Here is a 52,626-nt window from a genome sequence, read left to right as displayed (position 1 = left end):
CAACAGGGAACAGCGTCATGAGAAAACACAATCGGCGTACCAACCACCATCAGTGACTAACACAACCACGCTTCAACTTCGACACATCGCGCTTCAGTTGCTGGGAATAGGATGCTGAACACTTGGAGAAATTGACCTTCAAGCAGGTCTGTCGTGGGGCGAACAGTGGAATGGTTGGCGCAGCGTAAGATGATCTGTGGGGCTTGGGGAGTCAAGGAACAAACGTGTTGAACTGTACTCTAGACAGTGTAAAGGCCTTATAGGGACCTCCCTCCGGGCGAAATAAATCCTACTACTACTACTACTACCGACAAGGGAGCCTCCATGGCGTAGTGGTGACACGTCTAGAGCCTCTGCGTCGCAGAGGGGTCGGTTCGAAGCCGGCTGGAGGCACCCCTAGGCGAACAGGGCACACCCGGGTTCCCGCCCGTCAACAGCGAACAGCGTCATGAGAAAACACAATCGGCGTACCAACCACCATCAATGACTAACACAACCACGCTTCAACTTCGACACATCGCGCTTCAGTTGCTGGGAATAGGATGCTGAACACTTGAGAAATTGACCTTCAAGCAGGTCTGTCATGAAGCGAAAACAGTGGTACGGTTGGCGCAGCGTAAGATGATCTGTGGGGCTTGGGGAGTCAAGGAACAAACGTGTTGAACTGTACTCTAGACAGTGTAAAGGCCTTATAGGGACCTCCCTCCGGGCGAAATAAATCCTACTACTACTACTACCGACAAGGGAAAGAGATGAGAGATGAGCTTCGTCACATCCGAGCGCAGTTAGAGACCCTGGCTACGCCCGCATCTTCTCTGCAGAGCAGTCCGCAGATGTCGTATGCGAGCGCTGCAGGGCCATCGCCGACGATCCAGACAATGAACCGGGGCACCGTACCAGCAGCTAAATCGGCACGAACAGCCGTCAGCGATAGTCTCTACTGTACGGTGGACACATCACGAGTCGAAGAAGCGAACAGGTGCCAGACGCAGATCGGCAACATCCGAAAAGCCATAGAGAGCGACATGAGAAAGAGTCAGAGGCAGGAGACTTGGAAATGCGCAGCGGTCGTGACAGACGCTCGAAACCCCGACCGGATCAAAATTTTATGCAGAGACCAAACCGAGTTGAAGCAGGTCAAGGAAGCAGCGCAGAAGACGGTAACTTCGGGAGCCAGGGTACTGAGAGATCAGCTTTACCCTGTCAAAGTCGACAACACCAAGCGTACCGCAGTGCTGGACGCCGAAGGCAACGTTCTGCCGGGCGCAGCTGAGGCGCTCGGAGCCGAGAATTACGTCACGATTGCCAAGATCACCTGGCTTAGCAACAGAGAAAGCCAAAGCGTACGGGTCAATGGTGATCTATGTCACTAAAGAGAGTGACGCGCAAAGACTTCTGGACGGCGTGTGGTTCGATGTTGCGGGAGAGTCCGCCTGCACCAATGTTTTTGAACGCCGCGTAGGACCGATTCAGTGCTTCAACTGTCAAGAGATGGGACACAAGCCGTTTTCATGCAAGAAGCCGCAAAGATGTGGCAGATGCGCGAAAGCAGAACATCACCACAGAGAATGCAAGGAGACAGTGCCAGTGCGTGCCCTGCGGTGGACCACACGAATCGTACAGCCGGAACTGTCGGGCGCGGAACCCTGGGGATGAGACGCAGGCAGCGTCTGGCCCTTCGGGCTAAGCAGCGGAAGTGAGAATCCACTTAGGATCGATTATGGCACTAACCTTCAACAATACTAACACACAGGTATTCGACTTCGATTTCGACAGACCGCGCTTCAGCTGCTGAAGGTAGGACGCTGAACACTTGGAGAAATTGGCCTTCAAGCAGGCCTGTCACGGAGCGAGTAGCGGCGAGGTTGGTGTAGCGTATGCTGACCCGTGGGGCTTAAGGTGTTACGCATTAATGTATTGAAATGTCAGTAGCTTTTACGTCTAGGCCCTATAGGAGAAATCCTCCGGGTGAAATACACATACATACACCGACATTCTGTCTCAACATCAATCTGGAACATCTCAACAACCATGGCGGCTATTGACGAAGCGCTTGCTTTCCTGAAGTCCTCAGAATCGGTCAATTACGCTGAAACAGCTCGCCAATTTGGCTGCGATGAGACCACGTTGCGCCGCCGCCATCAAGGCAAACAGCGCTCAAGACGCGATGCGGACTCCCTCTATAAATCTCGACTGTCAAAACAGCAGGAACTAGATCTTGTTGCTTATATTCATAAGCTTTCGTCACGTGGCATCCCGCCTACGCTGTCTATGATCAAGAACTTCGCTCAGGATATGGCGAAAATGGAGGTCGGAAAGAACTGGCCGTATAGCTTCGTCAATCGCCATCGTAACGAGCTTGGTTGTACCTGGTTCGATGGATTTGATGTGGCGCGAAAGAGAGCCGACAGTGCTTCAAGGTATAAAGATTATTTTGAGCTGGTACGTTGATGCACAGCATCTCATTTCCGTTGCTGACGGTAGAAGATACGCTCAAAAATTGAGGAATACGACATCGCCCCTTGCAACACGTATAACATGGACGAAAAAGGCTTTCTCTTGGGTATCATCAACCGAACTAAGAGAGTGTTCTCTCTCAATCAGAAAAAGCAAGGCAAATTGCTCGGTGCATCGCAAGATGGCAATCGATCCTGGATCACGTTCGTAGCTTGCATCTGTCAGGACATGACATCGCTGCCTCCTTTCTCATCTACCAAGGCAAGCCAGGACAAGTTCAGGATGCTTGGCTTACGGAATTTGACCCAGAGCATCAATCAGCCTTCTTTACGACCTCAGATACAGGCTGGACCAACCACGAGCTTGGAAAAGAGTGGCTTGTGTTCGTTTTGATCGGTTTACTAAGGCAAAGGCGCGAAACGGCCGCGATTATCGCCTTCTCATTACCGATGGCCACTCGAGCCATATTAATATGGACTTTCTGGAGTGGTGTGACCAGCATCGGATCATCGTTGCGGTGTTTCCCCCTCATTCTACTCATCGGCTCCAGCCCCTGGACGTATCTCTATTCGGTCCCTTGTCGACGGCATATACAAATCAGCTTATCCGGTGGATGGCAAAAACACAAGGACTTGTTGGGCTGTCCAAACGCGAATTCTGGACCTTGTTTTGGAACGCATTGGAGGCGTCCTTCTCCCCGGAGAACATTGCAAGCGGGTGGATGCGGACCGGCCTCCTGCCTTTGGACTCCGAAGTCGTCTTGTCACAGATTGTGAAGAAGGAATACGACGATTCCGATGCAGGCAGCGATTCGGAAGACTCCTAGCATTGCAGCAACCTACCGCTCGAGAATTACGACGGCTTGTCGACAAAGTGGTCGATAAATCCACCGCCAATGCTGAAGTCAGTGCTCAGAAGCTGAAGAGCACTCTTGAAAGCCTTCAATCCGAGGTTGAGCTGCTTAGATATGAGAACAAGGGACTCCGTGAGACTATAATTCATGAGAAACAGCGCAGGCAGCGTGGTACAGCTCTGAAAGATTATCTCTTTGACCGTACGGATCCTAACTCTGCTCAGGTCTTCAGCCCGCAAAAGTGGCTCAAGCTCGAGTGAAGAAAGCGGCGATGGAGGTCCAGAAGAAAGAGGAAGCAATCCAGAGGGAATTCCAGAGGGTTCAGCGACAGAAAAGGCGGAGGGAAAAGAGGAGGCGTTGGAAAGAAAGAAGCAGCGAGAGGAGAAAAGGAGCGAAAATTGCAGGAAAAAGAAGCGAAGAAGCAAGAGAAAGCGGCCAGTCGACAACTTCGAGACGATCTCAAAGGTATAAGCCGGGAAAGTGCGCAACAGAAGCCGCGGCCCCAGCGGGTGCCTTCTAAAGCTCGAGAGAAGAGTCCAGGGACTCTAGACGAAATAGTCGTCGCTCTTCCACCAACCCCAGAGCTTCCGGTAACATCGCAGCCGCCAGATCAGCCAAAGGACGGGTTAGTAAAGAAGGTAAGGATTCCGCCAGACCAGACAGCTCGTGCCCAACGACCTTCTCTAGCTGTTGAGAGTGATCGGGAGATGGTAGTGGCATATCGGAGCTCGGGACGCCCGCAGCGGAATAGCAAGCGACCACAGTGGCTTAAGGACTGTGAAACAGGATGATGTATATATTACAATTGCATTTTCGTCGCATTTTAAATTTGGGAAAATCGAGCCCCGTTGCTGTGGAGTTATTGTGGATTGATGTCGAGCTCGTGGCGGCGTGTAAGTCCGGCGGGTCACGGGATCCGGCAGATCACCGGTAAATCCCTTAGCACTCTGCCCATTCTCCACGCCTTGTAGATCCGCTCCTGCAGAAGCACTAAGGGATTTTCCGGTGATCTGCCGGATCTGGCGATTCGCCGGATTTTGGGCTCATTGCATTCCAGCAAAGAACTGAGAATAACTTCACGAATACTATTTGAATTGTTCTAAAATTTTATAAGAGCAGTTAATAATGCTCAAAGATGTCACTCAATTTTTTTGAAGTCATCCAGCCATCGAGGTCGTCTTCTGTTACTCTCCGATCGCGCAAGTCCCCGAAATGCACCCATTGCCTCCCGATCACTATCAACAGCTAAAGAGGGCCTTTGAGGACAGGATATGTCGTTTGAAGTTATCATTGCCTTGTTATTTGCGTTATTATATAGTCTGTTTGGTACCTGCAATGCTATGGCCCGCTCTGGTGTGAACGGAAGAGTGACAATTTTTGCAGCGTGAACATCCTGACTCCTCTCGCGACCCTCAGAAGCCACCCGTCGGTCATTCTGCATTTTCTGTGGCTTTTCCACTTTCAAAATCTTCAGCTCTTGTTAATAATGCCAATTTACCTCCTTATTTTGCTTCACGGCCTCCGTCATCCGTCGTTTTCTCCCAATTTCCGCCTCTCATTGCTTCCTCTCTCTAGAGCGAGAGCTTTGCTCCGCTGCCTTCTGCTGTCGCTGAAGCTTTGGCCTCCTTCTTCAGAGCCTCCTCTTTCTTTGGAGTCCTTTCACTGTCATTTTTTGGCGAGCTTGAGCCACATTTTTAAAGCTAAACACCTCGTCTGCACTAGAATCTGTACAGCAGAAGAGATCATCTTTTGAAGCCTTACCGGTCTGCCTGCGCTGGTTCTTGTGACTACTTGTTCTCTGCATACTTTAACTCTCATATCAAGCACTTAAAACTCATATTGAGGGCTCCTGAGGGTGCTGCTCAGCCTTCGGCTGTTGCGGCCAGCATCAACAGAGGACTTCTCGACTACTTCCTGAAAGCGTTCCAAAACACAGTCTAGATCTTCGATTTCAGCAATCCAATGAAACTTTTGATTTGTCTGTGTACTGGATAAGATCATGCGTATACGCTGTTGAGAGAGGCTGAATAACGATACATCAAGGGTTGCAGCCGATGAATGGATTGAGGGGAAACACCACAACGATCAGTCGGTGCCGGTCACACCACTCCATAAATTCGATACTAAAATGGTTAAGTGGCCATCGGGAACCAAAGGCGATAAGCACAACCGTTTCGAGCTTTCGCCCTGGTAAACCGGTCGAACGTACCGGTGAGCTGCTCATTTCAATATTGTGATTCGTCCACCTCGTTTTTGACGTGTTAAAAATATTTATTGACGACTTGATTCACGTTTCACGAACCAAAAGTCCAGAGTTTGTGCTGGCTTGTCTTGGTGGATGAGAAATGGGGGCAGCGATGCCATCTCTTGACTGACGCACATCTTGAACGTAATGGAGGATGGGTTGCCATTTTTTAATACGCCGAGCAATTTTGCCTTGTTTTTTATAATAAGAGGAATACCCTGTTCGTTCAAATGCTCATAAGGAATAGAAAGCCCATTTCATCCATGTTATACGTGTTTTAGGGTAGGGTGTCGAATTTCTCAATTTTCGTGCACGTCTTTCCTTGTCAGGTGTGAAAGTGGAGCCTCGCGCACTGAATTTCAAGCTAAAAATAAACCTTACATTCAGATGCATAGATAGGTTCTTTTCAGAAGATGCTTGTACCGTCGAATCACGTTCAATCTGGCTCATTACGGGTGCGTAGAATGAAGTTATCCAGCTCGCCCTTCCAACCCCCATTTTTGGCAGTATCCTGAGCCAAGTTCTGCACTATGGATAGAATGGGGATAATCCCACATGATTAAAGCCTACGATGAAAGCCAATAATGTTCTGTTTTTGCTGTGTTGGCTGAAATGACTTACACAATCTGTCGGCATCCTATTTTGGCCGTTGCTTGGTTTGATATCAGCACCGCAGCGCATCGCCGCCTAGATAAAAGTTCTAAATATATGCCAGACTTTCACTGCTTCTCATGATTCAGGAAATCAAAGGATACGTCAATTGGCACCGTTGTTGTTGAGCTATTGTCGATTGATGTTGAGCGTGCGAAGTCGCCGCAATCCGGCAGATCACCAGATCCGGCAGATCATCGGAAAATCCCTTATCTAGCAGCAGTTTACTGCCTAAACAGGCAACAAACCTTTCATTTGTGTATAAAGAACTGCGCATCTTCCGCTTGTCAACCCTCGGGGATTCTCTGCGGAAGATCTTGTGTCGCCAGATTCCTCAATGGGGGACAATCCGTGCCGACGGTGCCCCCGCCGCCTGCGGTAAGCACGGGCTTTGCTTGCTTTTGGGGATACATGCAGCAAACCAGAGCGAGAGCCGACAGCGGACCAAAGCACGTAAGATTTTCGACGAGCCGGGGGGGCACATGAGACACGGCACGCTCGTGCTTCTTTCCCAGGCCGCCCCGGTTCCATTGGCGGAGCGTCAGTTCCGTGGCTCGCATCATGGTCCGTGAGGTTTTCAAGAACTCCGCGGCCAGACGATGAACTGACCATCTCGTATTGAATCATGTTGGCAAGTACGGACCGAGCGAGATCTACTCAGCACTGTCAGCAGCAATGTATGAAATTACAACAGTATAGGAGGGCGGATAGAGCAAATCAAAAGAGTCCTCCTGGGCGAGCCAATGGCAACGCCAGAACGGCTCCTCCTGCTTATAATGTACGTCCCGGGCGCAGGAGCTATTTTAATCTTTCCAGCCGTCATGATATGTGACGAGGCGTGAAGAAAACTAAACATGAGTGACGCGCGCTGACTGCAGCCCTGTGGCCCCGTTGTCGGCTTGCTTAATCCTGCTCAGGGAGCCAGACGGTCTGGGCTCTGGACGACCCAGCATTGATGCCGGTGTCAGCAAAACGGGTATCCAATGGGGTTTCTGGCCCTGAGCCTTACGGACGGCTCCTGCGACACTGGATCTTGCTTATTTTCACCTCTCACCATTTCTTGGCAGCCCGTTAGTGTTTAAGTCTGGCACCAGGCACTCGCCGCCAGACAGACGAGGTTTGCTGAACATCTATTCGCCTTGTCAGCCTCAGCCGCGGCGACTATTGCCACGATGCAGCTTGGCAGCTGAAATGCTTCTATTCTGGGTATTCCCATCAAGACATGCCGGCAGGCGAGAGTTCCCCTGCTCTCGCTAATGACGATGCAAGTGATCAAGTTTCTGTCCTTAGGTCCTTCCACCTCTTTAATTAAAGTGACTTCCTATGTATTTAAGCCGCTGGCCGTCGTCCTTGTTGTCAATCCCCAAGCCTACCAGCTCGACCCAAGATTTCATCTCAAATCCCAACAGCTTCCTTTGCCGTCAAGTCCACTTTTCGAAAGAAACCACCATGCTCTTCACCAAGTTCGCCCTCGCCTTCGCCGCCCTGGTGGCCGCCAATCCCGGCGAGCCCGAGGAGCACCAGCACGTGGCCCGGGCCCCGTACCTGGGCATCCTCTACAGCCAACCCAACTACCGCGGAGCCAGGCAGACCATCAGCGACCGGGAATCAGGCCGATGCATCAACCTCCACGGCTCTCTGTAAGCCGCCCCTCGATTAGGGCATCCTTCCTCTTTCCGGTCTCGACGGCGCTGACAGTGTCAAAACCAGCCGCGAGGACGTCCAGTCGATCAACATTGACCGCCGCGAGCGCGACTCTTGCACTCTGTACGAGTATGTTCCCCACTCCCCTCTGAAGACGCATCTGCGCCGCCAAAGTTCGTCTGGATGCTAACTCAGGCTTCGCAGTCGTCGTGGCTGCCAAGGCTCGTCTCGGAGGTACACTTCCGACAACCGCAACATCGCCCGCCGCCGAGTCAGCTCCGTCCGCTGCCGCCGCGGCCACTAAACGCCTACGCAAGCTCAGCAGCTTCGGGGCCGGCGTCGCCACTGATGGGGAAACACGCTGGGCTTGGGCATGGCGACATGTAGTCGTTACCCGTCGTGCAGGACTGATGGAACTCGGATGCATGTTCTGAGATGGATCTCGCTCCTTGAATATATAATATAGTCAATATTCCATCCACCACAGGCATTCCCTTTCGATAAAGCCAAATCTGCATTGAGTCCATCAGGTGGGTTTCTTTCGACTGGATTCGGAAAATCGGCTTACTGCCATCTTTTTGCAAGGAGCACAATCACGACGAAACAGAGTGAAGAACGGGGCAAGACACAACTTGCCTATTTAGACAAAACTCGCGTCATTGATCTCGTCGCTCGCTAGCTTGCTGAAATCAAGCTCCAACAGGTTTCCGATACACCTGGAAATGAACTCTGTTGTAGGCATGCACGTTGCTTCTCCTGCGAATCCTTGGATGCGAGTCGAGCATCCACCCAAAAATGTCATGATAATTTCCTTGGTCGATTCTGCAAGATCAAGCGGATTGACTGACAGGCGTACACAGATCTCTGCGAGCCTCAATGGCTTCGCCCTGCCCGATTTGACTGCCATATTGCTATTCGCTGTAACCTTCCTATTCGGGCATCATCTAGAACCCTGGGTTGTGACACCTCCCCGCATATCAGACGAGTACTCGTACAATAGTTTACTAGCCAAGTGCGTACTTTTCCCGGTCAGTGACACTTTTGCTAGTGTACTCCGTAGTGTTGATTCAAACACCCCCGTTATTCAAAACAAGTCACAAGACCACGCGTGCACTAAAACGTGCCAAGACAATATCTAGCTGGCCATGGCACTCAATCACAGTTTCCCGTGCAAGACACAGGCTGATTGCACGCCTCCCCTAGCCTTGGACCCGGTCTGGGCCAAGGTCCCAGACCATCGACGAGTCTTGGCGTCAAGATCTTGTCCTTCCCAATCAGTTCCTCTCACTCTGTGGCGTGGCTGTTCCTCCATAGCCATGTCCAGTCCCAACCTGCGCCTCCTGATGATGGGGTCTCCTCGCCAGGTAGACGAAACGTTTTCAGTTGGTTTTCAGCAGGTACACTATCTGCACTTTGTGGCCCGTTATTCGGCATGGCTGCGAGGACCAACCTGTCATGACAAGTTCCTTTGTTTAGCTCCTTGGTGTTGGCTCTACTTGTGTGCTTGTCTCCTTGACTTCGACAATCCAGCAACATCGAAGGGCCTTTTCTTCTTCATATGAATGCTGTTGCTCCTCGAAAGACCGTAGTCGCCACCGACCTAGCCGCCAGGTTACATTCCAGTGGCATGCTCTCTCGGCGCCTGGACCATCCGCTTGGCCGTCGAGGCGCGTTAGTCTGCCCACAACTCTCGCCTTGGCAGCATGGCCTCGTGTGTGTACTAAGAAGCATCTTTGTCCATCGCCGATTGTCCATTGGAGAAGAGTGTCCATTCAGCCAGTCCACTCGAAGCCACCCCGGCCGCCCTCAAAGTTCCCGTCGTTGCATGAGGGAGCATGGCCGCTCGCCACCTTCCGAAAGCCGCCCACCCGACGTCTGGGACAAGGATTGCCAAGTTGAGAAGCTGGTCATGGTTCGTGTTGGTTGCACAGTATCGTAGCTCACATGTAAAAGGCGACGCATCGCTGCCTTTGTCTTACCCACGTTATTCTGTCAGGGCGCCATCAGAGCCTTCGAGTCTGCTCCTCACACAGCTTCGACACTGCACGACATGGAAGCAGCCATGTCAAATGACCCCAGGTCTGGCGGAGACGCCCAGTCCCAAGACGAGGGCGTCTTCAAAAGGGGTCACGATGAAACTGTCGTGGAGAAGGTTGTCAGTGTTGACCTCCAAGCGTATTGATGACTTCACTTACAGAAGCATAGTATGGACAAGATATTGAAACGGAACACGCCCACGCCCTCGAGTCGTATGTAGTTTCTTGACGCTGTGACTGCCAAAGACTAACTCAAGTCGATAGACACCTCAATGCCACCGAGGATGATGTCCTCGAAGCCAAAGAGCTGGCTGCCTCCATGAGCCTCGAGAGTGTCCGCGCGGTAAGCGCCCTCATCTCAACACGTCCATTCCAATATCATTAACATGAAAGTCAGTTGATGACCAACGTACTGGCAATTCACGATGGTGATCCCAACTTTCCTTACCTGACAATCCAAAACATTAAAGAGTTTCTTGGTAAGACAGCATAGTCGATCGATCTACTTGATATCCTCCTAATCTCGACCAGCCAACGACGATATCATGGCACACCCCGAAAAGCACGAGCAGCTTGTCGAGGAAATGAAGCTCGAGGCGGCCATCATTACGCACAACAGCCCTATGCCGAGGTCCGCGCCGTCGTCGACAACCACGACGACCCTAGCATGCCCGTGTCGACGATTCGTGCCTGGACCCTGGGCTGCATGTTCAGCGTATTCTTGTCCTTTGTCAACCAGCTTTTCTCCATCCGCCAGCCGGCCATCAAGTTTGACACAAACATTGCCCAGCTTCTCGCCTTTCCCCTCGGCAAGGCCTGGGAGCGCTGGATGCCCCGGTACGAGTTTGCCCTTCCGTTTACGGGCACCAAGATCAACATAAACCCGGGCCCCTTCAACAAAAAGGAACACATGCTCATTGCAATCATGGCCAACACGTCCAGGAGCCTGCCGTATACAAACTACATCATCTGGACCCAGGTGCTGCCGCAGTATTTCAACCAGCAGTACGCGCGCAACTTTGGCTACATGTTCACCAATGCCTTTGCGACCAACTTCCTGGGCTACGGTCTTGCTGGCTTGACAAGAAAGTTTCTCGTCTACCCGTCATACTGCGTGTGGCCCATGTCCCTCGTCACCATTGCCCTCAACACGGCGCTGCACAAGGAATCCAACCAGCCCGTTCTGGGCCCTTTTAACAAGACATGGTCCATGTCGCGCTATCGCTTTTTCCTCGTTACCTTTGCGGCCATGTTTGTCTACTTCTGGTTCCCAATTACATCTTCCAGGCCTTGTCGTACTTTACTTGGATGACTTGGATCGCGCCGGACAATATCAAACTGAATATCCTGACTGGCATGCAAAACGGACTTGGAGTAAGGATTTCTTCTTGGACAGCGGCCCGCTGAAAATGCTGACGCTGGTAGTTGTTCAACCCCATCCCGACCTTGGACTGGAACGTCATCTGCTTCAACACCGACCCTCTGGTAAGTCAATTCAAGAAATCAAGTCGATACGCATTCATTCTGACGCAGAATCAGATGGTACCGTCATTCACGACCTTCAACGCCGTGGCCGGCATGTTCATCACCGGCCTCTTTGTCCTGGCCGTGTGGTTTACAAATGTCTGGAACACGGGTTACCTGCCCATCAACACCAACCGTGTGTACGACCACTTTGGCAAAATGTACAACGTCTCGCGCGCCCTCGACGAGCACGGCATGTTTGACCTAAAAAAGTACACGAACTACTCGGCCCCCTACATGGGCGCCGCCAACGCGCTTCTCTACGGCTGGTTCTTTGCCATTTACACGGCCATCCTGACGCACGTCATCCTGCACCAGCGGTACGAGATCAAAATGGGCTTCCGGAACCTCTTCCGCGGCCTTCGCTTCCGCAAGAAGAAGGCGACGACCGAGACGGCCAACGAGCAGAGATCCGAGGGGGCGTATTCGGATGTGCACAACCGCTTGATGGCGGCGTATCCCGAAGGTACTGTTGCCCGCGACTGCTCACCCTTGCACAATTGCTCAAGCTTGTTCAGTTTCCGAGTGGTGGTACTTTGGCATCTTGGTCATCTCGGTCGTCTTTGGCGTCCTCGGCATCGCCCTGTGGCCTACGTACACCTCGCCAGCCGTGGTCCTGTACGGCATCGCCCTGTGCCTCATCTTTGTCATCCCCATTGGCGTGACGGTCAGCATGACGGGCATCGAGATTACCCTCAACGTCCTGGCCGAGTTTATCGGCGGCGTGATTGTGGAGGGGAATGCGCTGGCCATGAACTTTTTCAAGTCGTATGGGTGCGTCTCCCATCGCTGCAAACGATGAGCTGAAAATCTGACGTTGGGCCCCAGCTACGTGACCTGTGCCCACGCCATTTCCTTTGCCAACGACTTGAAGCTTGCTCACTACGTCAAGGTAAGGCCGGAAGCCATGGTGCCGGAAGCCGTGGTGCTGGAAGCCATGCCGAGGAACTGATGATTGGCAGATCCTCCCGTGTCACCTTTGTCGGACAAATGCTTGCCACGCTCATTTCGACTCTCATCTGTACGGGAGTCATGAAATTCCAGGTACGTTGCCACCCAAACAAGCCGCCGGTCACGGGCACTCAGATTTGCGCAGATGGACATCAAGAACGTTCGCACAACGGCTGCGCCCATGAGGTTCCTGTGTCCCGGCCCCAACACATTCATGACGGCCTCTGTCCTCTGGGGAACCATTGGCCCCGTCAAGGTATTTGGCATCAACGGGCAGTACAAGTGGCTGCTGATGGGGTTCCCGGTTGGCATCGTCCTCGTCACGGCCGTATGGGGGCTCAAGAAGATGTGGCCCAACTCGCGGGCGCTGCGGCAGATCCATGTCGTGGCCGCCATTGCCGGGTCGCTGCAGTGGGCGCCCTACAGCTTCTCGTACGCGTGGCCGGCCGTGCCCGTCGCGTGGTTCTCGTGGATCTACATCCGCGGGCGGTACCTGGCGCTGTGGTCCAAGTACAACTTCGTGCTGTCGGCGTCGTTTTCGGCGGGCGTAGCCATCTCGGCCATCATCATGCTCTTCTCGGTCCAGTGGGCCGGCATCAAGATCGAGTGGTGGGGGAACACGCAGCCGTTTCAGGGCTGCGAGGAGACGGCCTGCACCGTCTATGCTCTGGCCGAGGGCGAGCGCTTCTTTCCCTGGTGGGACCGCACCAAGACTCCTGCCCCGTAGATGCCACGCAGCAACCATGTTGGACTTTGATGCCCCAGGCAAATAAATGCATGATAAATTACCGCATCCCAACGTTACCATTCGTCACCCCATTTGAACTACATGCCCCACCCCCCTTTCGGTAACACCCACCTTTCGGTAGCGCATTTGAAAAATTCTCCACCAAAAGTCTACCATTTGAACTACATGAAATATGATCAGAACTTAACATTATAAACACAAAAAATATATCATTCCGTAGAGAAATGGACGCTCTTATATGTACCGGCGCTTTTTTACCATTCGCCCGGATCTGGTGGTGACTGGAAGGGCTTCGTGCCACCTTGACTTCGATCATTGAAGCTGTCTCCACCTCTGAGACCGCCTCCTCCTCTGTGTCAGAATTCAGCACAACGGCTGTCTCTTGGCTTTTAATTTGGGAATGGCTTCCTCAGCCACCAAAGCTGCACTGAGAGTCATGAACCGTCTGTTCGGGTTCGGAATTGCTCTCCTCTTCTTGCCTCTCTGCAGCCGGGCCACTTCTTCCTCTAGCTTCGCGATTCTGTTGCTGTGCTCGGCAAGCGTCTGTTCTGGCTTCAAAGCCTCTAGCTATCACGGCGTATCGTCTCCGGGTGCCAGGAGTCTTGTTCTTTCCGAAATCGCGAATCTGGCGGCTGTTTCTTGGCGTATCATCAGAACCCAAAATGGCGCGGACTTTGGAGACGTCTCTACAATGTCCGCGTGAATTTCTGGATGCCGCAATGCCTTGGATCGTGAGATCGGCCAATTCCCAGTGACCCTCCAGCCGGACAATATATTCTTTGCCGTCATTCCAACCTCGCGCGCTTTAGCATATGCCCGTATAAAATTGACCTTATGAACAGGCGCAGAATCGGTCAAGCAGGTCAATTTCTGAAGTTCTTTCCGGTAAGCTGCCCTGGAGGCATTGAATACACCGTTATCTAACGGCTGGAGGCCATGAGAGCAGTGGGCAGGAAGGTAACAGCAATAAACGTTGTTCAAAAAGCATGTGGCCATCCATGCATCCTGGTCCCGGTTAACAGTAATTCCTACAGAGGTGGATAAAGAAACGCACCGTTGCATGACTTCCATGTCCATCTAATATGATCAGTCTAGCATCTGAGGCATCGGCTGGTCGCGTCTGGGGCAAATAGACCTCCTCAAGCCACTCAATAGCGATATGGTTGTCCGTCCATCCGTTGGGCGACGTTATGTAATGCCAGTCGGCTATTTTGCCGAATTCCGTCAAGAACCACTGTTTCTGAAGTTCTTTGCCCTTAAAGATAATGCCAGGGGTAAGGACACGGCCGTCCGCGGTGATAGCTTCAATAAATGAGGTCCAGTTGCGGGACTGTGGCCCTTTCAGAAGGGCCTTCCGTTTTGGGTCTGCACTCCCAACCACAAGACTATCCAAACCTGGCAAAAGAGTCTGGTTAGTAAAAGTAATGAAAGACAAGCCAAATACTCACCAAAGCCAGACATAATACCGCCTTCGTCAACATTCACGGTATTTTCTGGTTTAATCCATCCATACTCCTTTTCCTGATATCGAAGAACCAGTGAACCGCCCGAGGCGTAAAAGCATTAAATCGATTAGCTTCCTGACGTCTCCCACGCTTGTTCTTGATGTCCGGATGGCGATTGATGAATTTAGAGACCCAGTTGCGCCCCACTGTCCGCTCGTTGTTCAGTTGCTTCATAACAGCCTCCACACATGCGCGGATCTGACTGTGGGAGGGAGCATAGCCGAGAGACTCTTGGCGGAGGATCCAAGAAACCAAGCGAGCTTCCTGAGACTTACTCAAGAGTTGACGAGGCTGGATCTGATCAGCCAGGGCTACCTGGCCTTTGAGTCTGTCGGAAATAGACTGCTGAGGTATGTCATACTTTTGGGCGGCGCGGTACTGCGACAAGCCGTTTTTGTGACATCAGTTATCGCATTAGCTATAATATCCTCCGTATAAATACCTGAGGCCGCTTTAAGGTCATTTTGGTCATGTGGTGGAGGAATAACGAGAAGAATCATCGTCAGGAGGCGGAAGGAGATTAGGGGGTTGGATGGTAATTTCGCGTGCAAGGTACGCACAGGCCACAGATCCCTGTACAAACATTCAACCATCGAAAAGTAGAATTCAATCAATCCTCTATCTACTCCAAGTGACGGCTTGTGAATATCTTCAAAGCTGGTTGGAATCGGTGTAAGTGAAATTGATGGTTTTTGGTGGGGATATTTTCTAATGCGCTACCGAAAGGTGGGTGTTACCGAAAGGGGTGGGGCATGGTATCGTTCATATTGACGGCGAGGACTATGTTGAGTATCGTGTTCTGACCAAGCCATTCTGACGGTGTGGTTAACAGACAGACCGACCGGCCGGAGCAGTCGGTCGGTTTGGGTGGTCTGAGATTATCTGACTGGACTGGTGTTCCTGTGATGCCATTGGTCCGTTCCACTCCTCGTCGAGGTGCCGTAGCGCGCTGGCTAGGTCCTCGGCCTGCAGCTCCCTCCGTCTTGGCATCTTTCACCCCCCCTGGCGCGTTTCCGCCCGGCCTGCCCACTACCAAGATGGCGTTTCCTCTTCTGCTCTTCTCTCGCCTGCCGTCTTATCACCGCTCTGCCTGCGTCCTGTTAGCTATCGCCGCCATGGACCTTCACCTCGCTCTACGGCCGTACCTGCCGATGCGCTATCTCTGCCGCTAACAGGCGGCCCGGCTGCGGCGGAGTTGTGGTAGAAGCCTCGGCCCTGCTGGCCGGCCGGGACTGGATGGCTCGCGGCGAGTGCTGGCTTCCGGCCGAGACTACGGCCGGGCTAGTCCCGCTCGACGGCGGCGAAGGGCCGGCAGCCCTCCATGTCGGCTGGGGCCGGATATCCTGCGGAGACATCCGGTTTCCGGCCAAGGCTGAACCTAAACCTATCCTGCTCGACGGCGGTGAAGGGCCGGCGGCCTTCCATGTCGGCTGTGGCCGAATGTTCCGCGGAACGTCCGAACTTCTCGTCGCCGGCGGCGAAGACCCGGCGGCCCTCCATATCGGTTGGGACCGGATATCCTGCGGAGCCCCCGGGCTTCCGGCCAAGGCTGAAACAAGCGGCCCGGCTGCAGCGGGAGTTGTGGCAGAAGCCTCGGCCCTACTGGCCGGCCGGGACTGGATGGCTCGGGGCGACGGGCCTCAAATGGCTTCGGGCAACCTGTCAATTTCAAGCCGCTCGTCACGTCGACCGTTAACAGCACCACTGATGATTCGTGCCATCGTGGCGTGGTGGGAATAACTTCACGCGACTACGCTTCTGCTTGCTATGTCTCAGATGCCTGCGGCCAACGGCACCAACCAGTACAGGTATAAATTTCCGACCACGGTCACTCATTAGATAGAAGGAATCAAGCATTCTTTTGCCTACGGTTTTCCTCCCAAGTGTGTGACACCATTGCTACCATATTGATCGTGGCCAACGCGCGTTGTCCAACGGATCTGTCAGAGGGAGCAGACTGACAGTCAAATCCACGCACATGTAAACCCTAGTGAAAGAGGCAGGTCAGACACAGGGACTTGAGTCAGGTATCGATACAGTAGAGGAACATTGCCCTAACAGACCAGGTGGACGAGCTGCTCAGTACCTTCTTTCCACCCTTGCCTGCGAGAATCGAGGATGAGGGGGTGCGACCACAGCGGAAAGCGGTACCCATGCCCGAGTTGACTTTGGGAGAGGTCGAGGAAAAGGTCATGACAGCGAAACCGTGGAAAGCACCCGGAGGAGATGAACTTCCGACAGCGGTATGGAGGCAACTTTGGCCGGTGGCAAAGGATCGGATATTTGCTCTCTTCGATGCATCTCTCCGAGACGGCGTGGTACCTCGCCAATGGAAAAACGCGAAAATTGTCCCACTGAAGAAGCCAGACAAAGACGAGTTCGTACGAGGTGAAATGCCAGTCAAATAAGCTATCTCAGCCGACGATTTGCCGCTGCAAGGCGCCTTTCACGTCATAATTAATGCCCGGGTTGCAATATCGGTCTTCATTTTGGTAAAATAGAATCGATTGAGGACGATTGAGGTCAATTTCATGTACGGGGTTCTTCCCTTTTCTTTTGCGTACAGGGGTTCTTTTAGCGTCAGCAAGAACTTTTGAAATGTTCCTCCGTAGTGAAGATGTGTTTTCCATGCGAATTAGAGCACTATATTTGTCGCGAAGACCATTGCGCCACGCAGGCAAAAGTGGAACGCGCTCCGACAGGTGCGCTGCAATTAACACATATATCTGACAACCGCGTTTTTCCGACAATATTAGCCTAATGTGCGTGCCTAGATGTATGCCATGCGTGGTCTGCAGTGACTTAGGGAGGTCATCCTGGTACCCAGGGATACATATACAAATTAGGTGGCGGGGCCTGGCGTTGGACCGACGCTAAGGGGAAAGGTGCGAATAGGTTTTTGGTTTGTGCGAATAGCAGCACTCCAGAGAAAACCCAGGAAAGGGGCGGAGCTCCTGATGTCGAGAAGAAGGTCCGAACGAGTTGAGGTCTCTAGGTCTCTCTAGGTAATACAGCTTGAAACCAGGTAAGAAGGGAAGTCTGCAAACTGTTGTTTCTTCTTCCTAGACCACTGAGGGGTCCGGAGGATCTCCTATTCGAACGGGGACCCTTTGAGGAGTCCGGCATAACTATTACTGGCTCGGGGACCTCGAGAGACTGAACTATCGATCTCATAGCTAGAAGAGCTATTCGATCGGGGAGATGGAGCTGACGTTGCTGACGTAGATGACTTACGTGGTGCCTTGAGGAACGAGGAACGAGTGACGAAAGGTTCTTAGGGTTCCTCCCCGGGGAGAAACAAAATTCGCCATGCCTTGCCTTGAGGAACGAGGAACGAGTGCCTTGCCTTGAGGAACGAGGAACGAGTGACGAAAGGTTCTTAGGGTTCCTCCCCGGGGAGAAACAAAAATCGCCATGCCTTGAGGAACGAGGAACGAGTGACGAAAGGTGCCTTGAGGAACGAAAGGACTTTATGCCCCACCCCCGGTTTTGCCCCTCGAAATCCCCGCTTCTGATTCGCTCGGTCGATTGGCTACGGTCATTTCGCCTTCGGTTGGGCCTTTCGCCTTCTGTTTGTCATGTCCTGGGGCATCTGATTCGCTTGTCCGTGCCCTGAGACTTCTGATTGCCCAGAATAATAAACCGCTTTCGCTTCTGGCCCGTTGAAAACCCCCCTTCCCATTCGCTTGTGCCGCCTGCTCCACCGGTCGCCCTGACCCAATTTTCCCATTAGTAATGAAGTCCTTGCAAGGGTCGGGGGTGGGGCATAGCTAAGTTATTGGTGTCGCGCCCTCTTGGGTTAAGTTACCTACTGCTCACCGTCTCTGTCCCCCGCGCTCTCACCGAGCCTGTTGCACATCGCTTCCCGAACAGTTCTATCGCTCAGTTCCTCCAGCCTCGCTTGTGCGGCGGTCATCTCCCCGGGGACCCGGTTTCCCACTAGGTCTCTCTCTCGCACTTTCGACACGAGCATGATGCCGTCCAGCGTCGGGCACCGTGACAGCTGCACGTATAGGCTGTACGGGTCGCACTGCGACGGGACGGCGCGTCCGCCGACGTTTGTCGTCCTCGTCCCCCGCAGCTCGAGCGCCACGCGCTCCAGCGTCCCCCCCTGCACCTTGTAATCCGTGCACGCGAAAGCGGCGGCGCACGGCAGGCCCTTTCGGCTGACGTCGTTCTGCTGCCACGGTCGCTTCCGTTGACACTGGACCCTGACGCCTGGGCGTCAGCAGGATCGTGCCGGGCGGCATCCCGACGAAGTGGAAGTCCTTGGTCGTCTTCGACCCCAGTATTATCGCCGCCGGCGGCCCGAAGTGGATCGTCATGTCGGCCGAGATCCGATGCCCGGGTGCGCCTTGTCGACGATGACCTCCACCGCCGTGTAGCTAGCACCGTTCACCAGCTTCAGCCCCTGGTGGGTGTTGTGGTTCACGACGACCGGCATCCCGGCACGAACATGAAGACGGCCGGCACCGGGATCGCGCTGTCGTCGCCCTGGTTCAGCATCATGATGGCCTCTTCCTCGGTCGGCAGGCCGTCCTTCCACTTGTGCTCGAGAGGAAGATGCGCACCGTCGACCGCTGCTGGATCTGGAACGCCAGGCTCGCCTCCATGTTGAGGTTCCACCGATTCCTGTTGAGCGGCGTCACCACGGTGATGCCCGTCTCCCACGGGATCCGCCTGCCTTCCCGGTGGCACCTCGAGTTGAGGAGATCCAGGTCCGTGTGGTCCTGCACGCCCCCGCGGATCCGCTTCAGCAGCCGCTGCAGCTCCGGGTCGCCGGCGGCGCGCATCTGCTCGTCCAGCATGACGGCCGTCGTGAACCGCCTCCACAGCGCGTGCGCCTTGTCGTGCTGGTGGCGCTGCTCGGCCCTGAACGAGTTGTCCTCGTCCCACGAGACGGCCGCGCTCGGCAGCAGGATCGACCTCTCCTGGACCGGGCGGAACTGGTGGAAGTCCCCGCAGAAGAGGACGATGGGGATCCCGCCGAAGTCCCGCTGCGATCCCCGCAGCTGGCAGATCCGCTCGTTGACGGCGTGCAGCGTCCGCGCGCCGAGCATGCTCACCTCGTCGATGACGAGCATGTCCTTATCCTGCCAGTCCATCCGAGACTGGCCGTTGACGAACCGCTCCGCCTGCCTCGGCAACCGCACGCCGTCGACGTCCTCGCCGTGTTCGCGCCCGGCCCTTGGTCCTTGGTGAAGCCGCAGGCCGAGTGGATGGTGATGCCGTTGACCGCGCGGCGGCGGTCCCCGACGTCGCCGTGATCAGCAGGCGATGCGAGAGGTCCTTCGCGGCGAAGAGGCCCACGAGTGCTTCGATGACGCGCGACTTGCCGGTGCCGCCCTCGCCGCCGACGAACTGACAGAGCTGGCTGACGTCGCCTCCGTCTCCTTGCCGCATCGAGTCCAGGTGGCGGCATATTATGGAGAAGGCAATCGCCTGCTTCTTGTTTAGCGTCAATCGTCTTGTCAAGTCTTTCCCGGCCTCGTGAAAGGAGGTGGATGGGCCGAGGCGGACTTCCATGCCGGCCTCCGCGTTACCTGCCCTCTCCTCGGTTTCCACTCGCGTCACCTGGACGTCTTCCTCCCCGAAGCCGGCGAGCACGCTCCGCTCCGCTGCGCCGCGATCGGTACCGTGGGCCGGGGCCATGCTTTGTATGCCCTGGATCATCTTCACCTCTCTCTGGAGGCGCATGTCTGCTGCGACTTGATGGCCTTGACCTGATCCTGCGGCGGCACTGCAGCCCCGGAGAACACCTGCCCGGGCATGTTGATGTGCCCCACCCCGTTCGGTCACGACGGTGGCCCGGAGCTCGGCCGTCGAGGCTAGCGCTGATTGCTGGAAGCGGGAGAGCTGCTGCATCATTCCCGAAAGCTCCCGCGACCCGCCGTGATCTGGTTCGCGCCGGTCGCGCTTCTAACGACATCGATCAGTCGCGTTGCGTTTCCGACGTTGTCGGACTGGTACGCGGATCCCGCCTCGCGGTCCGCCTCGCCCGGCCCTCCCCATCCTCCCCCAATCGCCAGGTGCGCCGGCCGGATCCCCGTCGCCGGACGACGCTGCCCATTGCTTGGCGTCTCGCTTTGCGTCCTCGGCGGACCGCCGGAGTAGTTGAACGTTATCGACGAGGCACGAGGTTCTTGGCGGAAGCCGCTCTCGTGCGCGCCTCCATATCTCGTTGATGTCGCCTCGCTCTTCGCTAAGAAAGGTCTCCACGGCGCGAATAGGGCAAGATGCTGCACGGCTGCTCTGTAGCGGCACGGTTAGTCACCGCGCGTTGGGACCGCTTTTCGACCGGCCATCCACCGCACCTACTTACCGGCGGTGGCATTGTTCCTCGTCGTCTTGCTCGAAATCCTTGCTAAGGTGGCCGTCAAGGCAGACGACGGCGTGCTTTCCTGGCCGCCTCAATACCTGCACCCAGTCTTTGCCGGCCACCCAGCCGCTCTCGAAAGGCACCTCTCCCAGGCACCGGAGCACCCGTCCTTGCCGACGCGTTGGAGCCTGACGAGCGAAACATAGTCATATAGGCACAAGCCTCGTAGGACGTGTCCGCGATGATGGTACGCCTCGGCGAAGCTGATCCTCTCGCCTGCTTCCTCCACGGCGACCGACTCGTCCACGGACACGTCTGCGACCGCGGTGCCGCTCTCCTGCCGAAGGTGTCGCCAGCGCCTGGAGACGTGCCAGTAGAGCACCGACACGTTCAGGTACGCCCAGGCGCTGCTGCTCGTGAACTCGCTCGGGTATCCCAGGAGATGGGCGACGACCTCGACTTGCGACAGGGCGCGCTCCGTGAATATCCTGTTCGCCACTCTCATCAGAAACTGCCGCGTCTTATTATTCTTGGTTCCGTCGTCGCCGCCGACGACGCCATTTCCGGCATCCTCCCTGGCACCCGGCTGGCCACCTGCTGCGACGACGGGCAGCAGTTCCGCGGCCGCGGCGACGCGCTTCCACGTCGGGTCCTCTACCTTGGTCGCGTAATTCGTCACGTAATAGACGAGAGCCATGGTCTTCCGCTGCGTCGCTATGAAGGAGATGTCGTGGTTGTGGCGGAGCCCACGGCGATGGCCTTGTTCCACCGATTCACCATGGGATGCGTCCTGCGGATCCGCAGCACGCCGTCCTGTGAGCGTCGTCTCCTCGACCAGCTTCCATGGCGCCTTGAAGCGACAGAGGTCGCCCCTTCGCCCCTTGTTGCCCAGGGAGTACTTGACGCATGTCGGGCTGTGGGTGTGGATCTGCGTCGCGCCGGCGCAGAAGTTGGCTTCCTCTTCGAATCCGGCCGAGAACTGCTCGGCACTGTCCAGCAGGGATGAGACGTCAGACGTCACCGAACGCTCCGCCTGCACGGCGCAGAAGCCTTCCTGGTCCAAGTCCTGCCTTCCGCGTCAGCCTGCGTCTTCTCGGCCCATGACAGCAACGCCCCTTGCTGTTACCTACCTCACAGAAGACGCTATCGACATAGCGGATGATTCGCTCACGGTACGCCGCCTGCTCCTCCCCGTGGGCGTCGGAAAGCATGGAGCTCAGGTGCGCGTTTCCGTGTAACCAGAGCAGCCCGTGGACGTGAAGGGATCCTCGTTCGTTGGTCTCCACGGCACCGTAGTAGTGGCCGATGCGCCCGAACACCGACTCCCCTGCATTTACGTAATGCTCGAAGAACAGCGTCATCTCCCGGTGGAAGAACATGGCTGAGCTCATCGGGTCGGAGACGGACAGCCTCACCCGTTTGAACGACATATCGAGGCTCCGCAGGAACTCCTCGGCCGCCTCAGGGTCGCGCGTGCGGTACGCTGCCAGTCGGAGCTTCACCGGGTTCGTGATGTCGTTTGGGTTGATCGTGAACCAGATCGCAGGCACGCCGTAGCGGACGATGAGCGCCAGGATCTTGTGCCGCATACTGAGACGGAGCTCTCTCGACATGGGCTGACGATAGCCATAGAGCGAGAGGCTCCTGAGAAGCTCTTTCACGCCGTCGTCGGTCGTCTTGCCTGTGCTCTCCAGCTCGGCTCTAGCTGCCGCTAACCCGTCTGCGGTCAGCGACCGTACGATGCGCTCCACCTTGCGGAAGTTCTTCCTCGTCACGCTCAGCATGCTGACGCGGCGGTTCCTCGACCGCACGCCCATGTTGAAGACGAGGAATGCGAAGATGTGGTGCGTCGCGAACCGGCCGCCGTGGCGTCGCAACACCGTGTCGGCCCACGTACGAAGGCTCATGTTCCGGGATGACAGGAGGTCCTGCCCCCCGCCTCCGCCGCCGCGCGCGTGTTGACCGAGCCTCTGCCCAACTGCGAGCTTGCTTCCTCGACCGGCCGCGGCCCTCCGACACCGAATGGTAATAGCGTGGGAAAGGTCTTTGCGAAGAAAGAAGCTTCGAACGAGTCGGCGAATTCATCCCCGCGGCGGACATGGATGAATGGTTCAGGGCCATCGACGTGCCCCGGCTGCCCTTGCCGAGGATTCGACCCACGTCCTCGGGCCCGTACCGTCGTCGGCTGCGCCTTGGCGAACGGAATCGCATGCGAACCGCAGCTTGTCGACGTCGGCCACGTCGGGCGGTCCGTCCAACGCAAACATCCCTGACGAGGTCACCTCGTTGACCGTCTTCGCATTATCATCGGCCTCGCCGCAGCTCTGACCACGCACCTCGTCCACCTCGCTTGCCTCTGGCTCGCCGGCCTCGCGACTCGTCGTGCTTTCCCCTTGGTTGAGCATGGCGAGGACTTCTTCGATCTCCACCGCCCCCTCGTCGTCCATGGCCCGCTCCGTGGGCGGCACGACGTGCGCCGTCCGCGTCTTCTCCCACGCCGACGGCTCGTTCCGCTCCAGGCGCTCGTACACCAACGGCGGCACCCCGTGGGCCGGGTCTCCCCCAGCTCTCCATCTCTGCCGCGTCGATCTCGATCGCGGCGTAGTGGGGGTTGTTCCTCTTCAACCAGACAAGGGCTCTCTCGACGACTCGCCGCCTCACCGATAGGAGACTCGACAGATCGCTCGGTGTCGGCCTTAGCGCCCCCTGCCACGAGACGTGGATCTCGTCCATTACCTGGAAGAGAGGGGTGCGGCAGCACGTCCGTCGCCAGCTCTTGTACGTTGTTTGGGAACACCGTGATGTGGCCCTTGACGTGCTTGGGATACCTTAGCGTCTGCTTCTGGCCGCCTGAGACGTTGTACCTGGTTACGAATCCGTAGCACGAGTTCAGCGCGATCAGCTTCTCCTCCACCGGCGTCAGGCCCTTGAGCTCATCCGGGAACGTGTGCTCACAACCGAGACGTCTATGAAGCTGCGCCGCTGGCGACAGCACACCGCACGCCAAGCGTCGAGAACACTCTGCGCAAACCGGGACAGGCTCGCCCTCGCGGAAGCAACTCCGGCACGCAAATGGCGACCACCCAGCCTTAGGGATAGGACTTGACAACCACTGGTCCCATGCCACCTCCCTCAGCTCTTTTCTCGTGCGCTTCCGGTAGCACAGCATGCACGTCCGTATCGGCAGCGTGTCCACGTCGTGGAACGCCCGGTAGAAGCTCCGCACCGTTGATACCTTCCTCTCGTGCGGCACTGGTGTGCACCACGTTTGCTCGTTGGACAGCCTCTCCTTCGCGGCGAATTCCTCCCAAGGTGACGTAAGACGCCGGCCAAATCCTCCGCCTGTGACTCACGGCTCCTCTGCCTCCGATGGCCGCCTCGACTACGTTTCGCCTGGGGCTGGTCTCGGTCGGGCAGGCGGTTCCTCTTTCTCTGTTCCACGGGCTGCGCAGATATTGCCGCTGCCTCGTCTCGCCTCGGCCGATCTTGTTCTCCCGCCGCCGCCTGACGTGATGGCCGTGGTGTCAACTGTCCGGATGACTGCAAATATCCGGCTCCATCCTCCATCTCTAGCTTCGATTGGCTGGAGGGGGGATGCCCTGACGACTCCGGGCCAAGTCCCGACACTGGTTGCCGGCCGACCCGGTCCCGCCTGGCGTCCGCATCGCTGCAAATCTCCTGTCCCATCTTCTATTTCTCTAGGTTGGATTGGCCGAACGAGGGACTCCCCGACAACTCGAGACGAGATCCCGACCCTGGTTGCCGGCCGATTCCGTCCTGCCTGGCGTGGTGGCCGTGGTGGCAGCCGTCCGGATGACTGCACATCTCCTGCTCCATCCCCACCTCCTAGATTGGCCGCCTCGAGTACGTTTCGTCAGTGGCTCGTCTCGGTCGGGTTGCCGGTTCCTCTTTCTCTGTTCCGCTGGCCGCGAAGATCTTGCCGCAGCCTCGTCTCGCCTCGGCCGGTCTTGTTCTCCCGCCGCTGCCTCCCCTGATGGCCGTGGTGGCAACCGTCCGGATGAGTGTGTATCTCCGGCTCCCTCTTCCATCTCTTTCGGTTGGATCGGCTGAACGACGTACTCCCTGACGACTACTCTGGGCGAGGTCCCGACCCTGATTGCCGGCCGACCCTGTCCCGCCTGGCGTCCGGGTGACTGCAAATCTCCCGCTCTGTATTTTATTTCTTTAGGTTGGATTGGCCTAATGAGGCGCTCCCTGACAACTCGAGACGAAACCCCGACACTGGTTGCCGGCCGATCCTGTGCTCCTGGGCGGCTTGAGTGTCCGTCGGGGCCCTTGGGCCTCGTCTGCGCACCACCCCTTCGCTTTCTAGTCGTGCCCCTCTGGACGCCCTCCACGACCCGGACGCACGATCCGCCCTCGTCCGAGGGAGGTATGTGTCCGGCCGCGCCCCTGATCCCTTTCGGCTGGATGGGTTGTTGCGGCAAGCGCTGGCTTACGTCCTCTGGCCGAGATCTTGTTAAACGTCGCGCTGCCTCTCCCTTTGCAGAGGCACCATCAACGCGCGCCGTATTTTTTCGCGACCAACTGCCTCGCCGACTTCCCTGAGGCGACGCTCTTTCGGGTGCTTCCGCTTGCTCTCCTCCTGAGACCTCCCCGGACATCGGCGCTTGCTTCGCCTCGATAGGCCGCAACCCAGGTGCCGGGCCCGCTTGACTTTCGCGGCCCAACGCCCGCTTCGGTCCTTCGTCCGTCGCGCTCGGTCTCGCCTTCGCAGTATTCCTCCTCGTAGCAGCGGCCGCTGCCCCGATGCACGACCCGGCCTCGCCAGAAGGACGATTGTGCCCGGCCACGTCCCTGATCCCTTTGGGCTGGATGGGCCGGGGCGACTGCAGGCTCGCCTCTCCCAGCCGAAATCCCATCCTGCTTGTCGGTCTCCCTCCTCTGTTCCCCGGCACCAGTTGTCCGCCTAACAAGACCCTTCAGAGTCATCCGTACGCCACCGATGAGTTGCCCAGGCCGAACGATCTCGTGGCCACCTCCGGCCGCGACGGAAGATCCCTGCCGCTTAGGCATTCGTTTCGCCCAACCAAGACCCCTGGGGCGGGTGGTGCTTGCAGAGCAACTATGCCTGGTGCGCCTCTCTCGCCACTCCTAGCCCTCATCTCCTTCGCCAACGTGTGCCGCTGCGGTACGAGGTTGTCGGCCGCTCCCTCCAACACAGCGCCAACGGACGGCGTAAGACCCCGCCTAGCCGGCTCAGCAACTACCGACCCTATTGTGGCAGCGTCTGCTTCTATGCTTGGACACCTATCACGCGCGTTTATCGCTTCTGAGCGTCGCGCCCGCCCTCCCTTCGAGGAGGCGCCATTGACGTGCGTCGTCTTTTCCCGCGGCCAACCGCCTCGCCGACTTCCCTTGGGCAACGCTCTTTTGAGTGCCTCTGCTTGTTCTCTTCGTGAGGCCTCCTCAGCCAGCGTTGCCTGCTTGGCTTCGATAGGCCGGAACCTAGGTACCGTATTAGCTTGGCTTTCATGGTCCGAGGCCCGCTTCGGCCCTTCGTCCGTTGCACTCAGTCTCCCCGCCGTAATGCTCCTCGTCGCAGCAGCGGCCGCTGCCACCGTCGCTATTTCGCACCCTCTTGCCACCAACCTAGCCTCGCGGCTAGGATTCTCCCCCATGCTGGTGCTTTCTTGACGGCTAGGCTCTGCAACCGTACGATGGATAGGGAAGCTTTCGCTCGCGATATACGCTGGGATTGCCTTGCTTCCCGGCGATGGCGTTCCGCCGTATCGCCATTCTTCCTACCAGCGGTCTGTCTCCAGCAACCTTATAGTCTTTATAACTCGGGGACAACGCGGCAGTGCTTGTCCGGGACAGACCCCCTCCCTTCTCCCCGCGGTTCCTAACTCCGCCGCCACGCGTCTTTCCCGGCGGACGGCCTCGACTAGCCCATGCGCAGGAGCTGACACCATAAAAATCTGCCTGGCGAGGTCTTCTCCTCCTCCTCGGTTCTCCTCCGCATCTTTCTATTTGGCCGTTGCAAATAGGCGGCCAAAGGAACATTGTGCTAATCTTTCTTTTCCTCGGTATCTCTTAGTATTCCTGCTGCACCGAAAGTAGGAATGGCCCTCCTTCAGCTCGCCCTCACCTATAACGGTTGCTTCCGGTCCCCTCTTTCCCGACCTTCCCTATCAAGTGTAACCACGACCTTCCTGCAACACCTCCCCGTGCGCTTTGTACGTGTTATATATTAGGTCGGTCTCTACCCCCGCGAGGAGGGCAAACTAATTGGTGTACAACAGGGCGTGGAAAGGTATGACAAGGTTCCTGTGCTGATCTTGCCTGCTTCATCCCCGCCCCTTATCTTCAGCCTTCTAAAACGCCCCCTGTTTATGTCCTTCCTTATTGATGTCCTCCTTTTGCATCAGGCCTCTGCTCTCCCAGGCCTGCTGGGCTTCCTCTGGACCTATCGGCAGGCTTATCTGCCGACAGCCCTAGCTTTCGGCCTCCTATGCCGCCAGCCCTGCCGGACACTTTAGTCCGCGCCGCCCTTGGTGCCTGATCGGAACCCAGCTACACGACACCACTACGCATCTCTTCAACGTCCGTTTACTTACAGCGGCAAGGCTCCTCGCCCTTCCCGGCGAATCTATGTCACCATTGATCTATCCCAAGTGCTTTCACGCTCGACTTCTTCCCTACTCCTTTCTTTCTTGACACTGAGCACTGGTCATTTTCGTGCGCGCGACTGGCCTATCGACCTGCGTTGCTGCACCATGTCTTCCTCTCTACCTCCCATCGATGTGCCCGCACCACACCTTCGAAAGCCGCTCGATAGCCAGAGGGGCGCTGGCGGCGAGATGTCCATGGTGTTTTTCGTCCAGCCGGATTGCCCCGTTAGATTTGCCCACCAGGACGAGCACCGCATCAAGGGTCTTAACGCCGAGGCCATGGCCCGCGTCTTGCTGCCTCCGCCCGCCTGGCTGCTCGCGATGGGATATGCGCCCCTCCGATCGGAGGCCGACGATTCCCCGACATCCGTCTTCTTTAGTCTCAATCTCTCGATTTACGGCCAGCCTATTGATGCCTCAAAATGGACGGAAGAGTGGTTTTTCATGAATGGCCGCGTCCACCCCTACGCCCTTGCGTGGGAGATTGAGCAGCGCGACGGCCTGGAGTCCGACACGGGCGGCACCCTTCTCTATACGATGCCCGCCCTTGTCGTCCGCGACCAAGGCTACCAGCCGTAAGCCGTGCCCTGTTCCCTCGCAAGTGCCAACGAAAAGATACATAGCTAAGGTGGGCCTGAAGCGTTCTTCCTAGGCTCTTGGCCCCTATGGACGACTTCCCCTGCGTCCCGCCTATTGTTTCCTTTACCGGCCTTATCGTCGGCACCGGCCACTCCTTGCTCCGGCGGGACCTCCTGCCGGGTCTAGACGCCGCCCAGCTTAACTGTTGCGGCTTTGTCCGCCTTTCTACCTACGTCGCTCCTGGGATGCCCAATAAACTCCCCTTCAAGGGCTTCCACCCTTCCAGGTCTTCGTCATCTTCCTATTCGCGCTAACCCCTGGGCCATCTTGTGTAAGAAGATGGCCGAGAGGCGGGACTCTCAATTCCAACCCAACGTCCCCTTTACTTGCACAGCCAAGGTCGCCGGCCTGCTCCGTCATGACGTTATGCTCTATCCCCCAGGCTCCGACCGGGACAACGTCTTTATTGTCGTCCCGGATTCTTGGACATTTCTCGACAAGGCCGCCGCCGCCGTCACCCCAATGACACCACTTCTCTCTACACCACAGAGGCAGCAGGCGTCCTCCCCTTCCGCGGCCTTTCAGGACATGCGCGCTGCCTCTTTGTCTTTGGCCACCCTGGCACCCTCCCGCTCAGCCCTCCACCTTTGGCTTCGGCTTCGCCCTCGACCGGCCCCTTGGGCCGCCCGGGAAGCGATGTTGCCCGAGCCTGCCGATACGCCGACGAAACGACCGCGGCTGCTGCATAAGGCCCCGGTGCCTTCGTCTTCCCTAACCCTGGCTCATCTGCCACCCAGTCGTTCTCTGTTTCGGCTGCCTCCTTGACATCTAAGCCGGATAGCCCTAAACGGGGTCATGTCTTAGGGGACTCTTCCCTCCATTCCATTGTCGCGCATGGCTTGGACTCGCCGGCCCGTCCACTCCGAAACCGTCCCCTATCTAAGAAAGCTACCGAAACGGAATAACGATGCGAAACCATAAACTGCTACAGTTTCCTAAACGAGTAAGACAGTTAAATCTTATACTTTAAGTTAACCTACTCCTTAACCCTACCCTGGTTCTATCACTCTTTTTCACTCCGTCCTTAAGTCCCCCCTGTTCTTACTCCATCCTCAATCCTCACGTCTGCCCCTTTTTTTTCTTCCTTAATTTTTTTTCCCTGTAGTCTTTCGTTCCTCAAGGCTCTTTGCGCAACCCCCGTTGGGTTGCCTCTCCTGTTCTTAGGGTTCCTCCCCGGGGAGAAACAAAATTCGCCATGCCTTGAGGAACGAGGAACGAGTGACGAAAGGTTCTTAGGGTTCCTCCCCGGGGAGAAAAAAAATTCCTCCCCGGGGAGAAAAAAAATTCGCCATCGATTTCCCCCCCGCAAATGCCGCCCTCTGATTCGCTGGCGTTCTCGCTTTTGATTCGTCGGTTGTTCTTTTCTCGCTTTTCATTCGTCGATGTTCTCGCTTTTCATTCGTTAATAAATAAAAATAAATAATGCCCTGCCCCCTTGCTGCCCCTTTTAGTTCCAGCTGCGCAGTTCGCTTCCAACGCCTCCGTAGACCATACGCCGCCGCAGACCACATAGAGGAAGGTGCCCAAGCCGGCCCGGCTTCTAACTCCGCCATAGACCACACGCCTCCACAGACCACCCCCTTCGCCCGTCCTCCTGGCCCTTAACCTACACTCCTTTTACGTCAGAAGTGTGGAAAATGCAGGGCGCCTGCGTTACCTGCGGAGCCAGTCGGCCGCCTCCTGTGTTGTCTGCCTGCTAAGCTCCTCTAGCCGGGCCTGCGCTGCCGTCATCTCCTCAGGCACCCGGTTCCCACTAGGTCCCGCTCCGCACCTCTGATACGAGCATGATGCCGTCGAGCGTCGGGCACCGCGACAGCTGCACGTATAGGCTATACGGGTCGCACGACGACGGCACCGCCCTCCCTCGACCGTCGTCATCCTCGCCCCCGCAGCTCCAGCGCCACGCGCTCTGGCGTCCCGCCCTGCACCTTATAGTCGGTGCAGGCGAAGGCCGCGGCGCACGGCAGGCCCTCCGGCTGACGTCGTTGCGCTGCCATGGCCGCTTCCGCTGCGCTGTGATCTTGACGCTGATGGGCGTTAGCAGGATCGTCCCGGCAGGCATCCCGACGAAGTGGAAGTCCTTGGTCGTCTCCGAGGCCAGCACGATGCCCGCCGGCGGCCGAAGTGCATGATGAGCTCCGCCGAGACGCGGTGGCCGGGAAGGCGCGGTCGGGGATGACGTCCACCGCCGTGTACCCGGCCCCGTTCACAAGCTTCAGCCCCTGGTGCGTGTTCTGGTTCACGACGACCGGCATGCCTGGCACGAAGAGGAAGACGGCCGGCACCGGGGTCGCGCTGTCGTCGCCCTGGCCTAGCATTAGCACCGCCTCCTCTTCCGTCGGCACGCCGTCCCTCCACTTATGCTCGGAGAGGAAGACGCGCGCCGCCGTCCGCCGCCTCTCCCGGAACGCGAGCGCCGCCTCTAGGTTGAGGTTCCAGCGGTTCCGGTTGAGCGGCGTCACCACCGTCAGGCCCGTCTCCCACGGGATCCGCCTGCCCGGCCGGTAGCATCTCGAGTTGAGCAGCTCTAGGTCCGACCGGTCCTGCTCGCCCCGGCGGATCCGCCCGAGCAGCCGCCGCAGCTCCGGGTCGCCGGCGGCCCGCATCTGCTCGTCTAGCATGACGACCGTCGTGAAGCGCCGCCACAGCGCGTGCGCCTTGTCGTGCTGCCGCCGCTGCTCGGCCGCGAACGCCCCGTCCTCGTCCCACGCCACCGCCGCGCTCGGCAGCAGGATCGACCGTTCCTGCACCGGCCGGAACTGGTGGAAGTCGCCGCAGAGGATCACTACCGGGATGCCGCCGAAGTCCCGCGCCGACCCCCCGCAGCCGGCAGAGCTGCTCGTTGGCGGCGTGCAGCGTCCGCGCCCCGAGCATGCTGACCTCGTCGATCACCAGCACCTCCTTCTCCTGCCAGTCCATCCGCGACCGGCCGTCGACGAAGCGCTCGCCCTGGCCCGCCAGCCGTACGCCGTCAATGTCCCTCGTCGCCCCTCCCGCCCGGCCGCCCTGGCCGACCGTAAGGCCGCAGGCCGAGTGCAGCGTGATGCCGTTGATCCGCGCTGCCGCCGTCCCCGACGTCGCCGTAACCAGTACCCGGCTCGATAGGTCCCTCCGGGCGAGCAGCTCGACGAGCGCCTCGATGACGCGCGACTTGCCGGTGCCGCCCTCGCCGCCGATGAATAGGCAGAGCTGGCCACCACCGTCGCCGCCTGCGTCGTCGCCCTGCCGGATTCGGTCGAGTTGCCGGCACACGATTAGGAGGGCGATGGCCTGCTTCTCGTTGAGCGTGAGCTGGCCCGCCAGCTCCCTGCCGGCGGCGACGAACGAGCTCGACGGGCCGAGCCGCACGCGCATCCCCGCCGCCGTGCCTGCGTCTGCGTCGCCGTCGGCCGCCGTTACGTCGATGTCGTCCTCGCCGAAGCCCCCCCATCACCCCGCGAAGGGCCGCGCCGCGGTCGGCCCCGACGCCCGCCGCCGCCCCGCCGCCCTGGATGCCCTGGATCGCCCGCTCCCGCTCCCGCGCCGCGCTCCTCTGCTGCGACTTGATGGCCCGCACCTCTTCTTGCCGCGGCAGTGCCGCCCCCGACAGCGCCGAGCCCGGTAGGTTCACCCGCCTGCCTGCCCTCTCGTCCGCCACCACCGTCGCCGCGAGCTCGGCCGCCGACCCGAGCGCCGACTGCTGGAACCGGCAGAGCTGCTGCGTCATCGCTAGCAGCTCTGTTGACTGCGCCGTGACTTGTCCCGCGCTGGCGGCGTTCCGGACGACGTCGATGAGCCGGGCCGCGTCGCCCGCCCCGCCGGCGCGGTATGCCTCCTCGCCCCCTTAGATGCTGTTAGCCGATGCCCCTAGCTGCTCTGCCTTCCTCTTAGGCGCCCCCCGTCTTATAGTACGCACCTCCGGTGGCACGACTCGTCGTCTTCCTCGCTGAACTCCTTGCTGAGGTATCCGTCGACGCATACAGTCGCCCCGCACCCCGGCCGCCTAAGCGCCTGCCCCCACCCCTCCCCCGCCGCCCAGCTCCCCGCGAGGGGTCCCCCCCCCCACCCCGCCATACCGTCGGCGCCGCTGCCGTTTTGCTTTAACCTTACAAGCGATGCGTAGTCATAAAGGCAGAGGCCCCGCAGGAGCTCGCCCCGGTGCCGGTAGGCCTCGACGAGAGGGATCCTCAGGCCAGCCTCCTCGACGACGACCGTCTCGTCCGGCGCGTCGCCCGTCGCCTCGGCGCCGCTCGCCCGTCGGAGGTGCCGCCACCGGCGGAAGACGGCCCAGTAGAGCTGGTTTGCGTTTATATACGCCCACGCTGAGCCGCTGCTAAACTCCGCCGGGTACCCTAGGAGGTGCGCGATCACCTCGACCTGCGACAGCGGCCGCTCCGTAAAGACTCGATTCGCCGCCTTAAGCAGGAACGTTCTCGTCTTATTCCCCTGGGGTCCGCCGCCGTCGCTACCCCTTCGGCCCCGCCCTCCCGGCCGGCGTCGCGGTCGGCGCCACTTCTGTTGCCCTCTCCCGTCGGCTCTAGCACAGGAAGGAACTCGGCCGCGGCGGCCACACGCTTCCACACCGGGTCCTCTACCTTCGTCGCATAGTTAGTAATATAGTAGATTAGGGCCATGGTCTTGCGCTGCGTCGCGATGAACGAGATGTCGTGGTTGTGTCGTAGCCCCACTGCCATCGCCCTGTTCCACCGGTTCACCATGCTATGCGTCCGCCGGATCTCGAGCACCCCGTCCGCCGTCAGCGCCGTCCTCTCCACCAACCTCCACGGCGCCTTAAACCGGCAGAGGTCCCCTTCCGCGCCCCACGCCGAGCGAGTATTTTACGCAGGTCGCGCTATGCGTATGGATCTGCGTCGCGCCCGCGCAGAAGTTGGCCTCCTCGTCGAAGGTGTCCGTGAAGCGCGCGACGTCGTCGAGCCGCGACGATATGTCCGCCGTGGCCGACCGCTCTGCCTGCATGGCACAGTAACCTTCTGCGTCTAGCTCCTGCGGCCTCGGTTCAGCTTAGGCCCCTCAGCCTGACCCAGATAGGGGGCATCGGGGGTTTGTGTTAAGGCGGCCGCCTTACCTCAGAGAAGACGCTATCTACGTAGCGGACGATGCGCTCCCGGTACGCCGCCTGCTCCTCCGCGTCCGGGCCGGCGAGCGCGTCGCCAATGCCCGCGTTGCCCCTTAGCCAGAGGAGCCCGTGGATGTGGAGGGCGCCTCGCTCGTTGGTCTCTACCGCCCCGTAGTATGCGCCGACGTGGCCGAACACCGACTCCTCCCCGACGTTGACGTAGTGCTCGAAGAAGAGCGTCATCTCCCGGTGGAAGAAGACGGCCGAGCTCATCGGGTCCGATATGGCCAGCCGCGTCCGCTTATACGCGGTCCCTAGGTCACTTAGGAAGGCCTCGGCCTCGTCGGGGTCGCGGCCGCGGTGCGCCGCTAGCCGTAACTTTACTAGGTTCGTAATGTCGTTCGGGTTCAGCGTGAACCAGATAGCCGGCACCCCGTACCTAACGATGAGGGATAGTATCTTCTTCCGCATACTAAGGCGGCTCTCCCTCGACATTGGCTGCCGGTAGCCGAACACGGAGAGGGACCGGAGGAGCTCTTTTACCCCGTCGTCGCTAGTCTTACCTGTGGCCTCGAGCTCGGCCCTGGCCGCCTCGAGCCTCTGCGCCGTTAACGACTTTAGTAGGCCCTCGACCCTTGCGAAGTTCTTCCTCGCTACGCCTAGCATGCTGGCCTGGCGGTTCTTAGACCGCACGCCCATGTTAAAGACAAGGAAGGCGAAGATAGGGTGCGTCGCGAACCGGCCGCCGTGACGCCGCAGCACGACGTCGGCCCATGCCTGGAGCTTCATGTTCCGCGTCGACATAAGGCCCTCTGCAACCCGCTCCGCCTGGGCGCCCTGGTTCCCGACGCTGGGCCCGCGCTCTCTCCGCGGCGTCCTCGTCGGCGAGCCTCGGCCCGCCTAAGCCAAAGGGAACAGGGTCGGAAAGGCCTTTGCAAAGAAGGAGGCGTCCGCCGAGTCGGCGAAATCCTCGCCGCGTCGCACCTGTATGTACGGCTCGCCGTCGCCGCCGTCGCCCGCCGCCCCTCTGGCCGCCGTCCCTACCCACGTCCTCGGGCTGGCGCGCGCTCCCTCGGGCCCGACCGCGTCGCGGCGAAGCGAATCTTCTCGGCGTCGGCCACATCTGGCGCCCCATCTAACGGGAACATGCCGGAAGACGTTACCTCATTGATTACGTCCCCGTCCTCTTCGGGCCTAGCGCCGTCCCTGTCGTCGTCCTCGCACGTGAGCCCGACGTCGCGGCTCCCCTCGGCGGGGTCCTGGCCCTGCCTTAGCATCGCGAGGACCTCCTCGATCTCGGCCGCGCCTCCGTCGTCCATGGCCCGCTCCGACGGCGGCACCACCTGCGCCGTCTGCGTCCTCTCCCGCGCCGACGGCTCGTTTCGCTCCAGCCGCTCGCACACCACCGGCGGCACCCCGTGCGGCGGCGCCCCCCAGCTGGCTATCTCCGCCGCGTCGATCTCGACCTCGCCGTAGAGCGGGTTGTTCTCCTTGAGCCAGGCCAGCGCCCTCTCGACCGCCGACCGCCTTACCGACAGCAGGCCTGATAGGTCCCGCGGCCCGGGCCTCTCAGCGCCCTGCCACGAGACGTGGATCTCGTCCATGACCCGGACCAGCGGGTGCGGGAGCACCTGGCAGCCAGGCCCTGCACGTCGTTCGGGAACACCGTGATATGGCCCTTGACGTGCCTCGGGTACCTCACGCTCTGCCTCTGGCCGCCGGGGATGCTATACTTCGTCACGAAGCCGTAGCACGAGTTGAGCGAGATGAGCTTCTCCTCGAGCGGCGTGAGGTCCTTTAGCTCGTCGGGGTACGCGTGCTCGCAGCCGAGCCGCCCATGGAGGTGCATGGCCGGCGACGCCCCCTCACGCCCGGCCCATCGCGCGCACTCTGCGCAGACCGCCACCGGCCTGCCCTCCGGGAAGCAGGCTTGGCACCCGAACGGGGACCGCCCGCCCCCCGCAACACCGCTCCGCGACCACCCCTCCCACCCCTCCCACGCCATCTCCCTCAGCTCCCCCTTGGCCCGCTTCCGGTAGCATAGCGTGCAGGTCGCGATCGGCAGCGTGCCAGCGTCGTGGAACGCCCGGTAGAACTTCCGCACCGTCCTCACCTGCCTCTCGCGCGGCACCGGCGCACACCACGTCTGCTCGTTAGCCAGCCTCTCGCCCGCCTCGAACTCCTCGTCGAGGTGCCGCAGCGCGCTGGCTAGGTCCTCGGCCTGCAGCTCCCTTGGTCTCGGCACCTTTCACCGACCGGGCGCGTTTCCGCTCGGCCTGCCCACTACTAAGATGGCGTTTCCTCTTCTGCTCTTCCTCGCCTGCCGTCTTATCGCCGATCTACCTGCGTCCGGTTAGCTATCACCGCTACACGCCTTTACCTCGCTCTACGACCGTACCTGCCGAGGCGCTATCTCTGCCGCCAACAAGCAGCCCGGCTGCGGCCGGAGTTGTGGCGGGGATCTCGGCCCTGCTGGCCGGCCGGGACTGGATGGCTCGCGGCGAGTGCTGGCTTCCGATCGAGACTACGGCCGAGCTAGTCCCGCTTGACGGCGGCGAAGGGCCGGCGGCCCTCCAAGTCGGTTGTGGCCGAATATCCCGCGGAACGTCCGAACTTCTCGTCGGCGGCGGCGAAGGCCCGGCGGCCTCCACCGTCGGCAGAGGCCGGATTTCCCTCGGTGCGCGCTGGCTTTTCCCTGAGGCCGAGACGGCGCTAGGCCCGCCTTGCGGCAGCCGGCGCCCTGCCGCCGTCGGTGTCGACAGAGCCTGGATATCCCGCGGCGCGTCCGAACTTCTCGTCGGCGGCGAAGGGCCGGCGGCCCTCCATGTCGGCTGTGGCCGAATGTCCCGCGGAACGTCCGAACTTCTCGTCGGCGGCGGCGAGGACCGGCGGCCTCTACTGTCGGCAGAGGCCGGATTTCTCTTGGTGCGCGCTGGCTTTTCCCTGAGGCCGAGACGGCGCTGGGCACGCCTTGCGGCAGCCAGTGCCCTGCCGCCCTCGGTGTCGGCGGCAGCCAAGTTGCCGCCGCGCTTGGTGTCGGCCGAGGCTGGATATCCCGCGGCATGACTCGGCCTGCGCTGATCCTCCATCTCCCTAGTCCTGGCGGTCTTCCCCGCCCTCGCCTCGGAGGCGCCTCCCTTGACGCCTCTTCTTGCTCTCTCCGAGGGGCGCCGCTAGCAAGTGCCGGCGCTGCTGTGGTCGGCTGGAACTCTGGTCCTGTGTACGGCGCTGCGCAGGCTTCTGGCGCCGGGCTTGCCCCGTCCCCCGCTCCGGACTGGTCCCTTCCGTTGGCTGGCTTCATTGCGACACCGGTCTACCAAAGCCCCCACGGACGTCTTGTCTTCCTCTTTTGCACCTGCCCTCTTTGGCCCTGCCTACTTATGGTGCCACTAGGCCCCTGGCGTAAATCCTCGTAAGTGTAATAACAGCGTATAAATCCTTGCCTCGATTATTCGCCCTGCACTTATCTTGCTGACTGGCACCCTCTTGCGCATATAGGATCCTCTACAAAAGTCTATATATCTTACTCGTAGCTCTCTACTATATCTATATGCGTGCTGCTGCTCTTTGCATTATACCGGCGCCGCCTTTCTATTAAGCCCGCCCGCCATTGCCTGCTGCTATATGCGATAGGCTAGACGGCCTCGGCCGATCCTTATATGTACGTCGCCGCGACGGCTTCTTCTTGCCTATGCTTTGCATGCTACGCTTTTCCTTCTTGTCATCCAGCTCTTATCAGTCAAAGCTTCCGTATGCCCCTAGACACTTGCCCGCTGAAGTTTAAAACCATGTCTTACACGTGTTGCGAATAGGGCTGCCTGCTTCTCCTCGAATATAGCTTCGCGCGTCCTGCTTGTCTTAAAAACTCTCAACATCTTACTAGACCGCCTTTAAAGTTCTCCTTCTCTTATTGCACTCTCCTCTATACGCATCTTATAACCCTCTTTTACAAAGGCTCCTTATATAACCTACCACTAACGCCATGTTGCGTCTTTGTTTAGAATCCTTTGACTTCTCTTACACACCATCGCCACTGGCCCTTCTCTTTTACACTAAACTTCCCACCCGGCCCTTGCCGATACGCCCATGAAGAGGGCGCGCTTGCTGCAGCAGCAGAATTCGCCGCCTTCCTCGTCTTCGGACACCGTCAGCTCCGCCGCCCCCTCCTCCTCTCCCCCGCCGGCCGCTTCTTCGTCTCGACCGAGCGGCGTCCCGCCCGTTCCCGCTCCGGCAGCCAAGCCGGGTTCCCCTCTTGACTCTATTGTCGCGAGCACCTCCGACCCGCCCGCTCGACCTATCCGCTATCGCATGCAGAAATGAGCTGCCTACTATAAACCTATCGCTCTCTTACGCCTCTTGCCTTTACTAAAATAAACCGTTCTCCCTCTCGAGATGCTATTCCTAACGAAACTTATCGCTGCAAAATTACCATTACTCTACACATTACAACGTTTATCTCTTTTTGAAACAACAACTTTAGCTTGCGACCTATTTCTTACGATAGTGCCTGCCTCTATTTGTTCTCCGTGACCTTGTTTATGTCCTGCGCGTTATGCCTTGTCCCTTTACTTTCCTTCCTCCTCTCCCTAGCTCCCTAGCTTGCCTTTGGCTTGCATCCCTTCTTGTGCACCTTCCAGTCCTCCTTTTGGTGTTGCCTGCTGCAGTACGCCACCGTCAGGCATCGGCTGCACCTCCTCGCCCCCGCCATCTCTCCACAAACCCGGCAGACCTTCCCCTCTGTGCTCTGCGCATCCTGCCCTTGCATTTGCGTCGCGCCCTTGTTTCCGCCCGCCTGCCCCGCCTCTGCCATCGTGTCCTGCATTTCCTGCCTCGTCCTAATTTCGCATCCTTCTTTGCCGCAGAACGACGACACGACCACGAGCACAAACGGCCTCTCTGCGTGTAGGTACGATATCGGGCTCTGTAGAATCTCCTTTGCGAGTCCGCCGCAGCTCTCGCAGCGCACCCTGCTGCCTTCCGACACGCTGCCTCGTGCTCCCGTAGGATCGGCCTTATCCACTGTAGGAACAGTGCACTGGCTGCGTGGTTCGGCCTCGCCTGGCCTACCTGCGTCACGAGCGTCTTCGGGATGCTATGCTTGTACTTCAGCTCCGTGGCCCCGAATTCGCACCAGAACTCCACGGAAACGTTGCAAGTGGCCATGCTGTAGTTGTTTTCCTAACTGCTCGATCGGTAGCTAGGGTAGACGCTTCTGCTCTCCTATTCGTGCCTTGGTGCCTCTCTTATACTCCTTCTCTCTCTTACCCCGCAACCGTTATCATCGCTGTATTTGCCTTCTTGCTTTTTCTCCTCTTCCCGCTGCGGGATGGTGCCCGAATGGCCGATTTATTTGCCTACCTTCTTGCATGCATTAGTTCCTGGCGCTACCGCCTGCTTGCGTTCTTTGCTCTCGCCCTCTGTCTTCGTCTTGTTTGTCTCAATCCTCAGTCTTCGTTCCTCAAGGCTTTTTGCGCAACCCATGAGGGGTTGCCTTACCTGTGAAGGGTTGCCTTACCTGTCGATTTCCCCCCCGCAAATGCCGCCCTCTGATTCGCTGGCGTTCTCGCTTTTGATTCGTCGGTTGTTCTTTTCTCGCTTTTGATTCGTCGATGTTCTCGCTTTTCATTCGTTAATAAATAAAAATAAATAATGCCCGGCATGCCCCCTTGCTGCCCCTTTTAGGGGTACGGCAGCCTATAGGGGTCATCGTTGGTTGTTGCGTAATAATAGAGTGACGATAGACTGTGGTATTGAGCGTCAAGGGCGGCGACGATAGTGTGCTATCTATCGTTTGACGCGGTCGCGTTGTGGCGGCGCGCGCAAACTGTGTGACTTGTGTTGTAGTAGTAAATTGGCTGTGCAGCAATGTACAGCTGTCGCGCCCGTCGGCGCACTTGCCTAAATAGGACTAAACATCGTGCCCTTAGGCGGGAAGCATCGTGCCCTTAGTGTGGCCCATGTGGCGCCACATTTGCCCCACATTCTGTTGTGCGTTTACAAAATGTGTTGTACGGATTACCACCTAGGCAACCCAAAGGTACATGGCACGTGATCGGGTTATCCAGCAGGAGGCTCGGAAGAACCTGGCAGCGGCCTGGTCTTGATGAGGCAGAAGTGGCCGGATCTCTAGCAAATCTCATCCAGCTCAGCCCCTAACCTTAAACAACACCACCGCAGCAGACAACTTGACAGTTGCCTGTTGCCTGCAATCGGCAACGCACGCGTGCAATCGCCCGGAATTTCCATCGCACGACAGTAGTGTCGGTCATGAGCTCGGGAAGAAAGAGACATCGCGCCATCGAAAACAACCGCGCAGAATGCCCCTTCACTGTGGCCACAATCGCGGCGCGGTCCTGTGAGGAGCTGGACCAAGCTCCAAAAAGCGTAAGCGTGGCGTTCCAAACAAAAGCAGGTTATATCTCGTCCAGGTGTCGCCATTCGAGCCCATTGGGAAGTTCAAGACGTGTCAGTCGTTGGACACGTTGTATACCGTCAAGCCGTACAAGCGATGGTCCGGTATGACCCGCTACAGAAGTTTTGTTTGTGAGTGCGATCCCAGAACTTCTCACTGCTTCACAGGAAAAAAGTTCGGTATTGAAGTCTTCCCAACAGTAGACAATGTCAAGTACCACAGCGACGATTTCGTGTACATTGCCAATGACAAAAGTGTTGAACGACAAGAGGCTGCTAGCGAGGATCCTCAACATCAACGCGTGCTGGGCCTCGCCGACTGTTGGGTGGCCAAGATCCTCGAGATCAGGGCATCGGACGAGTCTCACGTCTATGCGCGCGTCTGCTGGATGTACTCCCCGGATGAACTTCCTGCGAATATTGTCGATCACGAGAAGCTGGTATCAGAGTTGTCGCCTCATTACAGCCACAATGAGTTGATAGCTTCGAACCACAGTGAGTTGAGACTGTCCTAACATGGGTATTCTCTGTGATTACTAGGACTTACAGATGCCCTAGTGGATGTCATTAACGTTGTCAGTGTTGCTATGCGAGCAACTGTCCACCATTGGATGGGGTCGGGCGATGATCGAATTCCGGATGCGCTTCACTGGCGACAAGCTCTTGACTGTCACACCTTACAGCTTTCTGTAGGTATGCTGCCAAGTTGAAGGTCTCACATGATGAAAACTGACATATTCGGTACGTACAGTCGGTTGAGTCGTCGAGCAAGCACGGCAACAACTATCAGTCAGAAGCATCGACAATGGAACTGTGCACGACAGAGGAGCAAGTGGCCGCACTCGAAACGACTCCTGTACGAGGCAGGAACCAAGGTGCACGACCGCCGCTCAATGACGAAGGGTGCGAAAACGACGATTCCACACAAACGAACCATACCAACAGCAGCACGCCTAGGACGTTGGACCTATTTGCCCGAGCCCCATACGCCCTCACCAGAGATGTATCAAGGTTGGTTGAAAATGGCAATAACCTTCGGGAGGTGAATGGGGATTCGCATGATGTTTCCGTCGAGACGCAGGTCACACAGCTCAAATTGGCGGTCGAGCCGACCGAGCTCCGGGCGCGGTATTCTGCGTCAGATATTTCCCATACGGAACGTACCCTGAAACACGATTATATGATCTTGCAAACCGGTGCAGGCTTGGTCCCGCTGCCGCCTGCCCATGGAGACGTCACTCATCGACCCTACGAGACTGCGACGCCGACCTATCTCCCTTCAAGACTCAGCACCAGCTTTTGGTGCACTTGCAACATGTTTTGGAAGAGACTTGCTTCGAGTTTGGAAAACGAGTGATGCCTGATACTCTTCACTAACGTGGATGGGATTGCGCGGAGTTAGTTGAGCTAAATCGCTGGATTGGTGAACTTTCAAAGCGCCAGAAAGGCTTCTCGGATATGGAGAGCAATGGAAAGCAGTTGGACAGCCTCTTCCGCTCTGTTGCCAACATTCGGCATAGCGCTGTTCATCGGCGTCAAGTTAACACGAAGGGCATGGAAAAGTTCTTGCTGGATGCTGAGGCATTGGCAACGCTCTTAAGAGATTTCGGGCGCAGTATGGAGATTGCTATGCTCCGACAGAAGACGCAAGCGACTATGAATGAACTGGAGCGTAACAAGCACGTTTTGCGGTCAAGGTCAAAAGAAGCTCTTCGGGAAATAGCAGCCCAGAGAACGGAGCTACAAAACAAGGAGAATGCAGTTATTGCCGCGACGGAGAGACTAGATGAAGAGTACAAATTTTTGGCGGGGAAAGCTGTGGAGGATGCGATCGCTTTTGAGCAGCAGGGTGCACGGCGCGGTATTACCTAGTCTCCTGCCGGTTTTCTAGGCAGACATCTCAAATCTGGCCGATAATTGCCTTCTCGTGGGTCAGATTTAGACGACATTTGCCACTAGATCTCAAAAAGCCTGGATGATTTGCCTTCCTCATTCAGCCCGAATTGCCGAAACGGTCATCACGTAACAGTGCACGAGCTTTCGCCTGCTGCGGCTTAACATTAGAAAGCAACACGCGGTGCAGCTGAGCCTGATGAACGACGAAGATCTCAAGGGCTACCGTGCATTGGCCATCTCTGAACCGTAAGCGAGGAGGATAAAACAACAGGATAATTACGAGCCCAATAAGCCACAGCAGCTGGTGAGAATGATACCGATCAGGACCATGCTCTGGGTCGGAGTGACCTCGAGGCGGAGCAAGCGGCAACGCAGTCAGCGGATTTGACAGCGGCAATCCTTCGGCTACCAGACTGATATCTAATGGTATCGTCGGTGTACGTAGAGGGGAAGAGCGAGGAGGCGCTGTCGAGAGCGGTAAGAGAGATGTATGGATTAGTAGCGGGCTTCCGCGGTGAACTGGACGGCGAGCAGACTTCGTCGTCGCTGGTGACTTTAATCGCCACGATCTACTCTGGGGAGGCGACGAGGTAACGGCGAGAAGAGAAGGGGAAGCGCAGTCGATCATCGACCTGATTAATGACTGTGGGCTCTGCAGCCTGCTACCGCGAGGCACCAAAACGTGGCAGGGCCGAGACTCGGAAAGCACGATTGATCTAGTGCTTGCGTTGGCCGAACTGGCAGACGAGATGGTGATATGCAACATACACCCCATGGAGCACGGATCAGACCATATAGTTTTTGACGAGGGTGGCGAACCGTGTGTTGACGGAGCGTCCCTGTTGCAGGCCGAGGTCGTCGCTCTTCTAGGATCTCCAGCCGAATTTACCAACAGCAGCGCCTGGGCGTACCTAAACACATACCTGTTGTACTGGCACGTCTTTCGACAGGAAAGTGGCGTAGGGTCACAGATGATCCCCTGGGTGAGTCGGTTGTCGTCGAAGAAGCAGGCCCCAGGATCTCCCACGTCGAGGCGTATCAGCACCGTGGAGAGCGCCTGCGAGGCCTATGCCTGTACGACTATGTATCGCTCGTCAGGCTCGAATGCAACAACAATGGCGGGAACCTCTTTCTCAGCGGCGGGCAGAGAGTTGGCGACACGGCTGACGCTGAACAAAACGCAGTCTATCGTTTTCTCAATCATATGCCGCCAGCTCGATTTGATACGACAAAACGACGGAGGCGACGTCGGCCAGCTCTGCCAGTTCATCGGCGGCGAGGCGGGACCGGCAAGTCGCGAATCATCGAGGCACTCGTCGAGTTGTTCAGTAGGAGGAGCCTTTCGAATCGCCGCTGATCATGGCGACGTCAGGGATTGCCGCAGTCCGGATCAACAGTATCACGATCCACTCCACATGCGGGTTCTCCAAAGACCAAGGGGCGGCCGCGAACACGGCGAGAGATCCCGACGAGGTGCGACTGCCAAGCAAGCGGATCGGTTCGTCCATGGCCAGTTTCGGATGAATTGGCAGAAGAAAGACGCGCTGATTATACCATGCGCTATCTTCGTCAGAACGTGTTTCCATGTCATACCGGTGCGCTGGTCTGTGAGCGGGGAAACGTTGCAACCCCGCGGTAGAGTGATGGTGAAGTCAAGACGTTCGTGGAGGGCTGGCATGACCAGATTACCAACTGTTGTAGAGACAAGTTGCGGGGGAACGGGTTGAGCGAGGAAACTCGGGGTGTCGCTCCTAGACCCTTCCGCTGCTGCCTGGTTGGGGGCAGCAATACTACTCGGCGCCAGCTCACTTTCTGGCTGCAGTGAAGACGATATTGCTTATTAAGAAGGGGTTGCAGTCCTTACAGCTCAGTACTACCAAGCAGCGAGAAGTGAAGGTGCTGTCAGTCGCCCAAGACGAGGACTTGCTGCACTGTTGTGAAGCCAGAATCGGCCGCAGGTACGTAACGGGAACCCAGGCACCCATAATGGGCGAAAGGGCCTAGGAGCGACACCCCGCGTTTTTTGTGCCCATCCTTCTCCCCCGAACTTCTCTTGTGCGACAGCTGGTAATTTGACACGTTAAAAGGCTCGTACTGTACTGTATGTACATACCGGGGTTCATGCAGAAAGACTGGCATCCATCACAATGGTGGCTGCAGTTTGATGCAGGCAAACATCCGCTAATGCACAGGGAGAGGATGTGACGGGGCTACGATCTGCAGCTGCAGTGCCGTCCAAGATGACTCACACCACCCGGGACAGTCAGAAGCACCCACTTGCAGCAACGCACATCCACCTTGCGGTCACCACCTCGCATTGAGAACCAACTACAGTATTAGGAGCAACACGGAACTATGGGTGACTATATACATGTACCCAAAAGTAGAGCTGCTGAAATGCATCTCGAAGCGGACGCTGTCTGGCAATGTAGATTCTGGCTCCCGGTCACTTTATCACCAACGACTCCGAGACCCCGCGTCGCCCAGCTTCCCTTCCTTCCTCCTCCTCTCTCCTGTTGTACTTCATAGTACCTCGATACGATCATATCTACATTGCCTCCCCCACTCTTCCCCTCTGCGTACACCGATACTACCATCAGGTCTCGATCCGGCAGCCGCAGGAGTGGCGCCGTCAAATCCGCTGAATGCGTTGCCACCTGCTCCGCCTGAAGGTCACATCGCATCCAGAGCATGCTCCGGATCGGCCAGCCTGTCTCGTGCGTCGTCGGCGGTAACATTTTCACCTCGTCGCTGTGGCTTATTGGGCTCGTAATCCACTTGATGTCATCGCTCTGCGTGCGAGCTGCCACGCTGCAGCCACATTGTGCTTCCACTTCCAATAGCATTTGTTCTGCAAGACATTGCACTGCAGCCAGGCCCCACATCCTTTTCATGATGCACGCTCGTGCTGAAGGGTGGGCAGTGAATGCCCTACAGGGGCGGGACACCTCCGGTTGGCCTTAGAGGCCGGTTGTTGGTTCTTGGTTTGTTGCAGCCTTGCAACTAGTACTGTAACGGAGTCATACACGAGGTGCATGGTTCCCTTTTCGGCGAAGACTGCGTCTACATGGGAGCATGTCGTATTTTGAACTAGAACCGGGCGACAGTTGTGAGCTATTTGGCTTCCATATCGATAAGCGAAGACGAGTAATACTGCCCCAACTGCCGCTTCGCAATAAGAGGTGGAGCGAGGAAGGAGGCGACTTTGCCGCAGTCGCACAGCGAGCCGCATTCACGTGTTACACATCGAATGTATGTAGGGTTACTCCAGTCGATGGGAACCAACTAATCTACAGACAATGTGTTTTGGATGCTGCCTGGACCTGCAGACTGACCTGTCACTCTCAAAATCCTACGCTAGCTCTTATCGATCGCACTAAGCCTCCATAGTCCAGATGACGTTCCTTCCGTCTGGTCCACGCTCTGTGGTACGCTGGTGCATCCCAGTAGGTTAAAGTGGAGCCCAACAACGAACTGCGATGATGCATTAGCAGCACAGCAGACCAACAACGCAACGATAGTGCTCACCAATCACGAGTCATGAATAACCAAAGCGGCACGGGGTGCACTCTTTGTTGCCGCCGCCTTCCTCGTCCTTGACCATATTTTGCACTTATAGGGGGGGGGGAATCAGGTTTCTGCATGGGACGAAAGAAAGTGGAGCAGAATGTGGAGAGAGGAAGGTACGGCACGGTTAAAGCCTACGATTATATTTGCAGCCCTGAATTAAGTCACGTCAGGTTGGCGCATGGCGCTAATTACCCCGGTCAACCCGCCGACCAAGGTTCCCGTTGGGGGGCTCCAGCGCAAGCAGAGCGAATTTTCCGCCTGTTCTCGCCATCTTTGCAGCCACGTAGCGCACCCGCAGCAACGTGCGCGCGGCTGCACTTCCGTGGGCAGGGGACGGCGGTCGAGGCGATTTTCATGGTATGGGTGTTTCAGTTTCAGTGGCCGTTTCGAAAATTTGGCCGGAAAGTCAAAGAATTGTTTTTTGCACGTATTCACCTTGCTCTGTGCTGAGCCAGTTAAGAAGCGGCAAATCATGGTACCCCCCTGGCGCACGAACTCCACTGATTGGCGCACTGGCGTTCCCGCTTATTGTCGTAAGGCAGAATTTCGGTAATATAGCATGTTTGTTGGAACGGCGCAGCAGGAAGGGCGGAGTAGGTCACCTGCCAGGTCACGTGGGGCATTCGGCTGAGATGAACCAATCAAGTATGGCAAAGAAGCTCTAGGCACCGCCTCGCAGATCATAAAACGAGCGATCACCCCACAACTATTTGTTACACCTTCCTGCGATCTTCCTACACGCTCTTCATGCCTGAGGCCGTCCACCGCGATGGCCGAGCCGGTAGGACTGGCTTCCGGGCTATTGGCCCTGGCTACGTTCGCCCTCCAATCCAGCATTACGCTTTACAGCACTGTCCAGAGTTTTCGAGACCGTCCCAAACGTGTGCGCGATCTCATTGACGAGCTTGAAGCTTTGAGCGGAGTCTTAGGCCCACTTACGGAGACGGTCAGTGCCGTCCATACTGTCGACCTCTCAGCGCTCGATCGACCGTTGCTGCGATGCGGCCATGCCTGTGCAGAGTTCAATCAGGAACTCATGAAATGCGTGTCGCAGTCCGGGGGGGGACTCGGACGACCTTTCGGGGGGTGGGCTAAACTCAAGTACATGGGTGATGATATCGACGGATTTAGGCGGTTGTTATCCGGCTACAAGTCGACAATCACTATTGCCCTCACTGACGCCAATCTGTACGTTTCACGGTCTGCAAGCCACCACCCTCCATAAAATAAACCATTCAGTAACAACTCTAATGTTTATGCTGTGAATGTAGCCGCGTATGCTCTGCCACCGCCGAGACCATTTGAAGCTACAAAGACCTTGTCGAGACAGCGCACAGTGACCTCCGGGCTCACCTCGAAAGTATCGACGAGAAAATAGGTGTTTTCTCGCAGACGCCATATCGGAGACCGGCTCAGGCGCGCCAGAATTGCAAACCATGCAGGAAGAGCGATTGAGCACGCAGCGATGCCTTGAAATTTGTGACCAACTGTCGAAGCATATCGATGAATTTCAGCTGGCCACCAAACGCAGTGGAAGCTCGTCCGAAAATGAAGAGCCAGCTACGTTCCAGAAATGCTCGTCAATGAGGGTCTGAATGGGTGCAGGAAGACCCTTGACAACACAGTCGTGAAACTGGAACAACACGAGAAGGATTTGTTCGATCGCTTGATGGGAAAATAATGAAAGTGCCTGCTTCTGGGGATACTTCCGAGATTGCGAGGCTGCGGGAAGAATGGAAAACGCGCGCCAAAGCTTGAGCATTTGTTCTGAAGCAAACGAGCGCTTAAAGGAAAACATTAGCGTTATTGACAACTACGCTACAGGCGACGCCATGCAGTTCATGGTTTCGACTGACGGAAAGACGATTCACGGACAAAACAAGGGACTTGGATGGAGGAGCAGGCAAGTAGGGGGTCACGTTAGTGATGAAACTGTCCGGCAGATATCACGGGACATGATCACACTTAATATCCAAAGGCCCAAGGAGGAGGAATCTCAATCGCAAGACAATGCGTATCCTGGACCTGATGTCGGTGCCAAAACAGAGGCCAGGTCCCAATTTGGGGCAAGGTACGGGCGAGGCTTCATGCTATCGTCCAAGTCTTCTGATACACCCAAATCTCCTGGATCTTATTCGGGAAAGTAAACTGACTTTGGCGGACGAGGTTATGGGGGCAGGCCGTGGCCAGCCGCATCATTGTCGATTTGGACCACGCAAGGGACTATCTCTTCTTGACAGGCGGTTGTTGGTTAGGCAGCCATGCAGCGTTACTGTTCATGGCGGCGTGCCTGTATACGTGCGTCCAGTTGTTCAATCTGCTGATACGTCATGCTCCCTGTGCCCAGAGTGTTGCCGCTCATTTGGGGTTCCTTTGTAGTATTGAGCTACCATCCTAAGCTGGCCATCTGTCACGGGCTGTGACCGGCATGGTCGACTAGGAAGCGTTCAAGCCACCAATGAACAGTCGACCCGTAAACAGAGGCTACAGAATACGCACTCTCGTCGACTGTGGATGTGACTGTTACGCCGTGATCACGTGGCATCTTCCCAATGACAGATTCGTGGTCGATATATATTCTTCGTGTAGCCGAAGAGTACTCGGACCAACCCTCGGCGCCTGCTTAGCGAGGGCGACCGGGCCTACCATGCCCCACCCATCGCCTGTTACACCCCCTCACCGGTACCGCAAAAAGGTGCCTGGACCATACAAACTATATCAATTGAATTGAAGCCATTAGCCCATAATAAATTATAAAAGAAATACTACTCTGTAGTGCTTTCAATGTTTAATTGCCGTGTACTGTTGGGTTTCTGGTCTGTCTCCGCCAATGTGTAAGAAGGCGACGAATCAGGTGGCTCTACCCTCACTTCCCCTTCTCCTCTTCAACCTGACTAAATGCACCTTCAATCATATAGCACCTCTTCATCGCCCTGTGGAAGCATATAGACATTCCCTAATATATATCAGAGGTTTATGAACATATTATTAGGATTGGGGATCATTCTTTCCTTCCTTGGCCTCACGCGATGCAGCGTAGCCGCCGAGGCCTGAAATCTCTGATCCTTCAACACCAACTCTGCTCCTTGCGCTCAAACACTCTAGATATCTTTCTCAAAGTCTTCTCGAGGCTACTAGCTTCGAGATTTTTTAGCCTGTGGAGTTGTCGGCTCGTGCTCCCTCGTAGGTCTAGCTTGGCGTATAGCATCCAAAACCATATTTCTCTGTCTGGTTAGACTCAGTGAAAATGACGCATGACCTTGAAGCCACGGTAGTTGAGGTCTAATGTTAAGATCTCCAGTAGCGTTTCCCAGGTGTCTCGGGCGGTCATCGAGGGGAGGAACCTGGCGCCTTGGAACGCTGTGGCTTCGTCGATCACGTGTAGCACAGGCTTTCCGCCTATTTGGACTACATCCGCGGTTATCTCGAAATTGAACTCGCGGTCGTCTCTAAGGGTAAACCTGAAGCGTTGGGGGGAGGTGCCGTTGATTTGACAGTGGTGGCACATCCTCGTGATCTCACGGATTGACTGCTCATCAATATCATCATGCCCGGCACACCTAAGCAGTCGGTGGAGTCTAGCTGTGGCCGGGTGACCGAATCGTCGGTGAAGTCGTCGCAATTCGCGTTCGGTCAGGAATACTCTCGCAGTCTCTTCTTTACCTAGATGGAACCATGCGTGGCCCCATTTACGTACTGCGGGAACGCGAATGTCATCGCGGACGACTTCGTTGGTCTGATTGTTGAAAAACAAGCCTAGCCGGGCCATATCGGCTAGGGAGAGGAGGAACGGGGTCTTAGTGGGAAGAACGTGGAAATCAACGGGCCCGAATGCCGTGCGAATCGCGGTCGCACCGACAGACACAATCCGGGGTCCATCTCCAAAGGAGATGCCTGTCTGGCCTGCGCGGGTGGTATCGAGGGTAGCGCAGTGGTCTTCGCGCTGCCAGGCATGGAATTGGTCTAGGCCAGCGGTTGACACGTCGGAAGCACCTGTGTCGAGCATGATGCCCTGATAACGCGTTGTGTAACGGTCATCGACAAGGAATTGTTGTGCCGGGGCCTTTGAGGAGCGCTATAGGCATCTTCCTTAGTCAGACGGTGTAGAACAGCGTAATCTGCGAGGAATGATTGCGTGAAGAACAGCGAGCCAATCGCTGGGTCTTCATCGTCAATTTCATCAGCAGTATCATAGTCAGGGACAGGGGTCTCGTCAAGTTCATGACCTTCGAATTCGGCGAGGAACATGGCGAAGTCCGGGGTCGTGTCGGAGGCATTGTGGGCATTAAGGAAATACCCGTTGATCTTGGTGTGGGGCCACAGCAGCCCAACTAAGTGTCTTCGCCACTTAGTTGGCCCAAAAAATCCGGCACAGCAGCCCACCTCCAAAACGTCAACCCTATGCATCTCAACCGCGTTTTCTCGCGCAACTTGACTTTATTTACGTATCTTTTTGCCGGAATACATTATGACAGATAACATGGCTACCCTGGAGGCAGCAAAAGCCGTTCTGGCGTCTCGTCGCGACCCCAGAGCCGATGTTCGTCGCTCAACAACACCAAAAGAACGCCTCTTTCCGTGCGAGATGCGGCCATCCGTTACAATGTGAAGAGCTCATCCGTACAGAGAGCCATTAATTTCATAAAACCCCTTTTCCCGTGCTCCAGGGCGTCCATTGGCGCTGACGGAGGACGAAGACGACGCCCTGGTTGCGTATGTACAGTGGATGGAACGCACCGGCATGCCCGCCACGAGAGAGCAACTTGAAGCTGTTGCAAATGCAATAAGAATGCGTCGAGATCCCAATGCCCGCCCGGTCTCGTCAAGTTGGCTTGACAATTGGCGTGGAAGTCATCCTGCGATCGCGAAGACGTATCTCAAAGCAGTTGAACGAGCGGAAGTCCTTTGAAGCCCACGGGGTAGAAGAAGTCGAATTTTTCTACTCAAAGCTTCGAGAAATCATCACCAGCTACCGTATTGGCAGTTCAGAGATCTGGAATGAAGACGAGGCCGGAATACGCATTGGGTGCCTGCGAGAACGCATCAAGTTCTCATCACGCGCACCACTAGAGTCAAGAGCACCCGGCCCCGAGTTTTAGACCCAGCAAACCGAGAATCCTGCACGGTAATTGCCTCAGTTAACGCAGTGGGGGACTCTCTTCCACCCTGGCTTGTTTTCCAACATTACCCTACCACCAACTGGGCCGGCATCGACATCATGACAGGCGTACGGTTTGCCCAGTCGCCAACTGGCTTTTCCAACGCAGAGATACACCTTGAGTGGGCAAGGCATTTCAACTGCTGGTCTTGGGCATCGTCAGCGCAAGCAAAACAGTCAGGAAATTCGCTGGAAGAGTGGTTCGGCTGTGACGAGCATCTTCGGCGCCCCAACATGGGGATGAGTCGCGTGGAGGCGCCGCCAAACCAACGGCCTGACGACGAGAAGATCTACCGATTGCTTGTTGTGGATGGCTTTACAGGGCATACCACCCTTGACTTTGCTGAGTATTGTATCAAGTTTGATATCATCATTGCTATTTTCCCTCCACATTCCACCCACCTCATGCAGCCGCTTGATGTTGGGGTATTCCAGCCACTAAAGTCAGCACATCAGAAAGCGCTTCGGAAGTCGCTCGCAGAAGGCAACATATCATTTTCGCGGGTCAACTTCCTCACAGCTTTTCAGGACGTATATGAGGCTGGCTTCACGCGGCATAACATTATGGCGGCATTTGAAAAAACAGGCCTCTTTCCTGTCGACCCAGCGCCGGTGATCACCAAGATCCTCCACGAGCAGCTACGACAACAGCAGCCGATCAATCCTGCATACGCCTCGCTCCTACCCTCGGAGACGCGTTTCCAAGTCGCCGCGGATGCCCTCAATGATATCCGGCAACGGTATGGGCCCCTCATGAGCTCGCCATCACGAGAAAACTTGCGGGTTCTTGCGAAAGTGAACACCGAGTCTATCGCGATGGCGTCACATTCCCAGGGCATAGTCAGCGATAAGAATAGCCGAACCCAGGCGTATGCGAATCGAATGAAGAGAGGCAAGATTGTCAGGCCGCGCGGAGAGTTTATCACGAGCTCCAGCATGGCCGACATCACCCGGGAGTATGAGGAGCTCCAGGCAAAGCAAACCCGGCTTCAAACGCGCCAGGAGATAAGGATGCATCTTAAACGAGTTCGTGGAGAGATGCAGAAGATCCGAGAAGACTATAAAGTCGGGAAGAAGCAGTTAGTCAATGGCAGAGTCAAGACATTGAACTTTAAGCCCTGGCTAGAGTTTACGGGACGAGACGTTGAGTTCTACACTCTGGAGCAAAGTTGCGATACCCTCATGCGGGAGCTCAAAGAGCCATCCAAGGAATCCTTTTTCTATGATACCACGAAGAAATAACTCCGCCAGAGATGTCAGGGCGCGCGCAGCGACCCGACCTCGCCCACTTACAGATATGTCGTCGTTGCCCGGCAGTGACGATACCGTCTATTTCACAGGCCTCGATCTTGACAAACATAGTGAGGATGGCGCCGACGATGAAGACGAGGACAATTTACCCGACACGCAAGAGAATATACCCTCATCGCCGCCGTTAGCAGCGGTTGAAGCGGTAGTCGATACACCATGCCCTCGACCGCGCACCCGATCGTCCAACAAGATACAGCAGACGCTCCAGGAACACAGGTATGGATAAAATAGCTCTCAGAGACGCACAACAGGCGAAATTACTACATAATACGTCTATTTGGACTCACAAACGCGGTCTTCCTATCTCTTCGACTGGAAGGCGGCAGCTCCTAAATAGGCCCAAAGACGTGATTTTTTTCACTTTTCGTTGTTACTTGCGTCTTTAGGTGATCCGCAGCTATTGATCACATGTATATTTTAGCTATTTGAAGTCGCATTGACGGCACCATGAAGCGAAGCGTAGAATTTCCCTTGATTTTGCACCCCAAATTGAGGACCCTGCTGTGCCGGATTTTTTGGGCCAACTAAGTGGCGAAGACACTTAGTTGGGCTGCTGTGGCCCCACACCAAGATCAACGGGTACATCCGTGATTGTTTCCGTTCTTCTATGGTATGCTTGGTAGACCAACAGCCAGCTTTGCCGCAGATGAAGCACACCTTCTTTCTCTGCGGCTGTCGTTTGGGGTTCGCGCTGTTATTGTTGCGGAAGGGGGGTCTATTCTGTTGATACTTGCGGTCGGTATACCATTGGGTGCTACCGTTGTCCGTGATCGCAAGTTCAATAGAGGCGCGGAGGTCGGCAAAGAGTTGTTCGCAATGGGCGGGGGCTTTGTACAAGGCTTGCTTGAGCTCAGGCGTTCCACGGCAAGCGCGGATGACTGCGTTGCGGAGGTTGCTTTCGCCAGCTATTTCCGGCCCAATCGCTCGTTGACACAATTGGAGCTTGTCAAGCATTATATCAAGCACAGCGTGGAGGTCCTTGTCACTGTGCTTGCTACGGACACTGTTGAAGGTGAT

General features: G+C 56.9%; 12 protein-coding genes across 12 annotated transcripts; 7 read left to right on the top strand and 5 right to left on the bottom strand.

Annotated features, from left to right (window-relative positions):
* Nucleotides 1–583: 583 nt before the first annotated feature.
* HRG_01516 (tc5 transposase DNA-binding domain-containing protein) lies at nucleotides 584–3,570 on the top strand (the record flags this gene model as incomplete). Its single annotated transcript, XM_044859987.1, has 7 exons — nucleotides 584–616; nucleotides 696–1,343; nucleotides 1,463–1,587; nucleotides 1,754–1,797; nucleotides 1,946–2,442; nucleotides 2,485–2,839; nucleotides 3,008–3,570. The coding sequence occupies 7 exons, from the start codon at nucleotides 584–586 to the stop codon at nucleotides 3,568–3,570; spliced, it is 2,265 nt and encodes a 754-aa protein (XP_044726387.1).
* A 4,085-nt stretch (nucleotides 3,571–7,655) lies between these two features.
* On the top strand, nucleotides 7,656–8,154 carry HRG_01515 (uncharacterized protein; the record flags this gene model as incomplete). Its single annotated transcript, XM_044859986.1, has 3 exons — nucleotides 7,656–7,846; nucleotides 7,917–7,979; nucleotides 8,055–8,154. 3 exons carry the CDS (start codon nucleotides 7,656–7,658, stop codon nucleotides 8,152–8,154), a joined length of 354 nt encoding a protein of 117 aa, XP_044726386.1.
* A 1,746-nt stretch (nucleotides 8,155–9,900) lies between these two features.
* On the top strand, nucleotides 9,901–13,088 carry HRG_01514 (OPT oligopeptide transporter protein; the record flags this gene model as incomplete). Its single annotated transcript, XM_044859985.1, has 13 exons — nucleotides 9,901–10,005; nucleotides 10,056–10,099; nucleotides 10,151–10,229; nucleotides 10,284–10,365; nucleotides 10,418–10,517; nucleotides 10,601–11,120; nucleotides 11,174–11,260; nucleotides 11,312–11,371; nucleotides 11,420–11,876; nucleotides 11,929–12,184; nucleotides 12,239–12,307; nucleotides 12,373–12,454; nucleotides 12,507–13,088. The coding sequence occupies 13 exons, from the start codon at nucleotides 9,901–9,903 to the stop codon at nucleotides 13,086–13,088; spliced, it is 2,523 nt and encodes an 840-aa protein (XP_044726385.1).
* A 998-nt stretch (nucleotides 13,089–14,086) lies between these two features.
* On the bottom strand, nucleotides 14,087–14,570 carry HRG_01513 (DDE superfamily endonuclease domain-containing protein; the record flags this gene model as incomplete). The annotated part of the gene is made up of 4 exons (XM_044859984.1): nucleotides 14,087–14,114; nucleotides 14,164–14,186; nucleotides 14,245–14,504; nucleotides 14,558–14,570. 4 exons carry the CDS (start codon nucleotides 14,568–14,570, stop codon nucleotides 14,087–14,089), a joined length of 324 nt encoding a protein of 107 aa, XP_044726384.1.
* Nucleotides 14,571–15,729: 1,159 nt separating this feature from the next.
* Nucleotides 15,730–16,354, top strand: HRG_01512 (uncharacterized protein; the record flags this gene model as incomplete). Its single annotated transcript, XM_044859983.1, has 2 exons — nucleotides 15,730–15,755; nucleotides 15,790–16,354. The coding sequence occupies 2 exons, from the start codon at nucleotides 15,730–15,732 to the stop codon at nucleotides 16,352–16,354; spliced, it is 591 nt and encodes a 196-aa protein (XP_044726383.1).
* A 2,581-nt stretch (nucleotides 16,355–18,935) lies between these two features.
* HRG_01511 (PIF1-like helicase domain-containing protein) lies at nucleotides 18,936–20,311 on the bottom strand (the record flags this gene model as incomplete). The annotated part of the gene is made up of 3 exons (XM_044859982.1): nucleotides 18,936–19,097; nucleotides 19,186–19,749; nucleotides 19,925–20,311. 3 exons carry the CDS (start codon nucleotides 20,309–20,311, stop codon nucleotides 18,936–18,938), a joined length of 1,113 nt encoding a protein of 370 aa, XP_044726382.1.
* Nucleotides 20,312–20,478: 167 nt separating this feature from the next.
* On the bottom strand, nucleotides 20,479–24,102 carry HRG_01510 (PIF1 protein; the record flags this gene model as incomplete). Its single annotated transcript, XM_044859981.1, has 9 exons — nucleotides 20,479–20,866; nucleotides 20,937–20,978; nucleotides 21,077–21,999; nucleotides 22,064–22,718; nucleotides 23,151–23,509; nucleotides 23,595–23,669; nucleotides 23,716–23,751; nucleotides 23,806–23,907; nucleotides 23,965–24,102. The coding sequence occupies 9 exons, from the start codon at nucleotides 24,100–24,102 to the stop codon at nucleotides 20,479–20,481; spliced, it is 2,718 nt and encodes a 905-aa protein (XP_044726381.1).
* A 5,979-nt stretch (nucleotides 24,103–30,081) lies between these two features.
* On the bottom strand, nucleotides 30,082–36,352 carry HRG_01509 (AAA domain-containing protein; the record flags this gene model as incomplete). Its single annotated transcript, XM_044859980.1, has 12 exons — nucleotides 30,082–30,227; nucleotides 30,276–30,966; nucleotides 31,025–31,618; nucleotides 31,674–32,029; nucleotides 32,263–32,632; nucleotides 32,683–32,976; nucleotides 33,029–33,190; nucleotides 33,273–34,100; nucleotides 34,170–34,290; nucleotides 34,347–34,894; nucleotides 34,966–35,484; nucleotides 35,690–36,352. 12 exons carry the CDS (start codon nucleotides 36,350–36,352, stop codon nucleotides 30,082–30,084), a joined length of 5,292 nt encoding a protein of 1,763 aa, XP_044726380.1.
* Nucleotides 36,353–37,857: 1,505 nt separating this feature from the next.
* HRG_01508 (MYND finger domain-containing protein) lies at nucleotides 37,858–38,426 on the bottom strand (the record flags this gene model as incomplete). The annotated part of the gene is made up of 2 exons (XM_044859979.1): nucleotides 37,858–38,298; nucleotides 38,331–38,426. 2 exons carry the CDS (start codon nucleotides 38,424–38,426, stop codon nucleotides 37,858–37,860), a joined length of 537 nt encoding a protein of 178 aa, XP_044726379.1.
* Nucleotides 38,427–39,530: 1,104 nt separating this feature from the next.
* Nucleotides 39,531–40,367, top strand: HRG_01507 (BAH domain-containing protein; the record flags this gene model as incomplete). The annotated part of the gene is made up of 5 exons (XM_044859978.1): nucleotides 39,531–39,647; nucleotides 39,692–39,806; nucleotides 39,876–40,169; nucleotides 40,233–40,249; nucleotides 40,335–40,367. The coding sequence occupies 5 exons, from the start codon at nucleotides 39,531–39,533 to the stop codon at nucleotides 40,365–40,367; spliced, it is 576 nt and encodes a 191-aa protein (XP_044726378.1).
* A 5,542-nt stretch (nucleotides 40,368–45,909) lies between these two features.
* On the top strand, nucleotides 45,910–46,445 carry HRG_01506 (uncharacterized protein; the record flags this gene model as incomplete). Its single annotated transcript, XM_044859977.1, has 2 exons — nucleotides 45,910–46,328; nucleotides 46,412–46,445. 2 exons carry the CDS (start codon nucleotides 45,910–45,912, stop codon nucleotides 46,443–46,445), a joined length of 453 nt encoding a protein of 150 aa, XP_044726377.1.
* A 3,500-nt stretch (nucleotides 46,446–49,945) lies between these two features.
* On the top strand, nucleotides 49,946–51,540 carry HRG_01505 (uncharacterized protein; the record flags this gene model as incomplete). The annotated part of the gene is made up of 3 exons (XM_044859976.1): nucleotides 49,946–50,166; nucleotides 50,240–50,265; nucleotides 50,780–51,540. 3 exons carry the CDS (start codon nucleotides 49,946–49,948, stop codon nucleotides 51,538–51,540), a joined length of 1,008 nt encoding a protein of 335 aa, XP_044726376.1.
* Between the last annotated feature and the right edge of the window lie 1,086 nt (nucleotides 51,541–52,626).

The sequence above is a fragment of the Hirsutella rhossiliensis genome, assembly GCF_020360975.1.
Source record: "Hirsutella rhossiliensis strain HR02 chromosome Unknown scaffold00001, whole genome shotgun sequence".
Lineage (NCBI taxonomy): Eukaryota > Fungi > Ascomycota > Sordariomycetes > Hypocreales > Ophiocordycipitaceae > Hirsutella > Hirsutella rhossiliensis.
This window is presented reverse-complemented; position numbering and strand designations above follow the sequence as displayed.